The following is a 72,089-nucleotide window of genomic DNA, read 5'->3' as shown; positions in this document are numbered from 1 at the left end:
AAGCATCTCTCTTCTAAAGCATCTGCAGAGAAAGCATAAGTAAATCGTGTTACATCAAAGTTAGCGACGCGAAAAGCTAAATGGGTGATGTAAGGGCCAAGGATAAGGGGCGATTGGATTAAATAACGATCTCAAAGGCATGAGCAAACCAGAATCCTAAGTTCACACGTACGCCGGCTGACATCCACCACAAAAATAATAGCTCAACTCAGCTTAAGGAGGATGATAAGTCATTCCAGCCAGAATAAAATTATAAGCGAGGAAGCGATGGATATAGCGTAAGGCTGGGTCGTGGATAAGTTGGCTCGCGTCGCGCGAGCATTGAAAGTGTGGCCTGCTAAACCGGTAAGTCCCTCATAAGCCATTTCGGCATCAAAACTCTGCAGAATCTCAAGTAAAGTGGTTAAATATGAATGACTCGTGACATCCGTCACGAACCCCATAGTAAGATTAAATTCCGATATAAACATTGAAATGTAAGTTCCACATAGTCGGAATGTTACAACATCTGATGAACTAACATTAAGCAGACGTTAGGGCGAAAAATTAAAAGTGGCATAGAATTCAAACACAAGTTCATAAAACGTTCCACAGTTAATCATCGGATATAATTCCCAACCAATGGCAGCAAAGTATGCATGAACAGACTCACGTAAATGCAATGTTTCTAGAGTACGAGTCGAAATATATTTAGCTACACGGAAAGGACGGTGTCTTACCGACTCGAAACGTACTAGTTCGTCATTGGAGAATTGCAAATAGCCGTGCATCGTTTTCTCGAGGGGGAGAGCGTAGGACCGACCCCATCAGTTGTGCTCCTGGTTCTCGTGGGCTGGTGGTGGGCTGCCAGGTGCATCCACCGGGCTAGGTGGACGAGTCGATGAAGCATAACATGGAGGTTGTTGCCGTGAGCTTGAAGTTGCAGGCGATGGGTCCGGAGGTGGAAAACCGGCAGTGAAGTCCTATGTAAAACCATAGATAGGGTGGTACATTAGCAAAGGTTGAATCGAAACAGGGCTAAAGTTACCTTGGGAGTGTTATCCGAAGCCGTTGAATGCATCAAGTATGACGGGAATGTCGTCCTTCTTGAGCGTGTTGATGTTTCTTCGGTTGGCAGTGAGTGGAACAACGGAGATGGAGATCGTGGAGGAGATGGACAGTGAGATGTGCTCGCCTCGGGACGGAAGAAGGCGGTCGGCGCAAATGTCGAGTGATACGACGATATTGGAACTTGGCCACGACCTTACGTCATTTGAACTGGGGGAGGTGGCGAGATGGAGTCGGAGTCACTCGGTAACTCGACGAATGCCAGCGCATTTGAGCGATGTCATCCTCCTAGGAGGATGAGCGGAGGGGCGTTGATGTTGTCGGGTCAGTTTCATATGCGCACCATCGCGTAAGAAGCATGACGATGATAGAACGACGAGAGTTTTGCGTTGGTGCCGCCGGTGGTGAGCAGAAGAAGGGGCAATGGTTCGTGCTTTGGGGAGGGGCGATAGGTTATGGAGAAGATAAAGAGGAGAAATTTGGTTTAATTGGGTTTATTTTGGTGGTGTCGTGCATGGGAGGGGGTTTGAATTTGAGTCAAATAGCGATTTTGTTTGTTTGGGTGGATAAAGTGAGTTTGAAGTTGAAAAGTAAATTGATAGAGATGGGGGTTTGTTTTTTATGATAATAGGTGTTTTGAAAATTGAAAAAGTGTAGTGATAATAGGGATGGAGTCCACAGCATAGTAAGAAGAGGGGATTGGGGAGTGTGGGTGGCAGAAATGGGTAAAAAGTGGGAAAAATTATTTTTGGTTTTTGATAACGTGCGCCAAAGCCTCCCTTGGGTTTTGCTAACGTGCGCCAATAATGAAACGGTGCGCAAAGGCTTCTCTTTCCCTTTTTTTTTTGTTCGATCGTGTACTGCACTGTAGGTTCCGAATTTAGCACTGTTCGAATGGAAATTCCGTAATTCTTCGTCATTTAAGTTTAAATAAAAAATATTTGGTTCCTGTAAAATAAAAATAGAAATTAAATTAAACATGCTTGATGAAATAAAAACAAAAGGTAAAAATAAAAATATAGCAGAATCGAAAACAATGGGTTGCCTCCCATGAAGCGCTTTTGTTTAACGTCGTTAGCTCGACTACCTGATTCAGACTACAGGTTCTTCCAAGTCGAGATCTTCAATTAAGCAAACTTCGTTATTCGCATAATATGGTTTAATCATGTGTCCATTTACCTTAAATCGAGTGCTCGAATTGTCTTCAATTTCGATTACGCCTTGAGAGAATATTTCAGTTACCGTATAAGGCCCGCTCCATTTTGATCGAAGTTTTCCTGTAAAAAGTTTTAATTTTGAATTAAAAAAATTAACTTTTTTCCCAATAGAAAAAGATTTAGAAACAATTTTTTCGATCATGGAATTCTTTTTTTTTGTCCTTGTATATATTGGCGTCGTAAGCATCTCTTCGGATTTCCTCAAGTTCTTGTGTTCTAGCTTGACAGGTAAATGACATGTCTTACCGAACACAATGCGATATGGTGACATGCCGATAGGTCCCTTATATGCGGTTCGATAAGCCCACAAAGCGTCAATTAACTTCAAGCTCCAATCATTGCGATTTGGCTTAACTATTCTCAAGAATCGTTTTTACTTCACAGTTTGAAACTTCTACTTGTCCGTTCATTTGCGGATGATAAGCCGTGGCAATCTTGTGATTCACTCCATGCTTTTTCATAAGTACATCAATGACTCAGTTGATGAAGTGTGTTGCAGTCGCTTATTATCCCTCTTAGTGTACCAACCTGGAAAAAATACATTTCTTTAGAAATTGAACAATAGTTTTAGCATCGTTGTTTCGAGTGGCTTTAGCTTCTACCCACTTCAAAACATAATCAACTGCAAGAATTATATAACAATTTCCAAAAGAAGAAACAAATGGATCCATATAGTCAAGTCCTCAAACATCAAATATTTCACATATATGTCTAGGATTAAGGGGCATTTCATTTCTTCGACTCAAATTACCTACACGTTGACAATTATCACAAGACTTGCAAAACAAGTAAGCATCATGTAAAATATGAGGCCAAAAGAATCCGAATTCCAAAATTTTATGAGCGATCCGCTTCGGTCCAAAGTGTCCACCACACGAATAAGAATGACAGAAATTTAAAATGAGTTTACCTCACTTTTAGGAACACATCGTCTAATTACCTGGTATGAACAATGCTTCCAAGATACGGATCATCCCAAATGAAGAAACGAGATTCTCTTTTAATACAGTTTACTTCAGCTCTCGTTAAATCAGATGGTAATTTACCTGTAGCTAAGTAATTGACTATATCTTCGAACCAAGGTATTGATGTTTGCGCCATCATCAAGCTTTCCTCTGAAAATTCTTCACGAATGGGAGGATCAACTGTAGTGATTGGAAGCCGATTTAAGTGATCAGCTACTAAGTTCTCACATCCTTTCTTGTCCTTGATTTCCAAATCAAACTCTTGAATGAGCAAGATCCAACGGATTAGTCGTGGTTTCGCCTCTTTTTTGCTGAGCAAGTACTTCAAGGCTGCATGATCAGAGAAAACAATAACTTTAGTGCCAAGAAGATATGATCTAAACTTATCCAATGCAAAAATAATAGCGAATAATTCTTTTTCAGTTATTGAATAGTTCCGTTGTGTGGAATTTAAGGTACGAGATGCATAAGCGATAATGTGAGGTTCCTTCCCGATCTTTTGTCCAAGTACAACTCCAACACTTCCATCCGAAGCATCACACATAACTTTTAATGGGAAGTCCCAATTTGGCAGTTGGACTATGGGTGCCGAAACTAACTTTTCCTTTAATATGTCGAATGATTGTTGGCATTGCTAGTCAAAATTGAAGGCTTTATCCTTCTGTAATAACTCACACAATGGTTGTGCCACCTTAGAAAAGTCCTTAATGAATCTACGGTAAAAACCTGCATGACCAAGGAAAGAGCGAATTTCCCTCACCGTAGTAGGGTAAGGAAGTGAACGTATTATGTCAGTTTTCGCCTTATCTACTGTAATTCCTTTAGAGTAAACAATGTGTTCTAGAATTAAACCTTTATCAACCATAAAGTGACACTTTTCATAATTCATAACAAGGTTAAATAGGCACCGATTCAACACATTTTTCAAGTTTAATAGGCTCTCATTGAATAAATTAAAATAGTGAAGTCGTCCATGAAGACTTCAATACGTTTCTCAATAAAATCAGAAAAAATAATAAGCATACACCTTTGGAATGTGACAGATGCATTGTAAAGTCCAAAAGGCATACATCGGTGAGCGAAGGTGCCGAAGGGACATGTGAACGTCATCTTTTCTTGATCTTCATGTGCTACAAGAATCTGTAATAAACCTGAAAATCCATCAAGACAACAATAGTGAGATCTACCGGCTAATCGTTCTATCATCTGATCTATGAAAGGAAGAGGAAAATGGTCTTTTCGAGTTAAAGAATTCAACTTCCTGTAATCGATGCAGACTCTCCATCCATTCTGAACTCGTGTTGGTACAAGTTCTCCTTCAGAATTTTTGATCACAGTAACTCCAATTTTTTTAGAAACTACGTGTATCGGACTTACCCATTTGCTAACCAAAATCGGATATCTAATATCTGCATCTAGGAGTTTATGTATCTCTTTTTTTACCACTTCCATCATTGGTGGATTTAGCCGGCGTTGATCTTCACGTGTTGGTTTTGTGCCTTCTTCTGTTATAATTTTATGCATACAACTAGATGGACTCAACCCTTTTATATCAGCGATGGTCCATCCTATAGCCTCCTTGTATTGGCGCAAAACAGTGATTAAGTCCATTTCCTCCTCCTCGGATAACTTTTTTGATATGATTACTGGCAGAGTGTTATTTTCTCCAGAGGAAGGCGTATTTCAAATGATCAGACAACGGTTTCAGTTCAACTTTGGGTGCCTTCAAAACAGAAGGTAAGACTTTAGGCTTAGAAGAAATCAAATTTAATTCGGTACAATCAGAATTTACGTTTTAATCATGATCCTCTAGCTCCCTGCATATATCAAAGGAAAAATTAGTCCTTAAAAAGTCATCAGTTAAAGGATCAATTAAATCGACAGAATTTAAACTTTCCACTTTATCAGGATATCTCATTGCCTTATATAAGTCAAATTTAACGATCTCACAGTCAAATTCCATAGTTAAAATTTCGCTCCTGACGTCAATTTTTCTGTGTGCAGTGCTTAGGAAAGGGCGTCCCAACGACGTGCTCGTACAATCATTCTCCATGTCGATTATATAAAAATCGGCAGGAAATATCAAGTCGTTTACCTCCCACCAATACATTCTCTAAGAGTCATTCTGGATATATCACCGACCTGTCGGCAAGCTGTATTGAAATCTTTGTATCCTTCAAAGGATCGTTAGTAACCATTTTATAAACAGATAGAGGCATTACATTAATTGATGCACCAAGATCGCACATTGCTCGTTTTATCTTAACCTTACTAATTTTACAACGGATTGTGAACATACCTTGGTTCTTTAGTTTATATGGTAACTTCCGTTGGAAAACGGCTGAGAAGTGCTCTCCTAATTTCACTTTCTCACCCCCGGTAAGCTTTCTTTTGGTCATACAGAAATCCTTCAAAAACCCGACATACCTTAAACCTTCCAGATAACCTCTAGGAAGGGTGTTAACTTCCCTTTCAAAGTATGTCTAATATTTCCTTTTCCTCAGTTTTTTTATCCCTTTTAACTAACCTCGATGGAAAAAGCGGTGGCACGTCATAGGGAGATGGCGTTGGGTATTCTATTTGTTCTTTGTTATTCTCTTTATGGGACCTTGAATCATCAGTCTTCTTCTCTTCCTGGGTTACTTCGTTTGATAGAACAGGTGGCGCCACTATTGTACCGCTCCGAAGAGTGATGGCACTGACATTCTTCCTCGGGTTTACTTCAGTTTGAGATGAAGCTTACCTTATGATTCCAAGCGGCCTACGGTTTGAGCTAGTTGGCTCACCTGCTTGTCTATCTCTTGTAAGTGGGATTCAGTACGATTCTGGAATTTTCTAGGGAAAGTGCTAACCTCTCGACAATCGATTCTAATGATGACTTCTGCGGTTATTGTGGTGGTGGTGGAGGACTCGCTTGATAACCTTGATTCTGTCTTGAGTTCTGAGCATAACTGAAGTTCGGATGATCCCTCCATCCTGGGTTGTATGTATTGCCATAGGGATAAGCTCTTTGGGGAGGTCCCAGAAGTTCCCGACTGCATTGACTTGAGCTGTTGTGTCATCTTGAATCAGTGGACAACCATCTGTCGGATGATCAGGTAATGCACATATTCCACATGATTGGTTTTGTCTTATATTTCCTGAAGATGAACTTATCTCATGAACCCTTCGAGAAGGTTCATTATTTATGAGAAATTGTTGGGAATTTACAGTCATCGTCGATAGTAAGTCCCTAGCCTCATTAGGAGTCATATTCACCAATGCTCCACCACTAGCAACATCTATCATCTTCATTTCCAGGGGATAATCCTTCATAAAAGTATTGAATGAGTGTTTGTTCAGTTAACCCATGTTGTGGGCAACTAGAATATAACTTTTTAAACCGCTCCCAGTAGTCGTAAAGTGACTCTCCATCAAGCTGCTTGATTCAAAGTATCCTCCTTCGCAGTTCACTTACTTTCACCGCAGGGAAAACCTGTCAAGAAAAATACGAGTCATTTGAGCCCATATAGTAATAGAATTAGGGGGAAGATAAATAACCACTCCTTAGCCGAATCGGCTAAGGAAAAAGGAAAAGCTCTAAGTTTTATTTGGTCATCGGTTACTCCCTGTGGTCTCATGCGGGAGCAGACCATGAAATTCCTTGAGATGTTTGTGTGGATCATCGGTTGGAAATCCAAGAAATGTAGGAGGAGATGAATAAGGCAGGTTTTCAACTGGTATGGAGTTTCACCTTGGGAAATAAATGCACATAGGCCCTTGTTCAGTGGGTGCCGCGGCTAACTCCCGGATAGTAGGATCGACCATCGGATTTGTATTACCTAAATTTGATTCTTCTTCTGGATCTGTTTATTGTCTCATTCTTTCTCAAAGCGTCTGTGCGTGAAGTCTCTTAGCTTTGGCTTCAATCTCCGGGTCGTACTCCACTAATGCTCCCGGATTATACGTGGTCATAAATCAAAAGCAAACAAAAATTAGTAAATTTGGCGAAGTCCCCGGCAACGGCGCCAATTTGACAACTGTCATTTTCGATGTCAAAATAATTCCTTTTTCTCAATTAATCGATAAGGAAATATGTACTATAGAGAAATAAGGGTCGAATCCTCAGGGACTTAGAAAATCACGAATTTATGTTTGATTGGTTTTAAACCAGGCGAAAGGTAGTAAAATGGGGGTTTGGTGAAATGAGATTTAAATAGTAATAAAAACGATTAAATAAAAAAGCTATTAAAGTAAAAATAAGAGAACGGAGATTGTGAATAAATATGGTAAAATATCTTCAAGCCTTGCTTTGACTCAATTTCCTTCTTATCATCGAATAAGATTTTCTCTTTGGGATTCTCGTCGGTTACTTTGTCTACGAAGGCAATCCCCATGACTCTATCTTGTATATTGAATACCCAATGCAATCTTTGATTCTAGCTTCGGTAATTGATTTTAACAAAATCAATGTCATAAATCAATTACCGTTTAAGTTCGTGGCGGCTGACTCGGATTGTTGCTTCAATAACCGTCAATTCTGATCTCAAATCCCTCTTGGCAAAGCTATCTCGCCAAGTGTGTTCCCAGGAAGTCGAATTGTTTTCTATAACACAAATATTCCTTCCACATGTTTAATCGTAATAACCTCTTGACCAAAGTCAATCTTTGATTTTGAAAAATAAGCGCAGAGATTGAGAGAGATATTCCGAAGATATTAAGAGTCTGTTTCAATTCTCCCGTTAGAATTGAGTAATCGCGTCAGCTCCCGCCTTATGAAAAATTTAGCTAAGCATGACCAAAGTCATACTTAGCATTTGAAACAAAGCTTGAAAAATAAAAGAAAAATGAAAAGAACTTGAAAAGTAAAGAGAGAAAGCTTTTATAAAAACTAGAGAAAAAAGAGAATTGTAATATGAGTGATGAGTTTAGGCTTATCCAAGCAGGTATTTATAGCCTCTCAAAACCTAAGGATAAACAAAGAAAATAAATAAATAATCCTAAGATAATTGTTTTTTATTTAAATTCAAACTTAAACTAGTCTCCTAATGCAACTCTACTCGTCAATCTTCCAAAAGACGTGCGGAGGAAGTCTTCTTGAAACCGCCACTAACTGGACCTTCTAGAAACTACCACGTCAGACCGCGTCATGCCCATGTCTCCAGCAGTGACCAAATAATAATAAAAATATGCAGAATACGTCCGTTTTGTCACTAATTCTGGAGAGTAAGGACCTGCACGAAACAAACATAATACGACCAAATCAACAGCAATAATTTCACAAAATCGAAGAAATAACGAGCAAATATTAACTATTTTGAACACTCATCATCACACGATAACGAACAATGCCCTGAAGATCCAACCAAGGTAGTAGCATTTTTTGCAAAAGAAATCATGTTTTTATCGAACTTCACATGCCAAGAAAAGTGCAGGATTGCGACTAAAAGGTAATCTTGTGTGAATCAAATAGAGGAAGGCATGGGAAACATTGACAACCAAACACACGTAAATGGTCGTAACGAGGACATTTTTCCAAACAACTTCATAAATGGAGACAAATTGTGAAGAACTCTCTTTGATAACCTATTAATTAAGTACACGTAACAACGACATATGACCAATATTTTAATAGTTAAGAGGATTAAACAAATAATGTAAGCATCGTCTCAACGATATACTGATGTTTAAGCTCAACAATATCATTTTTTAGATGTGTGAGGATACGTGAATTGATATAGTATCCCATGCTCCTGAGGCGCCTTGGTGAACGGATGAAATTCACACCCTAATCACTTTGAACCTCCTTAATTTCTTTGCCAAATTACACTCGAACCATACATTGAAACAATCGAAAAACACACAAAGCTTGATATTTTCCTTCAACAAATATACCCAAGAATACCTTGTGCATGCATCAAAAAGGATATATAATAACGATACCCATTGGATGTAACATGAGGGGGTCCCCATAGATATGTGAATACCAACTGAAATGGTGCATCATATATTGTGAGAGCTAGAAAAGGCAAAGAGTGACTTTTTCCGTATTGACATGCAGAACAAACAGTGTTATCATTAGCCAAAGTGGAACCAACATTACAAGCTCGACACACTATAAGTAATGTATCACGACTAGGATGGGCTAATTGTCTATGTCATAATCCAAGGTGAACAACTCCACGAGCAACATTACATTCAGCATTAACATTAATATGTAACAACAAAGAACCAAATTTATAAAGCCCATCATTCTCACTACCTTCAAGCAATACCGCCTTCGTCTCCTCCCGAATCACGCATCTACGAGCATGAAATTCAAGAAACACTCGATTATCCCTAGCAAGAGTAGAGACTGATACCAAATTTCATGAAATATGAGGAACATGAAGGAGATTATTTAATTGCAAAGTACGAGTGGAAATGAGCAAATCAGATTGTCTGTTTTAGAGATGCATAACATGTTACCATCACCAATGACTAGCTTACTTGTTCCGGTGTAATCCTCACCACCGAAAACATTGGAAGCCTCAAAGGTCACATGATGAGTGGCCCAGGAGTCTACAAACCATTTTCAAATGTCATTAAGGTCCATGAGTCCCATATTAAACTGTGGGCCACAATCAGCGACCATTGCATGCATTGCCAGTCCATGCCCTAGAATGTCCACAACCGTACGACTCGAAGAAAAGGAACACAAATGGGTAGAAGAAACACTGGCAGCAACAGACGATGTACGATCACCAGGTGAGGCACATCAAAAGTTCTAGTCAAACCGGTGCCAACATCTATCCACCAGGTGACCAATCTTGCCACATAGTTGGCATGAATCCTTGGCTTGCCACAACCACGACCTCCCTAGTTTGACACATAAGAAATAACCCTATGCGTAGACGATTGCATAGCCCCCTTCACGAAATATCAGTCAACGAAGTAGTGGGGTACTTGTTAGAAGTCTGAGACCACATTACCACAAGCTGTGAAGGCATCGTAGATCTCTTTAACTTGAGAAATAAAAGCCCTCATACTCATCTCCCCTTTTCGTATAGCCTTCAACAAATAGTTCAGATTCATCATTGTTGTTGGACTTGCTCACAAAACACTTATTAATAATAGACCAAACTTGTGCCACTGTATCATCTCTGTGAGGGAGGATCGACGAACTCATCGTGGATAAAAGCCACGAAGCAAACATATTTTATTGCGCTACAAAAAGCTCGTATGCCTCATTTTCAGCAACCAAACCATCCACCATAGTTACTGTCGCATAGGGCGAAGTAACCTCACCATTGAGAAGTTTCTTAAGGTGGTGACTCCTCACGGCCAAAAGCACTTGTTGTTTCCACAAGTAGTTGCGTTCATCAAAGACAACACTAAGGCTTTTTTGTTTATGTCTTCTATAAGGTTATCGCCGATGAAATTTCTAGATCACCCATGTAGAGAGAAGAGAGAAACGAGCTAGGAACCTGTTCAACACAACGATGAAGATTGAGACCCACAGATCCCTAGGCTCTCGACACCATGTTGAAATTGTTAATTTTTCAATACTGTTGTTTAAACAAAATGCCTTGCTTTTTCTCATTTACCAATCACGTATACAAAGTAAACAAAAAGTTGTAGATCCTTCCATGCAAATATTGTTATAACAAACCTAACAAATCCGTAGAGACCTATTTCATCAGCTCAATCATTATCAATGATTAACAACACCACTGTTAATGAGGATTTTATTAGTATTAAAATAATTAATTTAACAACTCTAATAATTTTTTAACTCAACGAAAAAGAATCTTTCCAATAATAAACTCTAGATGGCTTTGCGTCGAGCTGTGGAAACATTTCTAGGCAGACTATTGTGGCGATAGAGCCTTTGCTCTTGCATTCATGAATGCACAAAATACGCATCTTTTTCATGACAATACACTTTATAAAAAAGCCAAGAAACATACAAAACTCATTTATTGGGTGAAAAGTAATGCATGATGAAATATGATGACAATCCTAGATATTTACACTAAATAACCTAAATCTAAACAAATTCCTAAGTATAAAGATGTCTAATAACTCCTTTCGGGGAGTTATCACAATCCAAACCTAGAACTTTTCTTGTTCTTAAGAAGATGTCATGCATGCAATCTACAAAGTATTGTTACGATAATATCAAATTACTCACCCAACTATGTCATGACAATTTTGAATGCAATCATTTCCCAATTCTCTACTACCTGTTATTAGGGGTGTGAAACTCGGCCCGTGTCTTGACCCGAATGTTACGAGTATTTGGTAATCGGGTACCCGGATTTTACGGGTATCCGGTAATCGGGTACCCGGTACCCGGTTTTTTTATTTTTTATTTTCAAATTATTAATTTTAAAAAAATATACATAAATTTAAATGTTCGAAACTTCGAATTACATACTTTAATATCCGAACATAAAATTTAAAAGTTCGAAATACAAAATCTAATAATTTATAAAATAATTCATTATTATAGTCGGTATTAAAACAATAATATTATTATGTATAATCCATTTAATTTCTAAATTCATATAGTATATTTTACATCTGTCACGTACTGTATTTATGAACTTTGATGTTGAAATTAATATCATTCAATTCTGGGTTATGTTCCAACAAAAACATTACATGCATGGCACAAGATGTAGCCCCACGATTAGCCTCTGCATCAGATACGTGTCTGTAATTTTGTTTTGTAATAAAAGAAAAGCAGTGGTTTTGGTCATTCATACAGAAGGAGACGGATATATATATATATATATATATATATATATATATATATATATAATAAAAATAAATAAAAACTAACCGGGTACTCGAAAACACTAGATTTATAATTTTTTAAAAAAAATTACCCAATTTTTTAGGTCCGGGTCGACGGATCGGGTCAACCGGGTAGTTTTGCACACTCTACTTGTTATGCTTTGAGATAGATGCAAGACATTAATGTGGAAACAAGTCAAAAGGCATTAAGAAACAAATACCTAGAGGAATTATTAAGCTATAAAACTAAATGCACAAACTTTAAACTAGCTAATCTTATGATCTCAATTCACCTAGTCTTTTATTAAATCCCTTATTAGCAATTTCTTTTCTTTTATCATCAATTTTTTCATGTGTCAAGGAACTCATCGCATCGTAATGTTTCACCTTGAGTAGTAACGATGGAGTTCAACAAACCCTTAAGGTACTCGCACTATCATTTACGTTGAGCAATGCTTCATTCATGCGGCGACAACCTTTGGCTTAAAGAGCATCCTTGCAACGAACATCGTGCTCCTAAGTTAATTCACTTTGCCATAGAGGAATGTCCCCACACTATTTCTTTTGTTCTTACACTCTTACTTGTTCAGCTTCACAACTGGACACCACAATAGAGTAAACGAAGTGATGCCTAGTGCTGACTGTTAAAGAATTATAGTGTGCATTATTGCTATTTTTCTATAGGCTTTATATGATAACTAAGTTTATTTAGAGTCGAAGATAAGCTAAAATTTTAATTTGTACACTCATTAATCATATAGCTAAAATTCTTCCTCTAAGTATTAAATTCTCAAAATTTTCTTTAAGTGTGTCTAAATTCATAATTGTTCTCAAAGTATTCTAAGACTACCAAATCATTGAAAATCATGAAAATTCAATACATTTTTTCATGCCAAACACGTCTTAGCATCCAGCCTTTTAATTGTTGCATCATAATATATTCAAATGCAACCTAATTGTGTATGCAAACTAAAGGTAAAATGTGTTGGATACATAATGCGCCCAAAACCTAAGGGATGCATTGTCCCTGATACATGAACATGTATACATAATGAAAAATGCATGAATATCATAAATGCAAAGAAAAGAAAGAGAGATGGAAGATAACTTCTCTAGATAAAGCATTTATCGATGGTTTTCCATCTAACCTCATTCTAATGGTCTAATCTTTTTGACGAAAATTGATGAGGCTAGTTTGAAAGTATTTTTTTCATTTTCATGAAAGCAACCTTCTTGTTGTTCAGATCTTCAGACAGACTTCCCAAACCTATTAAATTCAATAAGCCCCAACCTAAATAAATGCATTTGATGTTTTTTTTTTTTGAGTTTTAAATAGATTTTGAGGAAATCTAAATCGATAAAATGCTAGAGTTCATCGTCATTTAGGATAGTTGCAAAATACATCGAAGAGTAACGATTTTTTGTTGCAGTTAAAAATGAAGGAAAAAACCTAAGTTTGAGAATATGATAGGTGAAAAAAATAAAGGGAAAATAGCACATCAGATAAAAATGAGTGAAAAATACTTTAATTTCCACGTAAGTAAAAGATATCACGTCATCCTACAGTAAAAAAATTAATGTTCAAATGTTCAGGAAACCAATTTGAAAAATTTAGTGTTATAATTGTTTTTTTTACAATCTAGTGGCCAAAACGAGATATCACCTAAAGTTCAATAGCAAATGGTTAAATTTGTCCTATTACTTTTTTAATAGTCAAAGGTAATTATAATGTAATATCTGTTCAAAATCTTTTTTAATCATCGATAACACACGATCTGCAAATATAACTGTTCGAACTCAATACCTCTAAAAAAAATATCACTCTTTTAACCACCAATAACGTTTGATGGATTCATAATTAATTAACGTTACTTATTATTGGTACGTTGAATTATAGTTTATATTAATAAAACATCCATCGTACATAAATTTATTTTTATATTTTTCTATTAGTCACTAATTTTAGATATTATTAAATTAATATTATTTATTATTACGTGATATCCAAGTTAAATTTAATTTAAATAACTATTATATAAATAAAATAAAATAAATTATTTTATGTTAATTTAATAATCTAATAAATAATAAAATATATTTATTAATAATGATTGATTAATTTAGATCGAATACTACAAAGATTCATTATAGAGAGACTTTTCCAAATCAGTTAAATCAATCTACAAAATGCCAAAATTCAAAATTTAAATGTTATTTTTTATGCAAATAGATTCACTAGTTTTATTAAAAAGATGAAATATTCAAAATTATAATGAAGTTGATAAACTAAACACATAATTAGAATATTTTCTATAATCATTGGCACAATAAAATAGCTACTCGAGATTATACAATAACTATATAAAGAAATGTTAAAATTCATCCAATCAAACAAAGACAAAAACGAATAAATCTGACGTCGACAAACGAACTACAACAACGAATTAAACTACATACCAGAATTGAGTGTCGTGAGAAAACTATCTACGAACGCAAAGCGCATATCCAAGTCCAATATGAGGGTTTAAAGCAAGGAAAATCAACATGATAACAAATATGCGTCATTTTAATCAGTCGATGCGATATCAAATCTAATCGTAAAAAAGTAAACAATAAACGATCAAATAACTAAAAAATTATCATAATGACGAAGAAAAATATGATATAAAGGCATAATAAAACGTACTATAAAGATAGAACTATTAAAAATTAAAAAAAATAAAATAAATATACGATATAAGAAATAAATGAGAAATAAGGAATATGGTGACGATCAGCACAAAATCTGATGCATCCGTCACTCAAAACAAAATAATTTTGAATGTTATTTAACACCATTGTTCTCCGGATGAACTAATGATTATTCAATATAAAAGGTATTTTTAAGTTTACACTCTCATATCATACTATTATAATAATATAATAATTATAAATGCATAAATATTAAGATTTAATACACTTTTAAGTGATTAAATAATTTTTCGTTAAAATATGTGCCTAATGTTTTTTACGTTACACTTTTATGTGTTTACTGTTATATTTTTTATTTAAAAAAAAAAATTCAAAAAAATTTACCTCCCGTCATTCCTCTCCCTCTCATCTCCCCACCTTTGACGATGGTGAAGGGTCACTATCGACTGAATTTTGTTCGGAGCAAGATGAAGAATTCAATGGTAGTGGTCGTATAACGTACGATCAGCTATAGCTGTCGGAATCGTTGAAAAACCGCAAAGGAAAATTTAGAAATGACGATCATTTATTACGTTTTTTACGACGATGCAGTTTCACGATAGGTAGGGGATTAAATTTTGATCGCGGTGACGAGACGGTTTTGATTGTGTCAATGGTAACGGCCATAGATCGACGATGAAAAATAAAATTTTAAAATTTTAAAAATTATAATATTAAATCTTTTTTTTCTAAAATATAATATTTTTAAATTTTATGTGTGTGACCTGTGACAGATAATAGTTAAATTTAACGATTATTACTATTCGGACACCTAAATGTGTAACGTTGGAAATATTAATTATCTATTTTTAACAAAAAAAATTCTTTAAGCACTAAATAACAATTTAAGATATAATTTAATCACTTAAAATGTATTAAATCAAATATTAAAAATGATTTCTTTCGTTGTGGGGTGTGTTGTTGGAGATCCAGTTATATTTGTTGATGACCACTTTGTTGGTCAAATTTATGGACGGTTGAATATTTAAAACTACAATAAATTAATATGAATCCAAATATAACAATAAAAGAAAATTGATACTTATTATTAATATATATTATGTGACAATGACCTAAAAGTTTAATGTCATTGATGTCCTTTTACTATGAGCTGGCTTCACCTTTTCCTTATTCAACTTTTTTTTTATTAATTTTTATTTTAATTAAACTATTTATATTTAAGGTATTTTGGGTATATCAAATTATACTTTAATAATAAATCGTATAATGAATTGCTATTAATAATATAAATAAATCTTTTTAAATTTCATTAAATAAATATATTGATAATTAATTTAAAAAATATGAGGTGATGTGATGACTCACGGCAAGATTTTTGAATAATAGTGTTTGTGAAAGTATTTTTTTCAAGTTGGATTTGCTATGTGTTTATTCGAAGTCTCCTACATGCGATTTTTAGAAGTCGTTTAGAGTATAAAACATCTCCCTCATATTTTATATATAAATAATTAAAAGTGAGAGTTTCGGTTAAGTCGAGTTAAAAAATTATGAGTTATTCGAGTTGATTAGTATTATTTATACTCAAAACTTAATTTTAAATTTTTTTGACTCGAGTCGGATTTTTTCTGTTTAATTTAATTATAAATATATTATAAATTTATGATATTTTTGATTTCAATTTAAATTGTTTCTTATAATCATATATATACAAGTATATTTCTTTATGTTTTTTCATATGTGATATATATATATTATACAGAGTCGAGAAACTCGACTCAAACATGAAAATTAATCCATAATTACAAAAAATTTCGAGTTATCGAATTGTATTTTACATCACCATTTGAACTATAAATTTCAAGTCGAGTAAGTTTATGAAATTATAACTCGAAATTAATTCGAGTCGAGTTTTTCCACCTCTATACACAATAATAAAGATAATTAGATGGTGTTGCAGAAGTCGTCGGGTAATCCAATTGTCTTTTAAAAGACACTATGTGATTAAACGACTTCCAATGAATACTATATCAAAGATTGTAATTAAAAAAATAAAGTTTTTTAACCTTACGTGACCAATTTTTTCGAACACATTATAGATAATTTTACCGATAATTCACTCCTCTATAAAATTATTTGGTAATAGTCTATTATAATTTTGTGTTAAATAAAAAAGGCGGGAAAAACAAGATGTGACATTACTAGGGTGAGACTGTTAGTACAAATCTTGAATGGTAAAATGTGTTGCTAAACCACTGAATAATACAAAGTTCCACAACAAAAAATCTTGTTTGTAACTTATTTTGTTTTCACCTTACAAAAGATGATAACAATGCTGTCTTTTTCCAACATTTTGTTTAATCAAATTCAATTCATTTTATTAATTTAACATAAAATAGAAGCACAAACCTTGGTGACTTCAGTGATAAAGAAGTTGTGAGTATTTCTCAAAGTCCCGAGTCCGAGCACATAGAATATCAGGAATACAAACTTTTGATGTCAGTTGATTGAGAGTTACGCCTTGTACTTACCCCATATAATGAAAACATAAAATAAAAAAACGAGTCCAACCTCATCAGAACAAAAATGTTATCATTTAGGTAAATTACACGTTTAATATTTAAATTATTATATTTATTCCGTTTTGATAATTTTTTTCCATAATCATATCTTAGAGGCTAAAATACTCCAAATATAATAAGCGTCAAAGTGACAATTTAATTAAATGTTGAAAGTTTTTATTTGCCATTATATATTTGTAAAAGGTGTATATGTTGGGTTTTCTAAATTTTTTTATTACCCTCTCGATTCTAGAGCTTCACTTTGACTAATTCGAAATGACCCGCATCACACACCTAATTTTGATGGGTCGATCTCCTAGCAGGAATTTTCTATATACACAAGGTCTCAAACTTATGAATTGCTTAAGTGATATCAAGTTGCTTACCACTTGAGCCAACCTTGTTGGTTGTCTGAATTTTATTTATTTATTGTTCAAACAATTTTCAAGTATTAAAAGAAAAAAAAATTAAATAGGAGTAAAAATACACAGGTTCAAAAGAGTCCGACCTGGACGGTGCCTTGTATATTTTTTTCAGCCTCAAATAACTCCTTTGTCTGCTCCAAACCACCTTACTTAATGTAGTCTTTTGCTTTATTTATAAACCACTCGTTAAAACCAAAACCCAAAAATTAAAAAAAAATTATATGTTTAGTATTTAAATTATTAATTTGTCTTATTTTAGTACGTAGACTTTTTTTAAAAATATATAATGTTTAATTTAAGTTTTAATTTGATACCCATAGTTAAAAAATTAACGAGATGTTAATATGTCACCATAATATAATGCATCATTAAAAAAAAAGCTTAATATAAATATAGCCGTCTAAACTATATCTCAAAGTGGTACCCAAACTTTTTCTCGGTCACTATAGGTGCCTAAAGCTACAAACGTTACACTTAGATGCCCTGACTGTAACAACCATTAAAACTCCTTGTTAAGTGACATGTGATTGGTAATTTTTAAATTTTTTATTTTTAAAAAATTTAAAAAAATATATATTTTAAAACTCTAATTTATCTTAAATTATAAAAAAAACTCAAATCCCTAAAATTCTTACATCCCAATCCTAACCCGCTACATCGTTCTGGTTGTTGATGTTTTCCTTCTCATCTCCCTAGTCAAGCATCGTTATCCTTGCCATCGATTGACCGTTGGGATCGTGATTTGCATATTGGGGTTCATCAAGGGTTGCATCGATTGATCGTCGATTAGCTCCTATTTTGATAGATTTCATGGGATATAGGTCGTCAGGTGGGAGGTTTAGACGCGATAAAGGCTAGCAGCCAGTGTAGTTTTAGGGTTGAAATTAGAGTTTTAAAGTTTTTGAGGTTTTTAAAATTTTTCAAAAATTTTGGAGTTTTTAAAATATAATTTTAATTTTAAATAAATTTTTTAAAATTATCATAACGTGAAACATGTCATTTAACGGGAATTTTTAATAGTCGTTACGAACGAGACACAAAAAATAGTAATGTTTGTAACGTTGCGTTACGAAGAGACATAAAATAGTAATGTTTGTAACGTTGACCGAAAAAAGTTTAGGCACTTTAGGGAAACATACAGTTTAGTATTTACTTTGGCATCAGAATTTATGTTAATTTTTTACCAATAGATATCAAATTTAAATCTAACTAAACATTAAATATACTTATAAAAAAATAAGTTTAAGTATCAAAACAGAGCTAAGTAATAGTTTAGGTACTAAACTTGTATTTTACCCCCAAAAAATAAAAAGGATCTTTCTGCCCGTTCACTCACCATCTTATTCATTCATCCAATCTCTTTTTAATTTACAAACCCCAAGCAAATAGATAAAGCCAGAGAGAGAAGAAAACACTCACATACATACATACATGCATACCACTGCGCAATAATTCACTTTTTCTTTCCCAGTATCTTTTCTCTTTCCTTCCCATCTTTTTTTAATTTGCCAGCTTTGCTTTGCTTTGCTCTCTCACTTGCCCTTCTTCAACCCCAAAGAGGTCTCTTCCTATGTACCCTTCTCTTCGATGATCATCTGTTTCTGTTCTCTCTGTCTCTCGTATGTTTTGATCAAGGGAAAGACCGTTTTGCTTTTATAGTACCTTTTTTTCGGGCTTGTAACTCATTTGGATCTCCATTTTTCGTCTTTTATTTGATGCTTGTTGATCTGCTTTATGCTTGATCTTGTCTTAGTTTTAATGGGTTTTGTTTTTTTTTACTTAATTTTCGTCCTGATCTGCTGTTTCAGTTCGTTATCTTTTTTTTGTTCTTTTTTGGTTCTGCTTGATCATAATGTTTTTTTTGATAGCAGCCATGGAAAGGGTTTATTTATTTTTATTGTAATTGAGGATTAGAGATCCAAAGATCTACCTCTTACCCGAAGTTTTGAATGGTTATGACTTGGTCCAGTTCTGCTTTTTCTTGCTTTTTGAGCCCTTGATTGATCGAGTTAAGTGCTGTCTGGGATTTCTTATTTGACTCTAGTGCTAATAATCCTTTTCTACCTTGAAACATTTTGTTTATACGTGTGATCAAATTAAACAGTGTTGCTTTCCTCGAAGTGCTTATCGTTGGTTGAATTTTACGGATTTGAGCACTATTGATGAGTGTACTCCAAAGTGCCTGGAAGAACTGCAAGAAAAGGTTTGAAAATCAGGCATTTGTGTGAAAATGATGGATGATTGGTTTAAGGAACAGGAATTTATCTAATTTAGTATTTTTTTGGGCCAGAAGAGTAAGAGTCATTAATTTCCTAAACATGCGAAGTTGGCAAATCTGTGAATATATGGAATATATGATTATTTTCACTTTAAGTAAGAATGCTGATTGGAGATCCCAGTCAATTATGTAAACTTCATCCTGAAGTTTTTGAATTCTGCAATGCAAGATGCATGGACACACTTTCATATTTCTAGAATCGAAAGGTTGCTCTTAAGCTCTCTTATTGTGGTGCAGCATATAATTGTAGTATGAGATCAACTTTATGGAATGAAAAAATATATGGTAGACTTTCTTTTTCATTAGTTTTGAGACCTGGATTGCCAAGTGTTAGTTTTAGGGTGGTTGTAATTATCTGTTGCAACTGAAGATACAGTTTAGTTTTAGTAGGCTAAATAATTCATGGATCATTTTGAATGGACAACTAGATTTGATTTTGAGAGCACAATGATATATGGCTTTAATGCATGGATGATATTTTCTTAGTGCCTCATTTTAATGGGAGTTTCCTTCTCATGTGGATTGACTTCCAAAGCATTAATACAAGGGGGAACGTTTTTGTACTCCTCAGTGACCTTGCTTTAAGGGATTCCTTTAAGAAGATTCTCACAATCAAAGCCATGAATTTCACCAGCCAAGTAATTAGTATACAAATGGCAGTATATAGGGAAGTTGGCCAGCATGCTGACCTAAAGAAGGTCCTGGAGAAGGCAAGATTGGGCTACTAAGACTATTAAGGTTATTTACAATGTTTTAATTAGAACAGTACATGTCAGTGAGCTGGTTTGAATTCTAGGCATAAAAAACATTTTCTGGAATTTTAATACTGGATCCTAACAATACTAAGTCTTGTCAACATTGTTTTTTGTTGAAGATTGTGAAAAGTTGTTGCTTCTTTTAATTCTTCTGTTATACAGGGAGAATTGATTTTTTTCCTTTTCTCTAATGATGATTATTATTCTGCGGTATTTTATTAGGCTTAAATTGGAATACGAGTTGGTTAACAAAGGATTTTCTTTTCTCTCTCTCTTTTTAAAAAGATTTATTCTGAACTGTAACCGGATTTTTCCTTTGATGATCTAATACCTATATTTCTACAGTAATATTTGTGCACTTCCAGACTGCTAAAGGTTGGATTCTGAAGTTGAGCTATACACTTTTTGCTTAAGGAAACAGTTATAGAGAAGAATTCTGAGAAATGTCTAGCTCTTTGAAAGTTCTGGATCCTGCATTTCAGGGAGTGGGTCAAAGACCGTATCCTTAAATTGAAGGGTATAGAAGTTGTAAAATTATGGATTTAATTGTTTCCTCAAAGTTTTATTTCAGGTGTATTTTTTATTTTATTTTTTTGATAAAGGTGTATTATTTACCTTTTGATTAGAAAGACCACAATCGATCACTAAGTTATTCTTTCAAATTCCGTCTGGCTAAAATAATTATGAATTTATGTATATTTTTTTCGTGAAATGTGTGCTTACATTGCATATATGTCCACATAAATTTTCATGTAAAAGCTGTTGCACTTGACATCTTATAGCGGGACTGAAATCTGGCGTATTGAGAATTTTCAGCCAGTTCCATTACCAAAGTCGGACTATGGAAATTCTACATGGGTGATTCTTATATTGTCTTACAGGTGCAGACTCTATTTCTATCTCACTTGCTCCTTCTGTAGATGCTTACCCGTATAATATGCATTTCTCTCTCTCTCTCTCATTCTTTTCCAGGATAAATCTTTAAGGTGAATTACTGCATCTTTATTTATTTTATCTCATTCGCTATTTATATATTTTTGCAGACAACACCTAGCAAGGCGGGTTCATATCTGTATGACACACTTCTGGATTGGTAAAGATACTAGTCAGGTATGCTTTTGCTTCACCCACTTTTACTTAAGTTGTGAGGATTTAAACATTCCTCCAAATGATCTAAAAGATCATTTGAGAACGTGTTGGCACATGCAGGATGAGGCTGGAACAGCTGCTATAAAAACTGTTGAGCTAGATGCTGTACTAGGAGGGCGTGCTGTACAGCACAGAGAACTTCAAGGGCTTGAATCTGACAAATTTTTGTCGTACTTTAGACCTTGCATTATTCCATTGGAAGGTGGTATTGCTTCTGGATTTAAAAAGCCAGAAGAAGAAGAGTTTGAAACACGGTTGTATGTCTGTAGAGGGAAGCGTGTTGTCAGATTGAAGCAGGTATCTGATGCTCTTTACATAAGCTTGATTAGTCTGGATGGAATGAAGCAAGAATCAAAAGTTCCATAAACTACTTATAATCTGGATTTAAAAAGCCAGAAGAAGAAGAGTTTGAAACACGGTTGTATGTCTGTAGAGGGAAGCGTGTTTCAGATGAAGCAGGTATCTGATGCTCTTTACATAAGCTTGATTAGTCTGGATGGAATGAAGCAAGAATCAAAAAGTTCCATAAACTACTTATAAATTATTAATTTGAGATTATTGTGCGACAGGGAAATACCATTTTTTATTATGCTCTTTGCAGGTTCCTTTTGCTCGTTCTTCGCTGAATCATGATGATGTATTTATCCTGGATACTCAGAATAAGATTTATCAGTTCAATGGTGCAAACTCTAACATTCAAGAAAGGGCAAAAGCATTAGAAGTTATTCAGTTTCTGAAGGAAAAAAGTACATGAGGGAACATGCGATGTTGCAATCGTGGGTAAGGGTGCATGCATTTACAGTATCAATGATTTTGTCAATCTTTTAGTCTTCTTTACAAGTCTTGATTAAATTGGTCAAGCTTTCTACATGTCTACAAGTATTAATTTTAATTGCGGGCTAGGTTTATTATTTTATTCTATCTGAGACTTGGACTTTTTCTATCTACACTTATATATGCATTTAATATAATCAATCACCCTGCCAGATGATGGTAAATTGGACACGGAGTCTGACTCAGGCGAGTTCTGGGTCCTCTTTGGTGGTTTGCTCCAATCGGCAAGAAGGTTTCCAGTGAAGATGGTTATTCCTGAGAGTACTACTGCTAAACTTTACAGGTATTTGTATCTTCTTTTTCTTTTTCTTTCCTTTGTTTTCTCCCTACAAGTGGTAAAATGAAGTTTCAGGTGCATCTACAATTGTTCTAGAGTAGATACAAATACTTAATATTTTATTTATTTGTTCGTAGTGGTGTTTCTGTTTTAGTGTTAGTGACCTGATTAATAAGGTATAAGCCCCCAACTCTTCCAATGAAATCGTTTGGTAATATTAAGCAACTGTGTTAAGATACTGTTCATGGGTCTGTGTTTCTAAAGTTGTGTCTCTATCACGGCTCTTGTAGCATAACTGATGGTGAGGTGAATTGTAGAAGTGAACTATCAAAAGGACTTTTGGAAAACAACATGCTATTTACTAGACTGCGGTGCTGAGGTTTTTGTTTGGTTGGACGGGTGACACAAGTAGAGGACAGAAAAGCCGCCAGTCAAGTTGCTGAGGTAGAATAGAGCATGCCATTGATTTTTCATGTGTATCATGAACGTTAATCCTCTTTCCCAACCTTTTATCTCCAGGACTTTTGCTAGCCAGAATAGACCAAAAGCACACACGAACCCGGGTCATCCAAGGGTATGAAACTAATTCATTCAAAAGCCACTTTGATTCTTGGCCGGCAGGGTCTACAGCTCCTGGTGCTGAGGAAGGAAGAGGAAAAGTAGCAGGTTTGGATCACTTAATAAGCTACAATGAAGCTATTACATTTTGTGGTGACAATATTGATTTTTTTTTTATTTCTAGCTTTGCTGAAGCAACAAGGAATTGGTGTCAAGGGAACGAACAAAAGTGTTCCTGTAAATGAAAGTTCCTCCTTTGCTTGAAGGCGTTGGAAAGATGGAGGTCGAGTTAATTTTCTGCTTTTTTGTTGGCTTTTGGCATTTGACTAAGACTCAGAATGTTGACATCGTGGTTCCTTTTCTCTTTTTCTAGGTATGGTGCATCAATGGCAGTGCCAAGACACCATTGCCAAAAGCGGATATTGGTAAATTCTATAGTGGAGACTGCTACATTGTGCTTATACCTACCACTCAGGTGACAGGAAAGATTACTTCCTTTGCTGTTGGATTGGAAAGGATAGCATTGAGGTAATTTGCATCATGCTTATCATAGTTGAAATAATGTTATTAGAATGCCCTTTGTCATTCATCTTCTAGTTTTTGCTCACGATAAAACACTATCCAGTAACAATACTCACTAGAGTGCTGCCAATATGAGATCCTTGTCATTCCTAAAAGAGTGGTAGATATCCCCCCCCCCCCAAATATTTGAGCCTCCCCTGAGATGGAATTAGAATATGCCTTCCAAATTTCATGCACATCATAAACTTAGACTGCTTCCTAAATTGGATTCATAAGCTGCTCTGCTCATTCCCTTTTCGGCAGGATAACACTATCTAGGCATTCTTGGGTATCATTAATTTTGGTTTCTTGTAAGTCCTGAAGTACCTCCAATTGAACTATTGATAGAGGATTGATTATGGTTGCACCTATTTGATTCTATATTTTAAGATCAGGCTAAAAAGTGAATGCACACCACCGTACATTTAAACAGTTCGCAACACTTTCTTTTAAGTCATGAAATTTTAGAACAATTATATTTGGTAAAAATTTGAAAATCTGTAAAATACAGAATTCTATGCAGATTCAGGTTTCAACAATTGGTGCTGGTAACTTATTGTGTTCTAAACTATTCCTAATCTGGATGAATCTTCAATAGGGAGAATTTCTTGATTGCACAAAGTACAGTAATTAGTGGCTGGGAATTAAGATTACTTGTAAAATTAAACAATCAAATGAAGCTAAATTGAAGAAACATAAAGCCCATAGTCCTCATGCATTCTAGAGTCTGACAACCATAGCACTCGTGGTACCTTGAACATTAAATTAGTAGCAAAAAGGAAATCCTGAAATCTGTGATGAGCAATTGAAAAATAAAGTAACTGAAAGCTGAATTTTCCCCATTGATGATAGTGCATACCATTACATGTATTGCTTGTGATACTAATTGCACCTCACCGTTTTTTGTTTCTGAAATATAATCTACTTGCCAAATTTCTTTGCAATATGTTTCACTTTTATTTTCATTGTTGATTTTTGAGAATTTGGCAAATTCAGTATACTTTGCTGTGCTTAAATTGTATGGGAATTGGTTTCTAGGTCATTCAGTGGAAACAGTATCTACTTGATTTGGCTTGTTACTGCATTGAATCTATATCCCCTCTTTTTTTTTTTTGATAAGATTTCAGGCCTCATTAAAAACCCCCTTCTTGATTAATGGATCTTTTAGGAAAGCTCCTTAATCAGCGGAAGGTGGAAAAGAGTGCCTTAGGATTTTATAAATCAAAGACAAAGTACATAAAATACAGCCATAAGACAACTAACAAACACCTAAAAAATTACAGAACGTAGAAAGTAAAACCCCAATGCGACCAGACCTCCCTTAAACAACACAAAACTGACTCAGCCCCACCAACCTCAATAGACCACCAACCCTACTGAAAAACCTCTAAGGCACCTTCATTCATCATCCAATCCCCTGTTTAGCTAAAGTATCAGCCTCACAATTGCACTCCTCGGGATATGTCTAATAATATCTCCCTCTCCAAGATTAGGGAAGCAATTCTTTGTATCCCTCTCCAAGAATCTATATCCCCTCTTGTTCCATTCTTTGTATTCTTTGCATGGAAGAAAGGTGTTTATTTGGGTTCATGTCAACTTGATGGACTTCTTCTGGTTGTGGTCACTCTCACTACTGAAATAAATAGTTTCTTATATTTTCTTAATTCAGGAGGACCAGAAGATGGCTGCTCGACTGGCTAATACGATGTGTAACTCACTTAAGGGCAGGCCTGTTCAGGTAGCATGCTTTCAGCTTAGTACAATGATTCTAATGCTTGTATTCTAATAGATGCTTATTGCAGGGTCGAGTTTTTGAAGTAAAGAACCTTCCCAGTTCATTGCGCTTTTTCACCTATGTGGTTCTTAAGGTATTCATTTGACATCAAAGTTTTAGAATATCATTGCCAATTGTTTTCGAATATTCGGTTTAGAATAGGAGGGTATCAACTAATTTTCCATGGTTGATTCCTATCTAGGGTGGTCTAAGCACTGGCTACAAAAAGAGTATAGCAGACAAAGGCTTGACGGATGAAACCTACACCGCAGATTGTTTTCTCTGTTTCGAATTTCAGGAACCTCTGTGCACAACAATAAAACATTGCAAGTTGATGCGGTATGCATTATTTGGTTATTTTATAATTTTTTTTCATTTTAATTTATGTTTGTTGGTTTTGGGCTTCCAAGGAAGACTGCTTTTTTTTCCTCAGACTTTTATGCAAACAACCATTTAATTTTGTTGCATGCAACTATTCTTTAGACCCTAGCATATCCTGTTGCAAACATTGACTGCAGAATCTGTGTGATTAACACCCTTTTCTGTTTTTACTGAGAAGTTGGTAATTTAGACTTTTATTTGGTTGAAGAATTTGATTAAAAGTCTGGAATAAACTTGTAAATGATGGAAATTTCTATGATTTTAAAATATCAAGTGCTAGTCTTTTGAGGACTTGTTTTTAAGCACAAAAATATACTTGCGTATTTTTTATTCATCTTCATTAGTGCTGCAATTATATGAAACTAGATTGAAAAGGTATATGCTATATATCAGAAGTTAAGGATTAACTACCGTGAAAACTGAAAAGAACTTGATACTACAATGGTAGCCTTGTTGGACAAATGATGGCCTGGAATACTGAAATATTAGATGAAGATACATTAATTTGACAAGATTAACTTTACAACTAAGCGTAGCAAACTAGTGATGTCAAATCAACTTGGATGCATATATAAAAGCTAAGACTTAGTTAAGTACTCCTAACCTGGTTTAAATCAAGAAAAAGTAACATAAAGCTTTGGGACTAGTTAAGTGCTCCTAATCTGGTTATGCATGTTGAAAGGCACATAAGCTACCAAAATGCAATTTTCCCTCTCTCGATCATTTTACTAATAGTGAAATGCAAGCTACTTTTATTTGACATTAAATGTGTGGTGATTTGGTGATGACAGTATTCCTGCAGTTTGTGTCATAATGGTGCAGCATGATTACATATTCCTTTGCATCCTAACGGCGATACCTCATTTTTGTAACTATTCTGCAGGTGGCAACATCTTTGAACTCAACTGATTGTTTCTTACTGCAATCTGGATCTTCAGTGTTTACTTGGCATGGAAATCAAGCACCTACGAACAGCAGCAATTAGCTGAAAAAGTTGCTGAATTTTGAAGGTATACTTCTTATAGATGTTTACTTTTTGGCTTTGTTGCGACAAGATTAGGTACATGGTAAATGACTTTATTGGTACAGTACAGTCTAGCATACCCTGTATGCTTTTTCAGTTGAGTGTATAAATTGTACCTCTTTTCAGTTGAGTGTTACAATTTTCATTTATTACAGCTCCAGCTAATTATACCTATTTTCTGCTTTTGAAACCTAGTTGTTTAGGTGCCTACAAATTCTTTTCCTTTGAATCTCTTCTGAATACATAACTGGAAAAGATAAACTATAATGAAATTGAGCATTGTGAGATGGCTGTCTTTAATCTTTGCAAAATTAATCTGTTTTTCTTCTGATTGAAACTTCTTAATAAAAAGTCAATAGCAGCTCTGTCTAGCTCTTTCAAACATCTTCCTCCTCCATGTCAATTAATTATCTAATAATTTTCTTTTGCATTCAGCCTGGAGTTGCTCTCAGCATGCTAAAAGGAAAGGAGAGCTCTGCCTTCTGGTTTGCACTTGGGGGTAAACAAGTTATACCAGCAAAAATGCATCTACAGAGGTTGTCAGGGATCCCCACTTGTTCACCTTCTCTCTTAACAAAGGTATCTTTTCTTATTCATAAATATGATTTACTTCATTTTCATATTTTAGCTCTAAGATTTCTTCATGTTTCCCCTGGTTATTAATTATACTTTAACCTTCTAACTGTTCTTTTGCATTATTTTGTCTGGTTCCACATGGATGCCTCAGGAAAGTTTGAGGTGAGCTTTTTCTAATTTAATTGACAGTCGTTGGTACAGTATCCAAGTGTCTTCTATATGTAAATCCACATTCTGTTGTGCAGGTTGAAGAAGTTTACAATTTCTCTCAGACGATCTGTTGACAGAAGATATTTTGATACTTGACACGTATGCTGAAGTGTTTGTTTGGGTCGGTCAGTGCTGACCCCAAAGAAAGCAAAATGCTTCGAAATTGCCCAGGTATAAGTAAAACATTGATTCCTCGTCGTTTTATCCTTCCAAGATACTCGTTGTTCATTTTTTAAGTTATTTGCAGAAATACATAGACATGGCTGCATCTCTAGAAGGCTTATCTCCACATGTTCCACTTTACAAAGTTACTGAAGGAAACGACCCTGCTTCTTCACAACATTCTTCTCATGGGATTCCACCCAAGCTACTGTATGTGTGCCCATGACTGGCTTTTTATTTTATCCTAAAGTTACTGCCACTTCAATTAATGTTAGATCACTTTTATCTTCCTCAGCAACAAATATTGATAATCTGAATTTTAAATTGAAATTAGAGTGCGCCCCAATGATGGAAAAGTAGGATGGTATCATGTATTATGTTGAATGAAACCAGAGAGAGTCCAATGTTTTAAGAAAGTGCAATTTTTTTTTGATAGGAATAGGAGGTCTCGTTAAAAACCTCCATCATCGTTGCCTCTTAAAAGAAGCAACATCACTATTATACATACCATTTTGTTGTCCCCCATAGTGCAGCCCCCCCACCCCCCAAAAAACAAGAGTTATATTTCTCTACTCATACTGGAAAAATTAGAAACCCTATGTTATCGACATGGTCCACCCTTTCACGTATGTTGCATTCAGCTACATCTGCTTGATGTTTATGCTGTAGATGTTCTCTGTGGATGCAGGTGCAAGGAAATTCATTCCAGAAGAAGGTGGCATTACTCTTTGGGGCTAGCCATGCTGCAGAGGTAAATTTTTTCTTTAATTCACATGACTTGAAAATTTTCCATATACAAGTTTCTTTCCGTACAGAGAAACTTGGATAAAAATTTTGTGGTAGTTCATTTTAGCTTCTTGTAAGGAAAATAATTATTTTCTACATATGAAGTCTTTTTTTTTATAGAAGTTGGAGGTCTCATTAAAACTCCCTTCGTAATCGTTCACACACTAAGAAGTATGTTAACGAACATTGGAAGGAAGAAAAGAGTGCCTCGTAGTTTATTAATAATAATACCAATACAAAAGACAACACGGAATATCCTCCTATGGTGATATACTCCATTACAACAAACACCCTAACCTCATAATCCTCATCCAAAGCCACAGTCGAATCACCTTAAATCTAATTACACCTCCAGCAATAGGATTAAAAGCGCAGCATAACATAATACAAAAGAAAAGCACACCTGTACCCATATAAACTAAATCAAAACCACAATTGGAAAGGCGAGATCTAATGAGATTCGTTTCTTCAGGAGCCCAAGAGTTTGGTTGAATGAAGGTTCTATCTCATGCACCATGATCTTGAAGGAGATGTCACCAACCTTCAATTCCAACGTCGCATCAATTCTCGCATCACCCTTTGTGAGAACTTGAATTTTACCCGATCAAAGGATGATGGTGACTGACAACTTTCGTCGATTGCTAGTAAATGACCCCACTTATCAGCAATGTTCTTGAAAGTATCCCAATTCCATGCGTGAAAAGGAACACCCTCGCAAACTAACCATACTCGACGACACTCCATACTACTCCATTAAACTCTCTGACCAAGCTTCGAATCTGGAGAACCACTCTGCGAGAGTCTCTGATTTGTTGTTCTTCACACTTCTCAATGAAGCAGTGTCTTCGAAAATCATTAAAACCGCATTACCAGCTCTCATTAAGGAGAAGCCAGTGAGGCCCTTCGCATGCATTTGTCTAGCGAGATGACCGATTTTGATAAAGTCCTTGCACCACCCCACTAGACAATTGCTCAGCACATGAAGTTTTTCTTCATCTATAACACCTTCAACTTTATAATGATTCTTCCTCGAATCATCTTCCATCCCGGACTTGCGGTGAACACCTGTCGAGGACCTTCTCCAATAGGAATGTATTGGTTTGAATTTAGCGAAAAAACACCAATTTTGTGCCATCGTATGAAAGCCATTCATTTTTTAGATCACTCTCCTTGCTTCTTCGATTGATGTGAAACGAATGAAACCAAAGCGAACTCCTTTTGAATTTCTTTTATTTGGAATAAAAGCATCAGTACCCGACCGTGGGAGCAAATAAAGATCCAAACCTCTTCTAATGGATCTTCTCTGGTAAATTTTCAATAAATAACGTGTAGCATCTAGACTTGACATTACTACCCCCTTTGTGGTGGACTCCCTGGTTCCTCGTGGACACCATCTACTGCAGACTTTTCATCGCAACACCCAGTTTTAACAGGCACATGAATATTAGGAGATGCTACAGAAGCTGGATTTGGATCAGAATCTGTAACTAATCCTCTTTAACAACAAGATTCTTCCTTGCCATCTCAATGTGTAAAAAGGACTTCAACTTAGTATCAAAACCATTTTCTGAAGGGCATCCTTGGCAGCAACAACAAATTTTGCATTTGAGAAGAGAGCGAAACCCTTAGGCTTTTCTCCCTTGTAGCTCAATTGCGAAACTTCAAAACCTGGAAGCCATCCAAGTAAATTCTGCAGCTCTCTCTCTTTGACATCTTCAGGTAGACCCATAATGAAGATAGTACGAACCTTGTCATGATGAAGGATGAGATGGCGGAGAAGGCGCGGCTGCAGAGGGTGGAGGAGCTTGGACCGAAGGTCTCTGCTGGAGAGAAAGGTGGAATCCAGCACCCGACATGTGATGAAACCGTTGAAGTTAAAACCCAGAGACTTGACGAACTATCCTGGACGCGCCCCGACGATGGAGACTGCTGTGACTGCCGGCGAAGAAGAGTCAGGTGGAGGTGATGAAGAGAGTCCAACGGGTAGATCTTGAGAGATGAAACTACGAAGTTGTCCTTCGACCAAACCCTCAGAGGTGGTTTAGATCGGGAGAACACTTGGCAGAACCATGGCTTGTTTGTTTTTGTCAAACCGGTCAAAGACTGATTCAAAGAAAGGCAATGAATCTGGACGCTAGGATAGATGGGATTTGTTCGTGAGTGAACGGTGAGCCCAGCGGAATGAAGTTTTACTGGCGACGGACGGCGACGTGAAACTGTGAAAAAACGGCTTTTAGATCTGCGCCGATTGAATGACTTTCTCGTAACTGTAATCTCAAAATGGAATCAGAGTGAGGAGACGATCTTCCTGAGGAAAAACGGCGGCGAACAGATGACAAAGTGTGGCGGCGGACGGCATTGATGAACGTCGGCGGACGACGATGATAAGATGAAATGGTGGATGAAAACAAAATCACCTTGAACCAAGAGAGAAGCGGGAGCTTCTCTCACTAGGTTTGAAATTCAAAAATGATGTAATTGCATTTTTTTCTACATATGAAGTTTTGATGGATTTAGAAGCATGAATGAGATTGTGTTCTAATTTTTATTTTTATTTTTGTCTTTTCCAATACTTGAGGTTGCTAGGGATTGAATATTGTCATGGGAACTAAGATTCCAACACACTGCCAATAGAATTTGTATTATAATGTTACAACCTTTTGTGCTGTTGGATATGTTTTCCTTTTGGTTTCCTGTTATAATCTTTATTCTTTCTTTAATGTTCTTATCCAATGTATATTGTTGCCAACTCAACTCAGAAAGTGAATTTCTTTAACTTCTAAGACGAATTTTTGATATTTTGATGGAATTGAACTTTAGCATGGTTGCTGCTAAAGAGGAGCCTTTGATCCTTTTGGATAATAATTCAAATTGGTAAATTAGGAAATATTAGATCTTATGTGAAGATGAAAATGCCTCTCTCTCTCTCTCTCAAAACAGTGATACTCATGAACTAAACTCGTTCCCTGACTGATGGTTTCCATGCTGTCGAGACATAACAAGTCCAATGAGAATCAAGGGGGTCACACACAAAGGGCTACAGCTTTAGTGGCCTTGTCCTCTGCATTTAATCCTTCTTCTGCCAAATCAACCCCTTCGGTAATAAGCTGCTTATGCCACTAACTTTTTCTAACTCTCTCCCCCTCTCTATCGTTCTATATATCTACATATATGTATATATGTACATATTTAGTTTTGAGTATATCTACCATAGAATCTCAATTAATAAAGCTGAAAAGTATCTTGTAAGTTGAACCTGTTGCACTCCCTTGTAACCAAACTACTATTTGGCCTTTTTGTGGAAATCTATTATTATGTTTGGTTCTTTAGTGGTTTTATGTTGTGAGGTGTTAAAACTACTTTCCCAAAAGTTTGGATGGGGTTTATAAAACATGAAGATCAATGTCTTACAAGATCTCATGTTGGTTTTATTTACTTAGAGATATACGCTACTGCACAGAAGGAGTCTTTATCACAGCTTATCACAATTGTGAACCCTAGCTGTCCCAATTTCTGCCTCCTTTCTCCTTTGACATGCGTTTGTAGCTGCTGCCTGACCAGTTGACTTTAGTTTTTCACTGCAAAAATAAACCATTATGAGTCATCCCTCATCCAAGTTATACTGAGATTTTCATTTTATGGAAAAATTTATCTGCTGTGATGTGATTTCAATTATTACTTATTTTGCTAATGTTACTTTGCGTCTGTTCAAAGTTTTACTTCATTCCTGAATTGCAAAAGGCTTAAGGTCCGTAGCTGTTGAAACATCTTTTCTTTGAACTTTTATCATAGATGCAATACGTGTTGAAATTTCACACATTGGAGAATGGTGAAGCATTATATCTTCCTTCATCTGGAAATTAGACTTGGCTGTTAACATTCGAAGCTGAAAGAAAGTCTTAAGATTCGATTAAAGTTACCACCTTAGCAAAATGTTTACTGCATGGTTAGGACGAGGCTCAAATTTTATACTATGATGGGGTGAAGTACAATAATAATCTTCTTGAAGCTTTTGAAAACTGTCGATTGTACTTTAACCACACGACCAAGTGGATCAAAGAAGGTTCTAAACATAATAATAAGATGCTCTTTACTTGTTTATTGAATATTTTGCATTCTGTTTTCTGGGATTAATGATTTTCATCCATGCTGCTATTATAGCTGGATCCAGAAAGGCAGAATGAAAAAAATATGCTTCTAAAGTGGAGAATGGTGAATTAGATTTCTTTTATGGTATAATTCTTTAATTTGCCTTGTTAGCCACATGTTCTATTTTTGCAAATTATATTTGTTTTCTCCCATCTCCTTTTAATTTAATTTATAATGCATTTTATTCGCCCTTTTTCAGTGGCTAAATATTATTAATGCTTGTTTTCATCAATAATGTTTGTTTCAACTTTAGGCAGTTGTTTGATCCTTTTGTCTTTATATGTTGCTCGATGCAGTTTATTACTGTTTCCTTTTGCTTTAGTTTCCATTTCTGCCTATACATGTCATAATGTGTTTTTGCTTTTCATATTTCATGATTATACGTGAAGTTCTGTGTGTCTGTATTATGAGAATTTGAAGCACTCACTAGCTTACGTTGCTTACACGTCAAGTATTTGATATGTGCCATTATGGCAGGCACAGGACCGAACGAATGGAAATCAAGGAGGATCTACACAGAGAGCTTCAGCTTTAGCTGCCTTATCATCTGCATTTAATCCATCATCTGCTAGCAAAATCTCTACTCCTAAGCCTTCCAGCACTGGTCAGGGATCGCAAAGAGCGGCAGCTGTAGCTGCTCTTTCTTCAGTTCTTACTGCTGAAAAGAAGAAACAGTCACCTGATGCATCCCCTGCAAAATCCTCTAGCAGTACTCCTGCAGTAACCAGCCCACCTTGTAAGAACCCCCTTCTGCACTTTGGACTGTGTCATCTAAAAACCAAAGCATTGTTTTCGGCTGATACAAAATAAGTTGCTAATCTTCATGACGGAGCTACTGATAAGTAAAGTTGACCCGTCTTTTCATATAATTCTGAAATGTTATCTAATGCATTCGGATTGAACAGCTGAAGCAAAGAGTGAAGTGGACCCTTCTGAAATAGAGGTTTCCGAAGCAAATGAGACTGGTGTAGTATCTGAAACCAACGGGGAGGATTCAGAACCTAAGAAAGAGAGTGAGCAGAATGAGAATGGGAGTGGAAGCACTCAAAGTACTTTCAGTTACGATCAACTGAAGGCCAAATCTGAAAATCCTGTAACGGGAATTGATTTCAAACGGAGAGAGGTTTGTCCTACCATTGACGTATTTAAGTTCACTCTAACTTCTTCCGAATTTATTAACACTCCCACTCTTTGATTTCTCAGGCTTATTTGTCAGATGAGGAGTTCCGGACAGTATTTGGGATGGGGAAAGATGCATTTTATAAGTTGCCAAAGTGGAAGCAAGACATGCTGAAAAAGAAAGTTGATTTATTCTAGAGAATGAATGCATAGCCATGCCCCTCATTTACATTCCAACTAGAAATGCTTCATTGAATTTGATACACTTCTCGAAAATTGTGGTTTCGTTATTATACGATGCTTGGATTGCGATATCTCGTTTGCCTGTTTGATGATATAGTTGTGGTTAGCATCCGATTGCGACGTTGGTTGAAAGAGTGATTTTTTAGCTTCCACACCCCTCCTGGCGTCACTGGCTGTTGTAATGATCATCACATGGTAGTAGTTAAGGAGAGTTGAGTTGGCAGGTCAACATTCTTTCATTTGGTTGTCATGTAAGGTTGGTTGGTGTACATGATTTGGCATTTGTATGAGTATATTTCATCCATGGTTTGAGATTGAGAATTTTATTTTTTGTTTTCATAACCTTCTTTCTTTCATTACATAGATATAGAAGGAAAGATGTCGTTTAACTTTATTATGTTTTCTTGGATTTTTTAGGGTAAACTATACAAATGGTCACAAATGTACGGGTATGTTATTGTTTTCCTTATGAAGTTTCAAAAGTAACATATTGGTCATCAACGTTATCAATTTGTAACAAATCGTGATATTATTAACTAGAAGATTAATATTTAGTTTTACTCTTAAACTATTGCTAAAACATCAAATAGATCCTCAAACAATAATTTTATATAATTTATCCTCTGATTTCTATTTCTTTTAAAATACTCACCACCGTCGTATTCCTCCCCTCTCAGTCTCCACCTCATCAGCTCCCAAATCCAAACACAGTTGTCTCGGCTTGACCTTTTCCCACTCCGACAACAATAACCCTCAAAGATCAATTGAACATTTGAGAAAGTGTAGTGATCCAAACACGTGTATTTTGTTAGCTTGTTCAGTTTTGTATGCTATGAAGTAGGGGAAAGAGATTTCAACCTTTATTTTGTAAAGTTGGTAGTTTTTTCCCCTTTGCTCTGGTACATAAAAATTAAGAATACTCGAAGTATCGGAACTTAATTCATCTTTCTCGCTGACTATTTCTATGTCAAACGTCTGTAGGTGTAGATTTGAGAAATTGAATTCTCGAGTTTACATCTCTAACTAGATTCGATAAAGGGGAACATGTTTACAAGGTTGGTAGTACGTACGAGACAACCAAGATGGTGGGGCATACGGTCGATGGGCTATTGGCACGAAAACATTGTGGACGAGTGTAGAGGGTTTGACAGTTAAGGGTAAGAGGTGTTGGCAATTCAATTTAGGTGATGGGTCGAGAGGGGAGAAGATATGATTTTAGGAAGAATGAGAGGGGAGAAGGGTTTTAGTTAAGGTGGTTAAGGGTGGTATTGAGAGGGTTAGGGTGGAGACTTATCGTCACCTCTATTTTGAAAATCGGACCGGACCGGTCGGTTCAATCGGTTCAACCGGGAATCGTTGTTTAATCCGGTTCAATCTAAATCGGTTGAACCGGTATTAGTGAACCGGCCAGAACCGCTGAACCGTTCGAATCGGACCGGTTGAAAACCGGAAAACACTGATAAAAACCGGGATTTTTGTTTTTTTAAAAAATTAAACCAAACAACGTCGTTTGTTAAACGAGTTAAGTCGAACTCGAGTATTGCTGAGCTCGACTCGAACTTGAAAACTTTAAAAGTAAGCTCAACTCAACTCAAACTCACAAACTAAAAATTATCAAGTTCAACTCAAACTCGAAATATAATATTGAAACTTGAACTCAGAAAGGCTTGAACTCAAAAAAAAATTAGAAGCTCGATTGAAGCCTAAAATTTGAGCTTGATTGAAGTGAAAGAATAGTTATATAATTATAGTTATATAATTTTGTTATGATTTTTTTAACCCCAAATTTATTTTTTAAATATAGTTATATAATTATATTTATTATTTAATATGTTTTACCTTAAATATTATGTTGTAGTTAATTTGAATTATTTTGTTTCACTTGATTTTATGATTTTTAACTTATATATGTTATGACTTGCTTTGAATATGACTTTTTGATATAAAAAATTATTTTTGATTAAATATTTTTAGTATTTTTATTTAATTTTTTAAATAATTATGACGTCGTCCGGCTCTTCCGACCAATCGAACCAATTCAACCGGTTGAATCAATAAACCGATAACATGATCGGTTCTGAAAACCATGATCGTCACGAAGAAAATTTCTACAAGTTAAACGCCGGATGGTAGAAGTACGATGATGAGCATAAAATGTCATATCAACCTTCTATTTATGAGATGTCAATTATTAATAATTAAATAACTAATTTATTATAACAAAAGAAAAAAATATTCATATTTCAATCGCCATTTACACAGACAACAATTAAGGGTGGTGGAATTGTATTCCACATTCACAAGGAGATGGCAAAATGATAAAATGGAGCTTGGAAGGAGGGGTTTAATGTTATCAACTTCCACTCTCCTCTGAAATGACCACTCTATCCCATTCGCTCCCTATCCAATTCCCACTCAACTCCCCCGCTTCTGCTCACTCCTCTGCCCACAGATCTCTTATCCTATGCAAGAAACGCAAGAACGACACCGCTTTCGAGGAGCACCGGTCCAGCTTTGTCGACTACGACAATGGCCACCATGAGGTTTCCACTCGTTTGAGTGGACTCCGGAAGGCCGATATCCCTAAACGCTATCGTTTGCGTGTCGAAGGCGACCTCTTCCAGAAGGACTGGACCATATCTGAGGTGGTCGACCGAGTTCTGGAGCTCAATCATTGGGAAAATGTCGAACCGTTATTGAGCCGCTGGGTTGGTCGTTTTGCTAGGAAAAATTTCCCCTTCCTCGTCAAGGTACGCCACATTCTTTTGCTTTACCACACTTCAAGTTTATTAAGTTTTAAACACAGAAAACCAGAATTTACTTTTGATATTTCTAATAGAAGTTTAGAAATTTTAACAAGTCAACGTTAAATTTTTTTTAAAACATTATATAACGAAAAATGTTTTTTCCCCTTTTAATTCATAGGAAATAAATTATGTTTGAATTTGTTGCATTTTTCACTTACATTTTTTTTAATAATTTTAAAAAAAGGCAGATACAAAAGTAAAAACCTCGGAGCCTCGGGATAATTAGAGACTAACGGTTGAAATTGTATTTGTTGAGTGATTTTGATGGTGTTTTGGCAGGAATTGACTCAAAGGGGTGCAATTGAACATAGTATAAAAGTATTTGAGTGGATGAAGAATCAGAAGAATTACTGTGCACGAACCGATATCTACAATATGATGATAAGATTACTTGCTAGACATAAACGGACAGATCAAGCAAGGGGTTTGTTCTTTGAAATGCAGAAGTGGAGGTAACGCTATCTGTTTGTTTGATCTTATATAGAATAAATTGTGTGATTTCTAAATTAAATAAACTATGTTCAAACTTTATGCAAAACTTTTTTCATTTGTATCTCATGATGTTTATAGATTGGTTAGTGGACAGGAATCAATTTGCAAATATCTGAACTGAAAGTTCATTGTTTGTTAGCACCTGAAATATCAGTAGGATCCCTGCTCAGTATAAAAATCTGTAAATATCTGAACCAATAAGGAAAATATGTTTATCTGTATCTGCACATTTTTCAGCATCATCTGATAGTTCTGTATTACTGAGCTTTTCGAAGCTCATTCTATTACTCACATTTTCAGGTTAAAAGAATTGTACCAGTGCATCTATCGACTTCAGTAAGGGAGTTCTTCCGGTGTTGTTGCAGAGTATGGTACATGTGATTAGGGGGCATGTAATTGTATTTTGTTTTATATACGAGTCTGAAAAATCTGTTTTATTTCTGCACACTGATAAATCATTTTATAAGTTACATGTTTTAAAAAATAAGTTTTAAATTTTCCGCCATTTTTACAGTGGGTCGCTCCGGTGGCCCTAATGTGACTTCTCAGATCGAATCGGGCTACCCGCATCGGTCTGGAGGGTTACATTTAGTGGTATCAGAGCTATGGTTTGAGTCAAAAAATTTTAAGATAGACCGGCCGGTCGAATTTCAAAATATGTCTGATCAGTACATGCCCCTAGACTGTAATCGTACCTCTTTGAGCCGGAACTCCAGGACTGAGTCCCTATCTTTAGCGAGTAAACCAAAGTTTTATATGTTAAGGCTATACTTGTACAAAAAGGAATACCAGTAACATCTGTCTAAACGCAGTAAAGTGCCTTAGCCATGTGAGAGTTATTCATCTGAGAAATTCTGACTCGACTCCAGATATAAAATTTGAGATATGCTGCTGCTCTACGAGCCTATTCACGAAACCAAAGCTGAATTGATTTCACAAGGATAAAGTTGTTTTGATTATTTACTTGGACTGAGGGAGAATTCTGAAGAGATTGATTACTCGAGAAAATTTTCATTCAGATTCTTTTATTGAAATGAGGAAAAGTTCTGATGAGAATGTATACTCAACTGGTTAAGGATTAGTGAATGATCTGTGTTTCTATAAAAAACTACTCGAAGATATGGAAGAGTTGATGAATGTTTCATTTATGCAATTATGTGACATGAATGAATTTCGAGGACGAAATTCTTTTAAGGAGGGGGAGAATTGTAACACCCCAATTTAGGGGCTAAATTTAAGAAATTATAAAGTGGTGGATTTAATTGGTATTTTTGAAAGAAACAGTGGATTAAATTGTAAAATTTCAAAGTTGGCAGACTGTTTTAAGAAGTACAGGAAATTCAGTGGCTAAACTCATGATTTAACCATTTTTCTTTAGGAGTTAATATAACCCCATTTCCCGTGCATTTTCTGCAGAAAATGCTCATAATTCCTCTCCCGGTCACCAACTTCCAACTCTGATCTACTCGCCGTCCGACCTCCAAACGACGAGCCGAAACCACCATCGTGTTCGTTGTCAACTGAGGAACAAAACCCCTCAAACCTTTCGTCGTGAATCATCGTCGTTTGTCGTGAATTTCAGTCGGAAGTATCGTCGGTAATAACTCGGTTTTAGTTGGTTTTTCATCGATTCACGACGATCGGGTCATCCGTTTACGACACCTCCCGCACCATCGTGTTCATTGCATCATTCCGAGTTCGCCGGTGTCATCCTTGGTCTCCGTCGACGGCGGCGCGTGAGGAGGTGAGGCGGTCAAAGTTTCCGATTTGTTGAAATCGAGCTCTCCGCCGTTCAAAATTGTGAACCGAGCTTTGTAAGTATCTCGAAATCGCTCAAAATAATTTTTAGAAATTTTTCCGGGATTTTATCACTGTTCACGCGCCCCCCACGCGCCGCCACTGCGCGTGGGGGAGGAAAAAGTGACCGGTTTGGCCGGTTTTGGAACTGTTTTGACCGGTTTGACCGGTCACAACTCGACCCAACCCGTTGACCCGACCCGAACCGTTGACCGTTGACCCGTTGACCGTTGACCGACGTTGACCACTGTTGACCAAAACTTTGACTGTCTTTGACCGGGCATTAAACGACCTTTGACTTCGACCGAGTATACCTATCCTGACATTTTTCGACGTTCCGAATCCGATTCCGCTGTCCGTTTTTTGAAATTCGAACCCGAAGGCCTCGAAATTGCCGGTCAAACCCGTTGACTTTGATTTTGACCGAAAATTCCAAATTTCCGAAAAGTCATATTTTATGTTTTTGACGTCCTGAATCCGAATCCGAAGTCCGTTTCGCCAAATTCAAAACCGGTAAGCCGTATTTCACTGATTTATCACCCGATTCGATCCGTTTATCGTAATTAAGCTCCGTTTCTGATATAATTTCTGTTTATATGGATCCGAGGAAATATTGGAAGTTGAATTGAAGATCAAAGGTGTTCGAATGGAATTTTTATGGTCGATCAGTATTACACGGAAATCGAGGTAATACTTTACTACCTCTTTATGCTTTATGGAACATGTTGATATTGGTAAATGCATGAATAAGATAATGTTGGTCACTTTTGTGGAGTTGAATAATTTATTCACTCGATATGAATGTGGTAGAAATTCTATAACTGAATACGGATCGAATGACTAATATAAGAGATTGAAAGATTGTTAGAATTAAATTACAAGTTTGTGAATAGTGATAAAGAAATCAGACATGGATTTGTAAATTATATTTTATATCATCAAAGGTTAAATGTTAAAGGTACTTGGATGGGAAATTATGAGAATACTTCAGTATGGTAAAAATACGAAATTACCCTTATATTGGAAAATGATAAGAATTGTCCCTAGAAGTGGATTAATAAATCTGAAAAGACATATTGATACGATAAATACATTGATGTGCATAAGAAATGATAGTTATACTTAGAAATTATGGATAACCGGTTTTTAACCCCAAGAGGGTTTATGCAAGATACTAGAAGTGTGTTAAGGGAATTATTTCAAGATCAGAGAGTGTTCAAGAAAGCAATTAATCATAGGATCTCTAAATTATATTATTTTCGTTAAGAGCTAATATCAAACTTATCTGGTTAAGAAATTACGGAAATGCCCTTAAGAGATAGAATAGTCTGAGATGACTCTGAATGAGAAAATACTTAGAGGATTCGTACTTAACTCGATTAAGTACGGATTTAATTGTTAAGATCCCGACTTAGTGCAGGAAAATTTCTAATATTCCGTTTGTAAAGTCTGAGAAGACACTTGACCTGAAAATATTCGAATAATGATTAAATACTTGAAGAGTAATTTATCGGGGGTATTCTGCTGTCAGAATTGTTCGAAATGACTGAAGTAAATGATAAGATTGAATTAAATAATAAGATCGGATGGAAGGAAAAGATTGAAATACCGTAGATCTGTAAAATGACCAAAATACCCCTGTAATGGAAATGACCCAAGATTATCACCAAGCTCAGGAATGATTGGATATCCTCGAGCTCTGAAATGAATGGAATAAAACTAAATACCAAAATTACCAAAATACCCTCATGACCTATACCAAGTAATGCCTTGGATTAATTAAGGAATCCAAATAAACATAGGTATTGGCATACCTTTAAAAGTAATGGAAAACAACTTAAGTGAGTAGATCAACCCTAAATCTATGTCAATACCTAAATAGCATAGATATTACTAGAATGCGTGTTCGTCTTCTTAAGTTTGGCTCGATGATAATTTTGGAAGTATTCAACTCAACTCAACTCTAGATCGCATTCAGTACTATGAATTGGACGTTTGTTAGTCAAATCAACCATGAAGACCAAATCGAATGGAATGGAAGTACAACATGTATCTAAAATTCAGTAACGTCTAAATTACTCTGAAAAACCCCGAAGTAACTGGAATGAATTTGACTGCTAAATAAGCTAAGTAACCTCAATGATCGAGGATTAAGTAAGTGAATTGGATAAGTCTGGAAATTTTGATGAGTTTATAAGATGTACTGTCCTTATGGAACATGAACTACAAATCAAGCACGTCAGTATTTCATGATATCGTGGAAGCTTGGAAATGAAATAAAGATCATTGGAAGATCTATTCAGCGATGATTCTGAAGGTGATCTATGAACAAGAATTTGTGGTATTAAAAAGTAAATACCCTGGAAGGGAAATGAATTGACCAGTGGATATAAATTGTTAAGGTTCTGAATCTTCGTTATCAAGTTGTTCGATTATCCGATCAATTGACATGGATATAAAGGATTCTGAATACCCTTCTGATTACGTACAACTTCTGAAAACTGTCAGAATAAGATATGATCCTGATAATTCACATTCTGAATAATTGATGATTCTGTCAGTTAATGAACTATTCCAATAGTGATTCTAAATTTCAATATTCTATCGTTAAACTAAAGATTTGTGTTTCTCTGCCCGATAAGATTATCCTGTATCTCTAAATAATATTTGGAAACTCTAGTGTGTTCCTTACTTATATGAATATTTTATCTGATTTCTGATTTGAATTATGTTTTGACATCTGATCTGAAATCTGTTCTGAGTCCTAACCTGGATTCTGTTCTGATATCTGATCTGAATTATGTTTTGATTTCTGATAACTCCGTTTACCGACGGAGAAATGTTTTATCTGGGGGTTTATTGTTGGAGGAAGATTATCTGCAGACTCCTCGGCTTTGTGCTCAGGGTCTAAATGGCATGTGCGGTTGGGTGTATGGTTCTGGGGAACCTACACATTTATGATGTGAACGGATGGGGGTATATATATATATGTTTTAAAAGATCTGTATCTTTTTACTGAATTTTTCGGGAACACACTAGAAAACCTATTCTAAACTCCTGAACTCAATCATCCGAATTATTTATCTGAACTGAAAGCTCATTGTCCGTTAGCACCTGAAATATCAGTAGGATCCCTGCTCAGTATAAAAATCTGTAAATATCTGAACCAATAAGGAAAATATGTTTATATGTATCTGCACATTTTTCAGCATCATCTGACAGTTCTGTATTACTGAGCTTTTCGAAGCTCATTCTATTACTCACCTTTTCAGGTTAAAAGAATTGTACCAGTGCATCTATCGACTTCAGTAAGGGAGTTCTTCCGGTGTTGTTGCAGAGTATGGTACATGTGATTAGGGGGCATGTAATTGTATTCTGTTTTATATACGAGTCTGAAAATCTGTTTTATTTCTGCACACTGATAAATCATTTTATAAGTTACATGTTTTAAAAAAAAAGTTTTAAATTTTCCGCCATTTTTACAGTGGGTCGCTCCGGTGGCCCTAATGTGACTTCTCAGATCGAATCGGGCTACCCGCATCGGTCTGGGGGTTACAAATTTCTTCTAATAGAGCTACAGCTATAGATTGCATCACTACAATAGCTCAATTGGCATCAGATCTCAATTAGTTTTAAACTTTCATAGAATATTCTAAACATTTTGGTGGGTTGCTTTCCTACTAATGACCATGGAACCATAATGGGTAGAACCTGGAAATATGAATTGAGATCTAGATTGATGAAAATAAATTCTAAAGCTCCATGATGAACTTCATTCCAAATTGATTATCTTTAAGTAACTATGGGGCATTGCAGATTCGCCGAATGCTTCATCATGTTGTTAGAAGTTTAAAGCTATACAAGTATATGACTATCTGAATCAGTAAAACCACATGATAGAAGTTTAAATGTAAAATTGTCTATTGTATATATCATATTTAGTCCCTTCTGTAGGAAAATGGTTTAACGAGAACTTAAAGATTCTTTTCATGAACTTAATAATTCAGTCTAACTAGTGAGTTAGAAATAACAATTTAATACGGAGAAATCATTAATGTTAAAGGTTTGTTTCAAAATCCTTTCTTTGCAAATGGAAACAACATATAATGGTTCAAAAGAAAGTACAACTTTTGTTGCTTTAATTGGAAGTTAATAATGACATTGTCTATAGCCTCCCATTAGTAGCATAGGAGTTGTTTGAAATGCATCGTTTTAAATGTAGAAATCATGCAAAGAATTATGAGATGATGATGATCTGGATATCTTACTAAAGTCTTACAAGGAGAGATGTAAATTAGGAGGTTTTTGAAGGGAGCAAAGTAGTTTCCTAGCCAAGATAGATCCTTTTACCAACTAGATTTTTTTTGGATGCTTGTATCTATATTCCATAGATGGAATGTTCTCACTTTGCAAGTAACATGTCTACCAAATGGAATCATTCCTTCAGTATTATTATTCCTTTCTCTAGTACCGTTATATTTTTTTCTCAAAGAAACATTTTTTTCAGAAGGCCTTTATGCCTTAAGAAGATTAATACCCATCATATTTCCCTTTTTAGTTTATAATAAAGATGGTCAGTAAAGTGTGTTTGTAAATATTAACTGTTTTTATCCCTCTTCTATTAAGTATTGCGCTTCTTGTGGTCTTATATTCAACTTGGGTGTCTCTACCTACCACTAATAGATTTTAGATTGGTACTTTACATGATATCAAATTCCAGGTTGTTTGTGGTCCTACCTAACTCCGTGTATGGTTGATAATTCTGTTGTCCACTTGAAGACTCTGGTTGAGCTATGCGTGAGGTGGAATGTTAAGTAGTATTATCCCACTTCTATTTAGTATTGGGTTTCCTTAGGTTTTATGTCCAATTTGGCCTCTCCACTTCTAATTGTTTTAGATTGGGTGCTTAATTGTAAAGTGCTGAAAGTAAAGAGGAAGTCTTGTTTGTATCTAGTTTCTAGAGTCTGATATGTTGGGAGGCTTGGCTTATATGATCTAAAATAACAAGAATAAACAGGAACATATGATACCAGTAAATCTCAGTGGAAATGCCATACATTAAAGTCGAGAACTCCAATGATCAGTTTTATGTGTTTTAGCTGATCAACATAAAACAATATCTGAAAAAGAATATATTTTATGCAAAGTCAAGACCTCTAATGGTCATTCTTATGTGTTTTAGCATATCAACACAAAATAATATCTAAAAAGGAACAGGTTTTATGCATATATACTGTATTCTTCAATGGCTGAATGGAAGAGAAGCAATTTCATTTGCTGCTTTAATGTTATGGGAAAAAGAAGAAAAGCAGGAGAGAAAACCTTACCCAAGTGGCACACCCTTAATCTCCATTTTAGAATTTATAGTAATATTATGTGTAATTAACTTGGTCAAGACTCAAGTGCTAGCCAAATTTTGGTCCTTTTGCACATAAACCAATTAAATGCATGGATTTATTTTTCTACCTAACAGTTAAGTCGATCCCTATTTTAGTTTTTATAAATCATCTTTATATGTATGGCTAACATATTGGCAATAAATAAAATTAATTATGATAAGAATAAATTTATCTATAAACCAATAAGTAAAACATCTAAGAATGCATCGTGGCTACCCTAATGCCAAAAGAGTCAAAGTGTCTTGATAAGCCTTGTAATATCGATCCCTTCATTAAGTATTCAGGAGAAGGTAATAGGATGGTGCACTGTCCACTCTTAAACCTTTTTCATATTAGGCTTATAGCTTCTGTGTTAACTATTAACTCCATAAGTACTGCCTTTGCCAAGGACTGAATGAGTTGATACAAGCTAGAAAATGATATATATGCATATTTCAATCACACCACTTTGGAGAATGAATTCTCTTGGGATAAGTCATCCATTTTCGTATGAGTCATGTCATATCCAAAATCACTCTACCTTTGGCATCCCTTCTTGGAAACCGTTTGTGATAAAATCAAAGTATCATAATCCATAAGACGACCTGATGTAATAAGTCAAAGTATTAGTTGCACAATTGACACTAGTATTTCTATACGCACATGAGTGAAATACCAAGAGGAATTGTCATAGCGAAGGAATTGTCATAGCGAGTCATGTTCCGTGAACTTGTCAACATTTCACTCACCCTTATGTTATCTTTAAATATCTCCATGCTTGAACTTATGGAACCAATTGCATACATTTATCCTAGTCTCTAAGCACTGTGAATGTATTCTCTTGACAATACAATGATGAAGAATGTTTTTAGAAACATGCATTTAATTTATACCAACTCAACGATTGTGATACAGTACAATTCCTCTGCGAGCTGTTTGTGTCCCATGTGCTTAACCACGTGAGTTATTAAAAAAATTTATAATAAAACACCTACGTATACAATAATATCATAATTATCTAAAGAAATTTATAATTTACATTACATGAAATGACTTAAATAGGTGTGATATAACATTTCGAGTTTTTTTACGAAAGAAACATGAGAGAGAGAGAGAGAGAAGTAGAGAGAGAAAAGTAGAGAGAGGAAAGGTGGATTCTGATGAGGTTTGGAAGGCTTTTGTGGATAATCTCAGTAGGAGAGTGTCACGATGTGCATTAAGGGAATTGTTTTTATCTTTTGGACCTGTTGAAAGAGTTTTCATTCCAAAAGAAACAAGAAACCCAAAATACAAATTCTCCACCTTTGTTTTTGTGCAGTTTGGAAGTGAAGCAGGTTTGAAAAGGGCAATAGTTAATTTAAATGGTTCATTAATAGACGGGAGGAGGATTACAGTTGGAGTTGAATGATATAGGGATGTTCGTTCAAGGATAGTGGAGAAGAATAGTCCATTGAAGATGGTTCCAAATCCGAGTCCAGCAGAAACTTCAAAGTCTAAACAGATGGATGATTCCAGTAGGACTTTAAGGGATGATAGAACATATAAAGATGCTTTATAGACAAACAGAATGAGTAGTAGTGCATTGGGATGAGGGAGTTATCCTCTGATGGGATTCACAGGGAGAAAACTAAGAAAAACATTTTGCAAATGCATATTCCTTCTGAGAGCTCGAGTTGGGTTAAAAGGTCATTAACGGGGATCATTAAACATCACTTTGAGTTAGAGTTAGTTCAGAAGGCTCTAATGAATGAAGGTTATGATATCCAGATTGCTAGCTGGGGCTATGTCTGGAACTCTTCTGCAGTTACTTTTAAATCTTATAAAGAGATGATGGAGGTATGGATAAAGAAGAAAGATGAAATAGGATACTGGTTTGATGGATTGGCTCCTTTACTGAATGAAGATGGAGTTCCAATGACTTTCTTCCAGGTCAAGCTATTTGGTGATGTAAGGTAATTCTACCTTCTCGTTTGATTGTGGATCTAGGAAGGAAGCAAAACAACTTGTACAAGTGAATGGCTCAAAACAGAATGGATAAGGGTGGTAAACGTATGGTTTAATAGGTAGGCTATTTAATAAATGAGAGATGGAAGCGGAAGATGATTGAAATTGTTATGGTTATGGAGATGAAACAAAAGGATGGTTGTGAGGATAGTATCTTGAAGAACGCTCAAAGAAGAACCAATGCTATAGAGAGCAAAGACCCAATCTTTATATTATTTCTTCAAGGGGTGGTGTTAAGTACTTTGACCCACTAGTTATATGAACTAGGAATCAGAAGTATCAAGATGAAAGAAGAGGGTTGACGTCACAAGTATAAAATACTTGATAAGTCGATAAAAAGTCACCAAGACTTAAGAAAGAGAAAAATCTCACTTCAATTAAAATAAAAGGTCTGATTACAAATGATGAATGCTTTCCTATTTATAGGAAATGGAAGGGCATAGCCGAATAGAGACATAATGGTTCGGCCAACCCATGTATCTCCCTATAAAGATATAATTTAAATGCTAAAAGAGATGATGGTTCGGCCCTTGATGGAGGGAAATGATCCTTGGACGAATAACACTTGTATCCCTTCAAATTGGCGCCAAATGGGAGAGGAGATGATGCTTGGTCGAATGGTTAAATGGCTCTTCATCTTGGCGCCTAAATGAGATCATATGCACGGCACATGGGGGCTGGTTATATGGCACGCACATGGGTGGTCTAGGGAGCCTTGTGGTGCAGCCTTGTGCATGGGATGATGGCTGGTCATGTTCTCTCTCTTGGGCGTGCATGTGTCTCCTCCAAGCTAGCTTGAGTTGTGGAGCTAACTAGCAAACATGGGCTGTTTGTGAACAAGCTTCCTAGCTAAGTCCTTGTGAGCTCCTTAACATTATGTTCAGCTACCTTTGACATCACTTTTGGCAACTCAGCTCCAAATAGTCCAACTAGCTAAGTTTAGCTAGCCTTAAGCTCCTCCAGCTGAATCGAGCTTCCCTTAGTGTTCCATGAGCTGCCTTTTACTTTGTAAGCTGTTTGTGAGCTGCATATGACGTCCAAATCATTCACCAAGCTACCTCAACGTTTATTATGCTCCAATGTACCTACATGTGCAAGGAAACAAGGTAATTTCATGGTATTGAGCTAATTACCTTGCTGCCATGTTTGATTATGGTAATGTGAGCTAAGTTTGAATGTCATGAGCTAATTATATCATCTCCTAATATGTGTAAGGTAAGGTATAAAGCCTAAGAGCTTTTATGAATGCAAAATGAACTAATGAAATGCATTATAAGTATGCTGCCTTGATGTATATGTTATAATCATGCATAATATAATTATATAGCTATCCTAACATGCTTAACATATTAAAATAACAATGTGTAAGATGTATTCATACTAAGTTATTCTTTAACTTCATAACTAATATCCTTAGAATGATATGTAATATAATAGTATGTATTATAAGGTTATTATAAAGTAAATGCATTAAAAGGATGTTCAAGAGTACTCCCTTTATAGTTGAAAACGTGCTTGCATCATCCCCCCTTCTTTAGGGCGATTTGTCCTCAAATCGAGTCCATTATGTCCTTGCATAGCTTCACGCCTCTTTGCTAAAAGAAAGTATCCTTTGAACATTTGTGTTCTTCCATTATATACTCTTTTGTAAGATTTCCCTTTAGGCCTTTCTTTGGAATATGATTTACCAACATGTACCTTTTGGGAATGATCTTTATCTAGGGATATCCCTTTTGGAAGTGACCTTTCACGTGAATTGTCCTGAAAAGTGAAGAGAGAAAAGGTTTCATATGAAGGGGTACTTACCTTTTGTAGATTAAAATCATTGGCGAAGAGTTGTGACTTTAAGTCCCAAACATCACCACTTTTCGTAGATGACCCTTCATTTTCTAGTATTGAACCATCATGTATCTCTATGAAGAAGTTTGGTTTCTTGTTTAGTTCCTCTTCATTTTTCGTCGGAGTTTTGTCTTTGCTCCATGCTTGTACACTCTTTCGCATATGCAATTGATCCTGTTGTACTTCTTTTGGCGTTAAAGGCATCAAGGTCACCTTGAGTCCATCATGCTTAAAAGTGTATTGATTGTGAAAACAATCATGAATGGCCCTTTTGTCATACTGCCATGGTCTCCCAAGTAAGATGTGGCTAGCATGCATAGGGACAATGTCACAAAGTACCTCGTCCTTGTACCTACCAACTGAGAAAGGAATTAGAACCTGTTTGGTAATATTTAACTCACCTCCTTCATTGAGCCATTGGAGTTTATATGGAGTATGATGTTTTGACGTTGCCAATCCAAGTTTTTCAACCATAAGAGTGCTGGCTACGTTTGTGCAACTTCCTCCATCGATGATCATTGTACAAACCTTATCCTTGACATGGCATCTTGTATGAAAGATATTGTTTCTCTGAATATCATCTTGGGATGTTTGTGATTATAGGCACCTCTTTGAAACAAGCATCTCACCATGATCTGCATTTTCTTCCGTTTCTTCTTCTTGTATTGTTTCAGGTTCCTCGTCAAAAATAGGCTCATCAGAATCTGATACAATATCTCCATTGTCAAGCATCATCATGGTATTTCGGTTGGGACATTGACTAGTAATATGTCCTTTTCCAAAACACTTGAAACAGTTGATGTCTCTTGATCTCTCAAAAGTGCTGGTTTGCTTTTCTTTACCCTTGCTAGATTCACCCACTTGTGTAGTTTTAGGTACCTCTGTACGATCCTTTGTTTGGACTGGAGTTTGCTTTCGGAAAGTAATAGGTTCTTGCTTCTATTTGGTGGCCGAGTTTGGACTGCTCCTAGTGTAGGATTTCCTTTTGAGTTGTCTTTCAATTTTCATGGCCACATGCACCATTTCTTCAATCTCTACATAATGTTGAAGTTCAACAAGGTTAGCAATATCAAGATTTAGGCCAGATAAGAATCTTGCCATTGTTGCTTCTCTATCTTCATCCACATTGGCTCGGATCATGGCAATCTCTATTTCTTTGAAATAATCTTTAACGTTCTTGCTTCCTTGTTTCAAATTTTTTAATTTATGATAAAGATCTCGGTGATAGTGAGTAGAAACAAACCTTTTCCTCATAATGGCCTTCATTTCATCCCATGTTGTGATGGGACGTTCACCATTTCGTCTTCTTGAACTCACCAATTGGTCCCACCAAACTAAGGCATAGTCCACGAATTCCATAGCAACAAGCCTAACCTTCTTTTGCTCCGTATAGTTTTGGCATTCAAAAATGTGTTCAATTTTGATTACCCAATCAAGATAGGCTTCTGGATCAGTTCGTCCTTAAAATGGAGGAATAGTCACTTTGATGTTGCTGAAGTTGTCATTTTGATTTCGATGAACATCTCTCCTTGCTATTGATGTTACTTCAGCCTCTTCCTCTTCTAAGTCTTCTTCCATTCTATGGCGGTTTACTCTCCGGTTGCCTAAAGATGCTTCTAATTGATCCATACGATCTTGCAAAGGCTCCAATTCTAATTTCAACAATCTTGCCATTTCGTGCATAACAGCTTGTGTTTGTAAGTTAGGGTTTTCTCTTTATGGGGATCGTCCTGAACTCCGAGACATGGTTAGTGAAATAAGAAAAGAATAAGATGTGTAAAAGACCTTACCAGAATATACTCTCACAAAGCCTCACGAGTCACTCCAAGGAAACTTGATGTCACTCAATCCGCTCGTGTTTGCACTCTAGGACTTTAATGGCTTTTACTTGTCCTCTTCTAAACTCACACACGCTCCAACCTTTTTCCTCTCGATTCTCTTGTCAAGTTTTAGAAAACTTTTACTCAAGACTATATCAAGTAAATTTTACTTGTTTGACGTCGGCTGCAAAAAGGTTAGTATGAAGGAAAAACAAATATAATGAAATGGTGGCTTAGAAATAGAAAGAAGAGAAACAAAAGGGTTACTTACACAAGTCACTTCACAACCTTCTATCACCACAATCAAAGGCTTACTTGAATGGCTTGGTGATGAGAATTGTTGATGAGTGCTTTCAACTTTTCTTTCTTTCTTTTTCTTCTTTTTGAGTGCTTTCAATTTCTTCTTTTGAGTGCTTTAATTTTCTTTGCTGGATTTTTCTTGATTTCTTTCACTTTGCACTTCACTTGCACTTCTTTTTGTATTTTATTGTTGTTGTTGCACGTTGCTTTCTTCCACCAAAGCTCTGATTACCGCTTGATGTATGGTAATTCTACATTCTCGTTTGATTGTGGATCTAGGAAGGAAGCAAAACAACCTGCACAAGTGAATGGCTCAAAACAGAATGGATAAGGGTGGTAAACGTATGGTTTAATAGGTAGGCTATTTAATAAATGAGAGATGGAAGCGGAAGATGATTGAAATGGTTATGGTTATGGAGATGAAACAAAAGGATGGTTGTGAGGATAGTATCTTGAAGAACGCTCAAAGAAGAACCAATGCTATAGAGAGCAAAGACCCAATCTTTATATTGTTTCTTCAAGGGGTGGTGTTAAGTACTTTGACCCACTAGTTATATGAACTAGGAATCAGAAGTATCAAGATGAAAGAAGAGGGTTGACGTCACAAGTATAAAATACTTGATAAGTCGATAAAAAGTCACCAAGACTTAAGAAAGAGAAAAATCTCACTTCAATTAAAATAAAATGTCTGATTACAAATGATGAATGCTTTCCTATTTATAGGAAATGGAGGGGCATAGCCGAATAGAGACCTAATGGTTCGGCCAGCCCATGTATCTCCCTATAAAGACATAATTTAAATGCTAAAAGAGATGATGGTTCGGCCCTTGATGGAGGGAAATGATCCTTGGCCGAATAACACTTGTATCCTTTCAAATTGGCGCCAAATGGGAGAGGAGATGATGCTTGGCCGAATGGTTAAATGGCTCTTCATCTTGGCGCCTAAATGAGATCATATGCACAGCACATGGGGGCTGGTCATATGGCACGCACATGGGTGTTCTAGGGAGCCTTGTGGTGCAGCCTTGTGTATGGGATGATGGCTGGTCATGTTCTCTCTCTTGGGCGTGCATGTGTCTCCTCCAAGCTAGCTTGAGTTGTGGAGCTAGCTAGCAAAAATGGGCTGTTTGTGAACAAGATTCCTAGCTAAGTCCTTGTGAGCTCCTTAACATTATGTTCAGCTACCTTTGACATCACTTTTGGCAACTCAGCTCCAAATAGTCCAACTAGCTAAGTTTATCTAGCCTTAAGCTCCTCCAGCTGAATCGAGCTTCCCTTAGTGTTCCATGAGCTGCCTTTTACTTTGTAAGCTGTTTGTGAGCTGCATATGACGTCCAAATCATTCACCAAGCTACCTCAACATTTATTATGCTCCAATGTACCTACATGTGCAAGGAAACAAGGTAATTCCATGGTATTGAGCTAATATGAGCTAATTACCTTTCTGCCATGTTTGATTATGGTAATGTGAGCTAAGTTTGAATGTCATGAGCTAATTATATCATCTCTTAATATGTGTAAGGTAAGGTATAAAGCCTAAGAGCTAATATGAATGCAAAATGAACTAATGAAATGCATTATAAGTATGCTGCCTTGATGTATATGTTATAATCATGCATAATATAATTATATAGCTATCCTAACATGCTTAACATATTAAAATAACAATGTGTAAGATGTATTTATACTAAGTTATTCTTTAACTTCATAACTAATATCCTTAGAATGATATGTAATATAATAGTATATATTATAAGGTTATTATAAAGTAAATGCATTAAAAGGATGTTCAAGAGTACTCCCCTTATAGTTGAAAACGTGTTTGCATCATTTGGGGTCCTCTCTTATGCTGAAATGACTTTTTTGGAACGAATAGCAGTGAGATGGGGAATGATGGTAGACATCCATGATTCCACTAAAAACAGGGAAGATCTCACGACGGCGAGAGTTTTAATTAGGGTAGCTAGCCCTTTTGATGTCCCAGAAGTGATTACTCTTGATTCATATCGTAGATCTTACAAAGTGAGTATTAAAATCGGATTGGTGCATGAATCTTCAAAACCTTTTTTTAGTAAATCTCTGGTGGTCAGAGCAGTTGGGAAACATTTTGATGAGCTGATGTCTGAGGAAGAAGAAGACAGAGAGGAGTCAGAAAATGAGGAATGTTGAGGAAGATCAACAGAGAAAATTCGTCAGAGGGTCGACATGTGGTTTGACCAGGGAGCAGCTTACAGTTTTGTTGAAGTTGGTGGGGAACAACACTTTCCAAGGTTTACCAAAGATGGGAAGTGCATTAAAAGCAGGTTATCAGATTTTCAGAAGGTTGAGAGTATCAAAGTGGGGGAGTTTGTTGGATTGGGAATTAGAAATTCAAATATTTCGGCGGATGGGTCACAGGCCCAACTTAGAAGATAATGAGCAGCCTGGGTTGATAGTTTCAAAGGTAATTCCCTCTGGGCCAACATTTAAAATTAATGAATTTGGGAAAATGATTCAGAACATGAAATCGGTTGAGCCTGGCAGTAAAGAGAAATAAAACAAGGGGTTCAACTTTAATTCAGAATCGACTGGTGGTGCTGGAATTAAGGCTCAAAATACTGAATTAATGTTGATAGAACCCAATTTAGATTTTACACAGAGTAATTCATGGGGTAGATCGTTTTATCGGTCTAAAAGCTCGTTATCTACAAAGAGTGAGCTTTTAGAGAGGAGAAGAATGGGCAGCTATAAAAGGGTCTATAAAAGGTCTAGGGAGAGAAAATATTGGTTTGGTAATGGTCAGAATATTATACCTGTTAGAGAGAATGCTTTAGACATTCAGAAGGCAAAAGATCAGACCTTGAGAGCAGTCCAACATGTTAGTTTGTCAGCAGTTTCGAACATCCGATTCAGTGTGGAACGTAGCACAAATAGAAATTCAGTTGTTAGAAGCTTGGACAGTGAGTTTGAAGGATGGTTTTCAGAAGGAGATAGTTCTAATTTCAAATCTGGATTTTTGAATAGAAGAGCTAAAAGAATTCTGTTAAGGGAATCATTAGAACAAATCAGTATCTCAACAGCTTCCTCTTCAGTTTTTTCGGGTCTTTTGGAGGAAGCTTTAGCTACTTGGCAAATAAGTAAGCTAATGGGGGTTTCTTTCAAGCAAGGGAAGACGTCCTTTTTGGAAAAAATCATTAATCTGGAGAAAGGCGTGAATCTGGTCAATTAAGGAGTTTTATGGGGGCATTCAGATTGTTGAATTATTAATGATGAAGGAAAAATTCCTCATAATTTCATGGAATGTAAGGGGTTTAGAAAAAAAAGAGCGGGCTGTTCAGAGATTAGTCTCTAAGATATCTCTTTCTTTTCTTTGGTTGCAAGAAACTAAATCTGAGAAGATACAAAGATCTTTTTTTTATAAGAAGTGGGTTGAATATTCTTTAAGGTTTTATTGAATCTCCAACTGTTGGTTCTTCAGGGGGTTATTATGTTGCTGGGATGATAATGTTTTTGAGCTGGAAAATTAGTATATTAATAGGAGTTTTATTGTTGTTTCAGGAAAATTCCGTTCTAATAAATTTAGATGTGGATTCATTAATGTTTATGGTCCTTCAGTGGATGATGAGAAAGCAAGTTTTTTTTGAAGAGTTAAGCTTGTTCATTTCTGGACAGTCTTCCTGTTTGTGCGGGAGGAGACTTCAATGTTTACTTGTGTGAGGATGAGAAGGTTGGCAGAGCTCAGAACAGAAATTCAATGGGAATTTTCAATCAATTTATTCAACAATCAAGATTAATTGATCTACCTTTGAATGGAGGTAGGTTCACTTGGTGTAATAACCAAGATATTCCCACATTTGTAAGGTTGGATAGGTTTTTGGTGCATGGTCAATTCATGGCTGCTTTTCCTTATATTGTTCAATTATTACTTCCCAGGTCTGTGTCAGATCATAATGCTATAATGCTTGAGAATGGAGGAGTTAATTGGGATAAAAAACCTTTTAGACTCTTTAATTATTTGATGGAGGAAGATGGTTTTGAGGAAGTGGTCAGTTCTACAATTTCATATTGCAAGAAAAAGCATAGGAAAGCTGGAATTTTGAGCATTCTGAAGAGTTCGAAATTAGCCATAAAAAGGTGGGCTGGGAAGAGAAATCAGTTTCCAGGAGCATCAATTACAGAATTAGAAAGGAAGATTCACAAATTAAAGGAGGAGGTCTAGAATTTGCAAGATGTAAGCGATGATGGGATAGTAGCAGAGTTGAATGTCTGTCAATCAGAATTATGGAGACTTCACAGGATAGAGGAGCAGATTTGGCATCAGAACTCCAGAATAAAGTGGGTATATGATGGGGATCGAAATACTAGATTTTTTCATACTTGTGCTTCAGTTAGAAGAAAAATAAATGCTATGAATGCTCTAAAAGTTGAGGGATATATTATCCAAGACCCAACTGTTATCAAGGCCACTGTTACAGATCACTTTTTTAAAATCTTTAATGTTCGGTCTACCTTGGAAGTGGATGATATAAGGTTGACTTTTTCTAGGATTTTTTTTGGAGCAAATTCTACTTTTAGAAAAGTAATTTTCCGAGGAAGAAATTTGGGAGACATTAAAGTCGTGTAATAGCAACAAATTCTGGGGCCAGATGGATTAAATTTTGGGGTTTTTCAAAAGGTTCTAGCCTGTCCTTAAGGAAGACATTCTGAAATTTTTCCACAACTTCTACTTGGGGAAAGATTGGGAGCATGGTATCAACCATACTTTCATTACCCTTATTCCCAAGGGCTCTAACATTGGAGGTTTAGATGACTATAGACCTATAAGCTTAGTAGGAGGGGTATACAAGATCTTATCTAAGTGTCTTTCCAGGAGGTTAAGAAGTTGCATCAGAGACATCATTAGCCCGACACAATTTGCTTTCATTCCTGGTCGTCAAATTTTGGATTGTTCTCTCATTGCTAACGAGGGAATTGCTTTTTGGAGGAAAAAAGGGCTCAAGGGCTGCGTTTTCAAGGTTGACTTCAAGAAGGCTTATGATTCAATTGATTGGCCTATTTTGTTTAAGGTAATAGAGAAGATGGGTTTTGGATCCAGATGGATTGGTTGGATAAGGACATGTGTTACTACAGCTTCTGTTTATTGGTCAATGGAGTTCCCTCTGAGGAATTCCCAATGGTAAAAGGTCTTCGACAGGGTTGTTCCTTGTCTCCATTGTTTAATTTAGTAGGGGAACTGCTTAATTTATTACTTCTGAAGGCAGTTTCTGAGGGGTTATTTTCTGGAATGGTTATAGGTAGGGAGGACGGGTCTTTTAATTTATCACATTTGCAATTTGCTGATGATCTTATCATATTTTGTGGAGCTTCGAAGATGCAGATTTTGAACGTGAAGAGGGTTCTTATAGTGTTTGAAGTTATGTCTGATCTTCAATTAAATCTAAAGAAAAGCAAACTGTTTGGAATTAACTTATCTTAAGAGGTTGTTCAGGAGTGGGCAGAGTCTATTGGTTGTTCAGTTGGGTCTTTTCCTTCAGATTACCTAGGACTTCCCCTTGGTGCTATTAGGAATTCATCAGCTCTTTGGGATTTGGTGGTTCAAAATTTTCATAAGAAACTAGCTGGTTGGAAGGCATTTACTCTGTCACTAGCAGGGAGATTGGTATTGGTCAAGTCGATCCTATGCTCGCTTCCTACTTATTTTCTGTCGATGTTTAAGATTCTAGCCTCGGTTTACAAAACCCTCAATTCTATCATGTCTAATTTCTTATGGGGAGGGGGTAATGGAAAAACAATATACATGGATTAATTGGTCCAATGTGTGTAAATTAAAGAATGAGGGAGGTTTGGGTGTTCGAAATCTCAATAACATGAACAGAACGCTATTATGGAAATGCAGGGATTCAAAAAGTGGACCACAAACGCTATAGCGGCCGCTATTTCGCGGTAGCGTCGTCGTCCGAAACCAATATTAATGAATTTCACGGTGGGTATCAGATTCACGTCGACAGCAGTCCATCGCGTCCGTAATCTAACGGGTAACGGTCAATAGCGTCAATAACGGGACGCTATTAACGCTATTCCACCATTACTGCCAAAATAGTAAGAAAGCCTAAATTTACACCCAAAAAATCAAGAGAGAGAGCATATCGATTATCAGTAGTTCAAAATCAAGACTCACCAAAGAGGCAAAGATTAAAACAAAAAGGGAACAAACCGACAAGACAAAGTTATTTTGAAGGAAAATCGTTCTATGGGCTGGATTTGGGATGTTCAAGTGAGAAGGAATTTAAATGATTGGGAGCTTGAACAATGGTCTAATCTGATGGTTATCATTTCAAATTACTCTCTTTCTAAAGATTCCAGTGATGTTTTGATATGGAAAGGCAATGGGGATGGTGTGTATTCTGTTAGCTCTTGTGTTAAGTTGTGTTCTTCAAGTTCGAAGGAGGTTCATTTCTAGAAAATATAATTTGGAGGGGTTTGCTTCCTCCAAGAGTGGAATCCTTTATGTGGCAAGTTGTTCTTCAGAGGCCGACAGTTAAGAATGAACTGGTTAAAAGAGGGGTTCAGGGTATTGAAGATGTTCTATGTCCTCTTTGTAAGCTGGTGGAGGAGTCTTCCACACATTTATTCTTTACTTGTTCAGTTGTGTGGTCCTTATGGAATAGATTTATGAAGTTTTGGAGGCTCAGTTTTGTTTTTCACGCAAATGCCAAGATTTTTCTTCTAGCTTGGGACTAATTCTGCTATATGGTCATTTAACCTGGGGGCTGTTCTTTGGACCATTTGGAAAGTCAGGAATGATATAGTTTTCGAAGGGGGTAAGTTAGATCAGACAGAATTATTTTTCTTAGCAAAATTTAGGCTTGCTTCTTGGTTTTTAGCAAAGTATAAGGAGATTTCTATCCCTAAGGATTCTCTCATTTCTGATCATTCCCTAGGGGATTCTTGTTCATCCTACAATAAAGATATTTTATCTAAGATCCCTTGGTTCCCTTCTACTAAGGGCTTCATTAAATTGAATGTTGATGCTGCAACTAGTTGCGACTGGAAGAAAAGTGGTCTTAGTGGATTTTTAAGAGATCATTATGGTTCAATTTTAGGCTCTTTCAATGAGTCTTCTGGTTCGGGTCCTCCTACACTGATGGAGCTTAAAGCTATTCGAAGGGGTTTATCCTTCTTTGTCTCTTTTCAAGGGATTGTTAAGGATCGGTTGATTATCGAGAGCGATAGCAGGGTGGTAGTGGATTGGATTAAGAATGTTGATTTATGTCCAGATGTGTATGCTTTTATTGTTAAAGACATAGTTGATAGGCTTAGAGCTTTTGAGGGTGTCGTTAGATGGGTTGCTAGGACAACTAACTAGATGCCTTAGCTAAGGCTGGAATAGGCTGATTTTTGTGTTGTTGTTTACGGTTGTCTTATGGTTTTTAGTTCCTGTAAAGGGTGTTTTGGTGTATTGTATTTCTATTGTAACTTTCTTTATGTTTAATGAAATCTTAGGCACTCTTTTCCTCCTTTCACTGATTAAGGAGCTTTTACGAGCTCCATTAATCAAGAAGGGGGGTTTTAACGAGGCCTTCAAATCTTATTAAAAAAGAAATGACTTAAATAGTGTTGTAAAGCAAGTGATAGATTGATTTGTAGGGCTAACACTAACATGATATTTGCATATATTGTTAGGTTTGGAGATTATAGCTTTCTAAGCAATAGGCTTGTAATATCCTCGGAAATTATGCATATTATTCTTTAAAGCATCTTATGGTTTTCCATTCAATAATTTTATTTAAATTTGTGTGATATAATAATCCCGTAATATCTCTGGTGTAGGTGCAAACCTGATGTTGAGACATACAATGCTCTTATCCATGCACATGGTCAAGCTGGTCAATGGCGTTGGGCTATGAATATAATGGAAGACATGCTTAGTGCAGCTGTATGTATTTGTATTTTTCTTCCCTAATGAGTCTTAGTGGGAATAACTTGATTTGAGGATATTTTTGTTCTTTTCACCTGAAATCATAGTGCATGGAAAATGTTTGCGCTACTGCATGGTGCCTTCATTATCTTGTGATTGTCACTGTGATTATTTTTATGGTTAAACAACATCCACAGAATGCCTCTATTATTATCTATTTGTCCATATAACTATTGTTATGATTGATATAACTTTGGTGTCAGTAAACTGTACTTTTCATATTTTCTTCCCCTGGTTGATTTAGTAGACTGCTTTGCTTGATTTGTTATTGGTCATGTGCTTTGATTCACATTTTTTAGTTTGTAAATTCATTTGAGTTGCACATATCATGACATGTTATACGAGAATAATGGAAATTTAGAGGGATTTAAGAGTTCTGTTTGGCAACTATTCTTGCCCTACTTTCTTTTCCCACTTCTTCGAAATTTTACATCTTTCAACCAGGGATGTTTTTGACCCTACTGTATATGTGCAGATCCCTCCAAGTCGATCAACTTATAACAACTTGATAAATGCTTGTGGATCCAGTGGAAACTGGAGAGAGGCTCTGAAGGTTTGCAAGAAAATGACAGAAAATGGAGTTGGGCCAGATCTGGTGACACACAACATTGTATTGTCTGCATATAAGAGTGGGGCCCAGTATTCAAAAGCTTTGTCTTATTTTGAACTGATGAAAGGGACACATATTCGCCCTGACACAACTACCCTCAATATTGTGATAAAATGCCTGGTGAAGCTTGGACAATATGAAAAGGCTATTGATATATTTAATTCCATGAGAGAGGAAAGAGAAGATTGCCGCCCGGACGTTGTTACATTCACCAGCATCATTCACCTGTACTCTGTTAGTGGACAGATGGAAAATTGTAAGTCTGTGTTCAATACAATGCTTGCAGAAGGTATAAGACCCAATATTGTTTCATATAACACACTAATGGCTGCATATGCTTCACATGGAATGAGTAGAGAAGCAGTTGCTGTTTTTGACCAGATAAAACAAAATGGTTTCCGTCCAGATGTTGTTTCTTATACTTCTTTACTTAATGCTTATGGAAGATCACAATTACCTGAAAAAGCTAGGGATGTCTTTGGTATGATGAAGAGAGAGAATTGCAAACCTAATCTTGTAAGTTATAATGCATTGATTGATGCTTATGGATCCAATGGATTATTAGCCGAGGCTGTGGAAGTCTTGCGTCAAATGGAGCAAGATGGGATTGAGGCAAACATTGTCTCAATTTGCACCCTTTTAGCTGCCTGTGGACGCTGTGGGCAAAAAGTGAATATTGATGCTGTGCTGTCAGCAGCAGAGTTGCGAGGTATCAAACTGAATACAGTTGCCTACAATTCAGCAATTGGAAGTTATATGAATGTGGGAGAGTTTGAGAAGGCTTTGGCTTTGTACAAATCCATGAGGAAAAGGAAAGTCATAGCAGATTCTGTTACTTTTACAGTATTGATAAGTGGTTGCTGTAAACTGTCCAAATATAACGAGGCACTTGGGTTTCTTGATGACATGGTTGGTTTAAAAATTCCCTTAACCAAGGAGGTCTACTCTTCTCTTATCTGTGTCCATAGTAAACAGGCAGGTGCTTCAGCACGGTGTGCTTTTTAGTTGTTGGTATACAACTTGAGGGACATGTTTTCTTATTTATTTTCTTTGAATACACATTTCAGGGCCAAGTTGCTGAAGCTGAATCAATGTTCAACATCATGAAGGTTGCTGGTTGTAGTCCTGATGTTGTTGCATATACTGCAATGCTGCATTCTTACAATGCTGCAGGTAAGTTGTACAATACACTTATGTTTACTACTAGGAAACTGCAAATGTGGAGACTAAATGAGGGAGTTTTTGCCAATGTTATTTTTATTATCTTCTCTGATCTTTTCTTAAATTGTCTTCCATTCTATACCTGGACGTCTTTTGATTGATTTCATAGTACTTTGTTAGCTTAGTCCTTTGTTATTTATGGGTTAACTTTATCTAAATAACTTTGTTTACTTTTACTTGGAAATTATTTAAAGCTGCATCAAAACTGGTTATTTCTCATGATAATATGTTCAATTTGTTCATAAGTATCTCTTCTTTTGCTGGAAAAACAACGTCTATGACAACTAAAACTTGGTGCTTTGTAATGCTTCAGAAAATTGGGCAAAGGCTTCTGCACTTTTTCCGGAGATGGAAGAAAATGATATCCAACCAGATTCTATAGCATGTTCAGCTCTAATGCAAGCTTTTAACAAAGGAGGACAACCAACCAAGGTTCTTGTTTTAGGAGAGTATATAAGAGAGAAAGTAATTCCTTTAAACGATGCTGTTTTATTTGAAATGGTATCAGCTTGTAGCATGTAAGTTCCATGTCTATATTTTCTGAAAGAAACATGTTTCATTAATTTTTTGCCCCTTTTTCAAACAATATTCTTTAGGGTTGTTTTTTCTTCCCTCCCGCTTTGCTTGCTTTCAGCAGATGCAGATCTTTCTAATTTATAGTCTTGTAGCAGAGGAAAATTAACTTTTGAAGAAGTTCCAGAATTTGAGGATAATGAATCCAGTGTAGCCACTTATATTGACACCCAATTTTATCCTTTTTGCATTTTAAAAGGGGGAACATAGATAGAAGAAATGACTAGTTTTTGCCGGAGCCAAATCGGATGTCACTTGACCTGTACAATATCAAAGCAATAGTGTGATATGTAATCTTATATCTACCGATGTCGCCTTGTTTGTTTCATGTCTAAATATAAAATTGGATTATCCTGCATCATCTAATTGTGTTGTTTTTCCTTCAACTGTCTAATTTCACTTGCTTTGAAGCTTTCAGATAAATACCCCCCCCCCTTTTTACATGAAAGTCAGTCTGCTTCATCTACTTTCTATAAACTAACATTGGGAGTTTGAATCAAGTTTACAAGATTGGAAGACCACGCTTGACCTGATCAAACTAATGGAGCCTTGGCTCGCTTCAGTTTCCATTGGGCTTTTGCATCAGCTTCTTCATCTGCTTGGGAGGAGTGGAAAAATTGAATCTATGATGAAGGTACTTGATTTCCTTAATATTTATTTATGTAACCAAAGTTTATGTTTCGGGTCTCTCTGAAGGACTTGAAAGTTATCAAGTTATATCACTAAGGTTAAAGATCGTCGCGGTGGTTGATTATTCTTATCTTGCATATCCTAATTTGCCTTCTATTTTTTATTTGGACACGTGCAGCTGTTTTACAAGATAATATCATCTGGTGTTCCAGTCAACTTTAGTACCTACTCAATCTTGTTGAAAAATCTATTGGCAGCTGGAAATTGGCGGAAATATATTGAGGTTATACTTCTGTATTAGCTCTTAACCATTTTCTATCAACCTTCAACCTACACCACAGATTATCTTAGATAAATGTTGTAAATGATATGGATTCATCTATTTTTATAATTTAAAATTTTGGCATGAATGATGGCTACATGTTTGATATCTGAATGGCCTTTGATTTTGGTGACCCAAGTCCTAAAACTTCTTACTTTTGCCGCAATGGTGCTACATTATATGACACAAACCTCCTTGGAAAATCTCTGTGCAGGTTCTTCAGTGGATGGAAGATGCCGGAATTCAACCTTCGAAGGGGATGTTTGTTGATATTGTCTCCTTTTCACAGAAAGGTTGTGGGGTTGAATATGCAGATAAAATACAAGAAAGACTAGGTAATCTGAAATTATTCCGGGCATGTGAAACATTAATTTAGTTTCTATTTACAACATTTTGATTCTGAGAGTAGTATTCGTAGATTGGTGTCGTGTATATATCTACTGTTAATTATTGTTAATTTTAGTCTTAGCCTTATCTCATTTAAAGTATAGATAGGTTTATCTCAGTAATTTAGATGTTCTTAGGGTATGTTGTAGGCATGATGTAATTTAGAATGAAATGATTGTTGGTAGATGTGATGTTGCAAATGTTCTTGGTGTAATTTAGAATGAAATGATAGTTGTTTCTATATTGTGTAGTTGAATTTTAAGGTATAATCAAGGCAAGAAACATGGTTAGATCAAGATAAATCAAAGATAACGAATTAAAGATAAAGTATGATAATAAAGAAATCAAGATCTCCCTTATTAAGGTGAAAGGTGATGATGGTGAGGATGAATTTGTGGAAAATAGATGGATAATTGTTCTACGAACCCTCCTAATCGCAATTGATTAGGCAAACTCGATAATTGGCTCTAACCAGCCCTCCTAGTCGTAATGAAAAGAAAAATCGGAATGTGAAGATCCCCCTCTCAAGAACTCTCAAGAACTTTAAAAAAAAAAAGAAGCTTCGAAGAAACAAATTTACTTACGTTGTATTGAAAAGAATAAAACTTGATGATTACAATGGTGGGAGGAGCATCCTTTATCTAGGAAAAAAAAGGAGTAACGGTCCTAATATGAATAAAGAATAAAAGAACAATAAAATAATAATTGAAGTATATCTTAATCAAAGAGATGTGGGCTGCATCAATATGGACCTTAATGTAGTGTTTGATTTGATGGTGGTGATGAAAACTAGGAGTTTGGATGCATGACTTGTTTCTAAACCGTTGGATGTGATGAATGACCCAAATTGATCTTCTAGAAGGTGGTGGCTTGGAGAATAAGATAGGACTGCTAGGGTTTTGTTAGTACAAGCAAATTACCTTTATAACCTTAACTTAAACTATCCCTAATATCAAAATATTGAAAATTTGTAATAATCTCGTATAGAGATTTCTACACGCGTTGTCTTCACTAAAATGGCCATATCTTGAGATCCTGATATCGTATTGATGCGATTCAATAACTATTGAAAAACTAAGGGACTATCGATCATATCTCTAGAAGACATGTCGATCGAATAAAGATCAGGATCCCATTCAAAAAAACAATTGCAAGTTTGTTGCTATGATATTCTTATTTTCTAAAGCTTGTTCGTGTGCATCAATTGGAAGTGCTAGTATATCTTCCTTTGATGTGAGCCTTGCGATGCATGTATCATCCTCCCTCTCTTCAAAAATGATTCAACCTCGAATCTGAAACACCACAGGGAGAAACAACAGGATCTTTAAAGCATTCATTCATATTATACTCACTGAATAGACATATTTTGAATCTTCGAGACTTTGTTCTTCTAAGGGGTTCGAGTAAAAACATTAGTCCAAAAAAGAAAGTGTTGTCATCATTATAGACTATGGTGCATGTATCACTTAGGATTCGTATCCAGAGGATGACAACAGGTCAGGTTGGGTAAGATTTTTGGCCAACCCGACCCGAAATATATACCTCCACCCGAATTCGACTCAACCCGAAAAATATATATCTACCACCTGGCCCAATCCGAAGAGCATATTTCATCCATCCAAACCTAATCCGACTCGATTTTTTGGAGTATAAATCCGACCTGACCCAACACGATATAAAATAACGACTTGATTAAAAAATACTATAGAGGGGTATTATCGTTATTATCCATTAATTTATATGAAAAAAAGTACATTATTACTCATGGGTTGGGTTGAGTAAGAGATTTTTCACCTTCCACCCGATCTGACCTGACCCAAATCTGAAATATTTTAAAAAAATTTGATTACATTGAGTTGGGCTGGACTGGAATCCATCGATTTCGGATTAAATTGCTATCCTACGTATACAGTCCGATCAAAATAATTTAGCAGTGTAACAAGTAAACAAGTGAGTAAATAATCAGAGATCATACTTTAAGAACTCGCAAAATAATTATAGAAATAAAATTCACAAATATTAGATCAAATGTTATATCTATTCAAGTTAATAGGCCCACCTATCCATTCTATCTATTGCATTCTAATCATGTCCTCAAGACCCATATCCCACTCTACACATAAATAAAATAGATAGAATTCAAAGCTTTTAAGATATATATTACATTATATTTGTAGTGATCATTTCGTAATCGTTTAAAAGAATTTTAAAAAATTATTTATAATTTTTAAAATATTAATTATTAAAAATGATACTTTTAATAAGATTAAGAACCTTTAATTTTATTTGGGTAAACTACGAGTTTAGTAACTAAACTATCAGTCTTGATCTGTTTTAGTACCTATACTTTCATTTTTCTCAAAAGCATACCCAACGTTTAGTTTTTGTTTTATTTTAGTATCTCGTCGTTAAAAACTTAACGGACGGGCTCACCGGCCATCGCATATACAGTCGTCAGTTGGTGAAGCCCAAACTTTCCAGTTCGCACCTTTTCAACCCCCTAAGCACGATTTTGGTCCCTGTTTCACCGGGAAACGCCGCCATCCCCTAAATCGAAAATAAACTCTTCGATTTCTTCATCCTCCGATCTTCATGATCCACTGTCCGATGGGCCTGAAACTGAACTATGTTGGTCGACTCGTCATTCTGTTGTGGTTCACTGTTCAGATTGGTTGTCCGTCCACTATAGCTATGACACGTCATCCCGTCCGTTAAGCTTTTAACGACAAGGTATTAAAATGAAACAAAAAATAAATGTTAGGTATGGTTATGAAAAAAATGAAAGTTTAGATACTAAAACTGATAGTTTAGGTATTAAAACGTAATTTACTCAAAACTGATAATTTAGGTACTAATCACGTAGTTTAGCCATTTTATTTTTAACGGGTTTCTCAATTTTGTTCGTAAACACATTTTAAAGTTTGATGCGGATAGGGTTTTAGGTGGATAAGTTTTTCACCAAATCCATGAAAATGAATATTGCACAACTTCCCTCATCTTCCAATTTCAAATTTCATCACTTGTTCTTCTCAATCTCTTATTTTTGGCTCCACTCTTTTCACTATTATTACACGTAACAAATTTAAATATTTCTTAATCATTAACGGCACACACACTTTCTGTAGATATAATTACTCGAATTCGGATCTTTAAAGAAAAACAACGCTTAATGAATTAAAAACTCAATAAATACTTTTATTTGAGTAGTCGGATTTAACGTAAGTGACAAATAATTCAAATTTTGAAATGAATTCATGCATTTGAATTCGGACGTTAAAATGCTAAAAAGTAAATAAATAGCTCAAAAACTAGGGAACAAAATATATTTCCACATGAAAATGACTTTCTTTTTAAAAAAATTGACTTAATAAGTTATTCATCTGAATTTTTGAATTAATTTTAATAAGTAATTTTATTTTTCGAATTTGAATTTGAATTGAATTAAATTTATAATTTGAATAAATCAGATAAATCAGCTAACAAATTGATATAAATACTTATTGGACCTGTCAATTTAAAAAAAATAGTTGATTCTTCTAATTAAATTAAAAAAATTAAAAATCATTACAAATATATTTTATTTTTTTATTTTTTTAAATTATAAATTTGAGATCTTGAACAAGTCATTACAAAATCAAGTTTATCATATTAAAATAGTTTATATTTCTCTTATTTTACTTTATAAGAAAATTATTAAATCAAATTTATCATACTAAAGTATCTTATTTCTCTTATTATACTTTAAAAGGATTTTCAAATATGTGTGATCTCAAATTTATATGTTAACTTAATTTTTATTTATATTTTAATAAAAAACAATTGACATACTAATTTTTTTTTAAAAATTAAATTCAAGAAAACTTGTTTTATTTTTTATTTAACTTGATATAATTTCATTTTTTAAATTAAATAAAAATAAAAAAATCATTTTTAACTATTTCAAAAATTTACATTTAATTCGATATTATTAAAAATAGTATGTATATATATATATATATATATATATATATATGTTGGGATTTCGATGAAGCTCAAATTGAACAACCGAATAATGCGTCAAGAGGGGTGAATTGTCTTTTTGAGTATAGGAAGTAAGGAGTAAAAAGATTAGGCAATTTGCACAATGATTTATAGTGGTTCGACTTCTTAATCAAGTATACATCCACTACCTTAGCTCCTCACTAAAAATTTTCTAACAAATTCACTAATTTGTTCTTTCTTTTTTTAAGATAAAGAGATTACCTTTACAACTCCCTAGCTTTTCAAAGGCTAAGCTAGAACCAATCCCCTTTTCAAAAGGAATAAGCTGTAAACAAGAAAAACCTCTCAAAAGGAAGGGTGTTTACAAGATTTAAGCTCACAAGAAAACAATTAAAAGATTTCCAATGAGCTCAAAACACATATATTTACAATAAAAAGAAAATAAAGATTGAAAAACTTTCTCTTGTGTATGAATGCTTGGATAGGTGCTGGTCAACCTTCTTCAAGTGTCATCGACTTATTTTTATATGTTGGAATGAGTTTGTGGTCGTTTTTAGCCGTTGGGGATTAATTTTCTGCAAAATAAAACTGCACAGGACAGGGAGTATTGGTACTCCTTTAATGAGTATCGGTACTACCTTCGTAATTTTTAAATAAACTAGTCGTTAAAGACCATTGGGCTTGAACAATATCGATACTATGCTTCATGGTATCGATACCATTGTGTAAAGTAGTATCGGTACCCCTTTGAGTATCGGTACCTATTTTGCATTCTGGAATTTGAGCAATTTGGAAAACAACTGGTAGTATCGATACTACCTAGAGAGCATCAATACTTCTTTTACTTTTGGTATCGGTACCACATGAACATTATCGGTATTGTTCATATATTATCGTTACTGTAAGAACAGTATCGGTACTACGTACTCAGAAAACTGTTTTGTGCTCAAATTATAGTTTAATGGACTTTGAATTATTTTTGAAAACTTTGAAAAAACTCAATCATGTCCAAAAACATTTTGCCTTAAGGTGTTATATCAAAACATTATAAAACATGGTTCAACAATCTCCCCCTTTTTGATATAACAAAACATTTGAAAAATTATTTTTGGCAAAACATCCCCTTAATAAAACATTTCATGAAAAAGGAGAAATATTTGGAAAATATTAAAGCTCCCTCTTTTTCATCGTTGAAATTGAATTTTTCAAACCTATACTTCTCCCCCTTTTTGTTATATAAAAAATAAGTCAACTTTAAAAGTTCAAAAATAACAATGGAGAGTAAGTGGTAAATTTAGCATAAAATCATTTAAAAAATCAAAACTCTCCTTCAATAAAAGCATTCCAAACAAGAATTTGACTTTAAAAGCTTGACACTTAAAAGATATTGAATTTCAACAAAGAAGAAAAAACATGTAAGTAGTACATTAAATTCAATATATCCAAGTCTAATATACTTTATGTAATACCGATTATAGTATTTAAGTACACGTGCATAAAGCTATAAAAAATGTTATGTATTTGAAAAATTGATATCAATTGTTAGAGAGATATCATTTGCAATAAACCACATGCATAATCATTTAAATTAAGGTAAAAAATTAACATTTGTAAAAACAAAGCATTAAAACCAATTTTGACCAAAAATCATTATGATGAATTAAAAATTATGAAAAATCATTAAAACTTTAAAATGTCCATCATAATACATTTTTCAACATACATGAGATGAAAAATAATGCATAATCATTTATGATCAAAACTCATGCATGCTTAAAAATCAATAGGCAACCAATTTACAAAATCAAAAAACTTTAAGGTTAGAGATTACCAATTCCTTTTCAAGTGTGGCTAGAGCATTTAAATATCTTCACTTTCATCACCATTGCTCCAACACACCTACAAGAAACATTCATTTGGATTTTGGTATCCAAAATTCTTTGGATCCTTGAACATTAGTGCTAATGTCCCTTGTTCCCTTAAGAATCAATACTTTTTTAATTTTAAAGCATTTTCTTTTCTTTAAAGGGCAAGTATGTTCCTTGTGACCCTGATAATGACAATGTGAGCATTTTGTCATTGTGAAGCTAGATGAATTATTTAAGATGATTTCTTTTTTTTCTTTTGTTAAGCATTCAAGATTAACTTTTAAATCAAGATTTTCTTTTTCAAAACTTTCAATTTTTACTTTTGAAAGCTCTAACTCATTTTTCAAAAATTCATTTTGTTTTTCAAAATCCAATTTTTCTTTCAAAAGAAAATTATTTTCAACTTTAAATTTTGAAATCATTTTCTTATATTTGGAGTTCATGGTCTTAAACTCCAAAAATAATTCATCGTATGCATCTTGTAACACATTAAAAAAATATGAATTAGATTCACTAGAGTTAGAATATACATCGGGCTCTTCAAGAACCATTAAGCACACCATATTTGTTGGTTCTTTATTCTTGTTTCCATGGATCTCTTCGAGCTTATTCCAAAGCTCCTTGGCATTTGAACAAGAAAAAACTCCTTCATAGACATCGTGAACAAATGCAAAATAACATATGTATGACCTTAGCATTTTTTTGAGCTTTCTTCTATTCTTAGGCACTCCATTCCTTCATCTTCTTCTTTGAATAATAGTAGTTGTTCTTTATCATCTCTCATGCATCAAGATTATTGGATTAGATGAATAGCGTTGAACTATATTTTGATATAACAATTAAGACAAAATGTTTTTGGACTTGAATTGAATTTATTCAAAGTTTTCTATGTTTTCAAAAATAATTCAAAGTCCTTAAAAGTGGATTTGAACACAAAATGATTTTTCACATACAAGAAATACCAATACTGTTCTTACAGTATCGATACCTCATGAACAGTATCGATACTGTTCATATGGTACCGATACCAAAGATAAGGGAAGTATTGATACTCACTAGGTAGTACCGATACTACCAGTATTGCTCAAATTCTAGAATACAAAATGGTACTGATACCCAAAGGGGTACCGATACTACTCAACATAATAGTATCGATACCATAGGCATAGTATCGATACCATCAGGCTCCAACGGCTAGTTGATTTAAAAATAACAAAAGTAGTACCGATTCTCCCTTTAGGAGTATTGATACCCTCTGTTATGGGCAGTTTTATTTTGCATGAAAATTGATCCTCAACGGCTCCAAAACACTCCCAATAGTTAAAAACGGCCACAACAATATTCCAATATATAAATACAAGTTGAAGACACTGAAGAAGGGTTAGAACACCTATCCAAGTATTCAAACACAATAGAAGAGTTTTTTCAATCTTATTTTATCTCTCTTGTAAATATTTGTGTTTTTAGTGAGCTTAAATTTGTAAACACCTACCTTAGAGAGGTTTCTTTGTTTACTTATTTTATCCTTTAGTAAAATGGGTTTGGTTCTATCTTAGCCAAGTGAAAAGATAGGGAGTGTAAAGGTTATCTCTTCATCCTTTAAAAAGAAAGAACAAATTAGTGAATTTGTTAGAAAATCCTAAGTGAGGAGCTTAGGTAGTGGAAGTAGACTTGGTTGATAAGTCGAACCACTATAAATCCTTGTGCCAAACTTTTCTATCTTTTACTCTCCTTAATCATTAATCAAATTATTGTCAATTCACCCCTTTCAACTTTTTCGGTTGTCAATTTCAGCTTTCGTAAATCCCAACAAATAACTTCATTAATTTCTTCCAATGACGGTAGTTGGCTCCATTGAAGTATGGAGGCTTATCGATCGCTTGGGAGTCTTCCATGTAAAATGAGCCGGAGGTGGAAGAAATCTTCTCGGTTATGTCAGGAATTGATTGTAACATCTCAAAATCATAGCTATTGACTAAAATGTAAATTTTGGAAACTTTGTGCTCAATTTTGAAATAAGTTAAAAGTTCAGGGATTTAATTGGAAATTATGTGAGTAGGATTGATTAGTAAAGATGGAAAGAAAGAAAGAAGGGTAAAATAGTCTTTTCTAAGATAAGATTTTTATTCTTTTTAAGGGATATAACACGTGGAAATGTGAAATGAAAAAGGAAAAGTCTGGAGAAATGCAAGCTTCTTCTTCTTCTCTCGTGTCTTCATAACTAAGGTAAGTTGGTTTCAAGCTAATTAATTCTTTCGTTTTAAAGTTGGTTTTAATTCTTGGAGTGATAGAAAGGCTTAAGGAAAGCTTAAGAGTGCTTAAAACTCAAAGAGGATTAAGTTATGTAAGATTGAAGGTAAAGAGTTTTTAAAGGAATTATTGAGATAGAGTTAATAAATAAGTTTTGAAGTGAAATTTGACTTGTCAATGATCTAAATAATAAATTCAGAGTGTTAGAAACAAATTTAGAACATGTTGATTTATTGGCTTGATTATTGAATTCATGTGTGTGTGTATGGTACTGGAGATTAGGATGAATTAAAGTGATATAAGTTGATTTGAATAAGTATAGTTAAGTCTCAAGGGTTAAAAGAAGGTTATGGAAGCAAATTAAGTGAGTTTGGTATGATTTTCGGGCTTAAAAGGGAAAATCTGGGCAAGGAGTATCGGTACTGCTTCAACAGGTACCGATACCTCAAGAGTAAAAATAACGAAGGCATTCAAAGGGTACCGATGCCATAAGGGAGGTATCGATACAAGGTATATATCGAATGTAATTTCGGTACCGATACCCGTATTGGTATCGATACCCTCAGCTAGGGTAGTACCGATACCCTATAGTGGGTACCGATATATCTTCAAAGGGGAATTGAAAATAAACTTTTCTTTTAGCTTAAGAAAATTAAAGATTGAATTGTAATAATTGGAATGTTGATATGTATACATGATTGTGTAGCTATCGATCGAGAGCAACGTTCAGACAAGTCGATAAGAAATTGGCATCGAGATAAAATATGAAAGCGGTATTGACTAGTAAGGCCATGTGAGTGCATATTAGCCAATATATGATGTTTAAGGGAAATAAGACTTGTGATGAGTCTATTTCCTATATTATGATGCATGAATTCATGAATATAGGCATGTGTTGATATGATTGTATGTGTTATATGTATTGGTATATGATATATGATATAAATGAGTATATGTTAATATAATTGTGAATGAGTATAAATGAGATATGTGATGATATGAGAATCTGTTATAAGATATATGATATGAACATAAGAGATCATATGAACATGAGATATGTGATTATGAATGAAATGATATATTTATATGAATATGAGAAAAGGCATAGATGACATGTGAATTATATGGAAGTGAACTACATGACTATGTGATCATATGAAAATGTGATAAAGAGCTATGAGAAAGAACTATGTGATATGAATGTGTGAATGTGTAATAAGATAAATGATAATGCCATGTTATGTGTCATGAGAGCTAGAGGTATAGTTGGCATGCCAAGAGTCGAGGGTTCTACGTGGTCCTTCGGCATAAATTCATATGTCCCTAGTGGGACCTTATACGAGTTGTGGTGACA

At 35.2% G+C, this 72,089-nt stretch overlaps 1 protein-coding gene and 1 pseudogene across 1 annotated transcript; both read left to right on the top strand.

The window, feature by feature from the left end:
• The first annotated feature begins 19,064 nt into the window (after positions 1-19,064).
• Positions 19,065-34,841, top strand: LOC120188036 (annotated as a pseudogene).
• Positions 34,842-36,791: 1,950 nt separating this feature from the next.
• Positions 36,792-62,673, top strand: LOC120188035 (pentatricopeptide repeat-containing protein At2g41720-like). The gene is made up of 9 exons (XM_039191585.1): positions 36,792-37,249; positions 37,586-37,758; positions 58,746-58,851; positions 59,369-60,478; positions 60,571-60,676; positions 61,038-61,242; positions 61,799-61,931; positions 62,106-62,210; positions 62,464-62,673. Exons 1-9 carry the CDS (start codon positions 36,875-36,877, stop codon positions 62,623-62,625), a joined length of 2,475 nt encoding a protein of 824 aa, XP_039047516.1. The 5' UTR covers positions 36,792-36,874; the 3' UTR covers positions 62,626-62,673.
• The last annotated feature ends 9,416 nt before the right edge of the window (positions 62,674-72,089 follow it).

This window comes from Hibiscus syriacus, unplaced genomic scaffold, assembly GCF_006381635.1.
Source record: "Hibiscus syriacus cultivar Baekdansim isolate YM2019G1 unplaced genomic scaffold, ASM638163v2 tig00116937_pilon, whole genome shotgun sequence".
NCBI classification, from domain to species: domain Eukaryota; kingdom Viridiplantae; phylum Streptophyta; class Magnoliopsida; order Malvales; family Malvaceae; genus Hibiscus; species Hibiscus syriacus.
This window is presented reverse-complemented; position numbering and strand designations above follow the sequence as displayed.

Bases quoted from the DNA above. Each gene is read 5' to 3' on its own strand.
- LOC120188035 (XM_039191585.1), top strand. From the start codon at position 36,875: ATGACCACTCTATCCCATTCGCTCCCTATCCAATTCCCACTCAACTCC. The intron at 60,479-60,570 runs GCAGGTGCTTCA...TACACATTTCAG, and splicing joins TCTGTGTCCATAGTAAACAG to GGCCAAGTTGCTGAAGCTGA. The intron at 62,211-62,463 runs GTTATACTTCTG...ATCTCTGTGCAG, and splicing joins ATTGGCGGAAATATATTGAG to GTTCTTCAGTGGATGGAAGA.